The sequence below is a fragment of the Herpailurus yagouaroundi genome, unplaced genomic scaffold (genome assembly GCF_014898765.1).
Source record: "Herpailurus yagouaroundi ecotype Mexico unplaced genomic scaffold, PumYag 67555, whole genome shotgun sequence".
NCBI lineage: Eukaryota > Metazoa > Chordata > Mammalia > Carnivora > Felidae > Herpailurus > Herpailurus yagouaroundi.
The window spans coordinates 1,845,841-1,909,726 of record NW_024420361.1 but is presented as its reverse complement, the minus strand read 5'-3'; the positions used below and the strand labels follow the sequence as shown (position 1 = coordinate 1,909,726).

Sequence of the window (63,886 nt, the reverse complement as noted above, 5' to 3'; positions counted from 1 at the left end):
GTGGCAATGAGAAAAAATGAAATATGGCCTTTTGTAGCAACGTGGATGGAACTGGAGAGTGTGATGCTAAGTGAAATAAGCCATACAGAGAAAGACAGATACCATATGGTTTCACTCTTATGTGGATCCTGAGAAACTTAACAGGAACCCATGGGGGAGGGGAAGGAAAAAAAAAAAAAAGAGGTTAGAGTGGGAGAGAGCCAAAGCATAAGAGACTGTTGAGAACTGAGAGCAAACTGAGGGTTGATGGGGGGTGGGAGGGAGGAGAGGGTGGGTGATGGGTATTGAGGAGGGCACCTTTTGGGATGAGCACTGGGTGTTGTATGGAAACCAATTTGACAATAAATTTCATATATAAATAGAAAAAAAATAAATAAAATGTCTATAATACCCAAAGCAACCCACACGTTGCATATAATCCCTATCAAAATACCAAAAGAATTTTTCACAGAACTAGAACAAACAATCCTAAAATTTATATGGAACATTAAATTGCCTACATAGCCAAAGAAATCTTAGTAAGAAAAGCAAATCTTTTTGAGGGATCACAATTCCAGACTTCAAGTTATATTACTAAGCTTTGGTAAACAAAACAATATGCTACTGGTACAAAAATAGGTACATAAGTCAATGTAACAGAATAGAAAACCCAGAAATTATCCCCCAATTTTATGGTTAATTTATCTTTGACAAAGCAGCTAAGAATATATCCAAAGGGAAAAAGACAGTCTTTTCAACAAATGGTGTTGAGAAAACTGGACAGCAACATGCCAAAAAACCTTTTTTTCACCAAAAACAAAAGTAAATTCAAAATGGACTAGATACATAAATGGGAGACCTGAAACCATAAATATCCCAGAAGAGAGCACAGGCAGTAACTTCTCTGACATTGTCCATAGCAACAGTTTTCTAGATATGCCATCTAATTAAAGGGAAACAAAAGCAAAAACAGAGCATTGGGACTTCATTGAAATAAACAGCTTCTGAACAGCAAAAGAAACTATCAATAAAACTAAAAGGCAACTTACAAAATAGAAGAAGTTATTTGCATATTACATATCCAATTAAGGCTTAGTATCCAAAATGTATAAAGAACTTTTACAACTCAACACCCACTCAAAGAACAAAAAACCCAGTTAAGAAATGGGAAGAAGACATGAATAGACATTTTGGCAAAGAAGACATACAGATAGCTAACAGACACATGAAAAAATGCTCACCTATCACAATTGCTAACATTAACAACACAGGAAACGACAGATGTTGGTGAGGATGTGGAGAAAGGGGAATCATTTTATACTGTTAGTAGGAATGGAAACTGGTGCAGCCACTCTGGAAAATAGTATGTAAGATCCTTAAAAAGTTTAAAATATTACTACCTTAAGATATATCAATAGCAATACTGGGAATTCAAGGAATATAAAAAGACTAATTCAAAGGGATATATGCACCCCTATATTTATAGCATCATTTGTACAATAGCCAAGATACAGAAGAACCCCAAGTATTTAATCAATTGATTAATGTAAAATAAGAAGTTGTATTATTCAGCCATGAAACAGCATGAAACCCTGTTATTTGCAATGACATGGATGGAGCTAAAGAGTATAATGCTAAGTGACATAAATCAGTCAGAGAAAGACAAAACCATATGATTTCACTCATGTGCAGAATTTAAGAATTTTTAAAAATGAGGAAAAGATAAAAGATATAGAGGTAAAGGAAGAAACAGACTTTTAAGTATAGAAAACCAAATCATGATTCTCAGAGGGAAGGTGGGTGGGGGATGGTTGAAGTAAATGATGAGAATTACGTAGTGCCATTGTGATGAGCACTGGGTGGTGTATAGAATTTTAGAATCACTATATCGTATACCTGAAACTAATATATCACTGTATTTTAACTATACTGGAATTTAAAGTAAAATAAAATAAAATAATAAAATAATAAAATAAAATAAAATAAAATGAAATAAAATAAAATGAAAAAATTCTTTACAAATCCAGTAATCTTAAGGTCTCCTTGGAATGGATGTGTTTTGATATATTTTTAAAACTACTATTCTTAGATTCCATACAAATTTTAGGATTATTTGTTCTAGCTTTGTGAAGAATGCTGGTGATATTTGGATAGGGATTGCACTGAATATGTAGATTGCTTTGGGGAATATCGACATTTTCACAATATTTATTCTTCCTATCCAGGAGCAAAGAATATTTTTCCATTTTTTTGTGTCTCTCTTTCATAAGCTTTCTATAGTTTCCAGTGTATAGATTTTTCCCCTCTTTGGTTAGATTTATCCCTAGGTATTTTATGGGTTTTGGTGCTATTGTAAATGGGATTGATTCATTATTTCTCTTTCTGTTCCTACATTGTTGGTGTATAGGAATGAAACCAATTTCTGTGTATTGATTTTACATCCTGCAACTTTGATAAATTCATGAGTCTGATATAGCAGTTTTGTATGGAACCAGAAAAGACCCAATTAACCAAAGCAATCTTGAAAAAGAAAACCAAAGTAAGAGGCATCACAATCTCGTACTTCAAGCTATACTCCAAAGCTGTAATCATCAAGACAGTATGGTACTGGCACAAAAAGTGACACACAGATCAATGGAACATAATCGAGAACCCAGAAATGGAACCACAAACGTATGTCCAACTAACCTTTGACAAAGCAGGAAAGAATATCCAATGGAATAAAGACAGTCTCTTCAACAAGTGGTGCTGGGAAAACTGGACAGCGACATGCAGAAGAATGAACCTGGACCACTTTCTTACACCATACACAAAAATAAACTCAAAATGGATAAGACACCTAAATGAAAGACAGGAAGCCATCAAAATCCTTGAGCAGAAAGCAGGCAAAAAACACTTTGATCTTGCCTGTAGTAACTTCTTAGTCAACACATCTCCAGAGGCAAGGGAAACAAAAGCAAAAATGAACTACTGGGACCTCATCAAAATAAAAAGCTTCGGCATAGCAAAGGAAACAATCAGCAAAACCAGAAGGCAACCGACAGAATGGTAGAAGATATTTACAATAACATATCAGATAAAGGGTTGGTATCCAAAATCTGTAAAGAACTGATCAAATTCAACACCCAAAAAACAAATAATCCAGTGAAGAAATGGGCAAAAGACATGAATAGACACTTGTCCAAAGAAGACATCCAGATGGTCAACTGACACATGAAAGAATGCTCAACATCATTCATAATCAGGGAAATACAAATCAAAACCACAATGAAATATCACTTTACACCTGTCAGAATGGCTAACATTAACAACTCAGGCAACAACAGATGTTGGCGAGGATGCGGAGAACGAAGGTCTCTTTTTCATTGTTGATGGGAATGCAAGCTGGGTCAGCCACTCTGGAAGACAGTATGGAGGTTCTTCAAAAAATTAAAAATAGTACTACCCTATGACCCAGGAATTGCACTACTAGATATTTCTCGAAGTGATACACGTATGCTGTTTTGAAGGGGCACATGCACCCCAATGTTTATAGCAGCACTATCAACAATAGCCAAAGTATGGAAAGATCCCAAATGTCCATCGATGGATGAATGGATAAAGAAGATGTGGTATATATACATACAATGGAGTATTAGTCAGCAATAAAAAGGAATGAAACGTTGTCATTTGCAACTACGTGGATGGAACTGGAGGGTATTATGCTAAGCGAAATTAGTCAGAGAAAGACAAATATCATATGACTTCACTCATATGACGACTTTAAGACACAAAACAGATGGACATAAGGTAAGGGAAACAAAATAATATAAAAACAGGGAGGGGGACAAAACAGAAGGGACTCATAAATATGGACAACAAACAGAGGGTTACTGGAGGTGTTGTGGGAGGGGGATGAGCTAAATGGGTAAGGGGCATTAAGAAATCTACTCCTGAAATCATTGTTGCACTATATGCTAACTAATTTGGGTGTGAATTAAAAAGATAAAATTAAAAAAAAAAAAAAAAAAAAACTCCTAATTTTAAAAATTTAGGTTGATCCCATTTTCTTTTTTTTTTGTTTTTAATTTTTTTAATGTTTATTTATTTTTGAGACAGAGGGAGACAGAGGGAGACAGAGCGCGAGTGGGGGAGGGGCAAAGAGGGATACACAAAATCTGAAACAGGCTCCAGGCTCTGAGCTGTCAGCACACATTCTGATGTGGGGCTTGAATCCTTGAACCGTGAGATTATGACCTGAGCCGAAGTCGGATGCTTAACCAACAGCCACCCAGGCGTCCTTGTTGATCCCATTTTCTTAAAAGCAATCATGTAATAAACCCATCCCATCATCTGGATGAAATGTAACCTTGAAAAATAAATAATAATTTTACTTATTTGCAAAATTAAAATTAAAATAGACACCTTAACCTCTTTAGAACATAATATAGACATCTTAATTTTCTTTTGTTACATGAATATCTGGAACGCACTTTAGACATGTAACATTAATACACAGATTATATTGCAATATTTTTCAATCTGTAGGCAACTTTTAATTTCACGAATGTTTGTTTTTTATTCAGAAACAGCAAACATATTGTCCAAATAATATTGCTCATAAATAACCATCTTGATTTTTATCACTGTGCCTTGTTTTACATAGCTATAATGATTTTAAAACCAGAAAAATGGGGGCGCCTGGGTGGCGCAGTCGGTTAAGCGTCTGACTTCAGCCAGGTCACGATCTCGCGGTCTGTGAGTTCGAGCCCCGCGTCAGGCTCTGGGCTGATGGCTCAGAGCCTGGAGCCTGTTTCCAATTCTGTGTCTCCCTCTCTCTCTGCCCCTCCCCCGTTCATGCTTTGTCTCTCTCTGTCCCAAAAATAAATAAATGTTGAAAAAAAAATTAAAAAAAAAACAGAAAAATGGATAATTTGCTTGTATATCCTTTTTAGGAATTTGTAGAATATACATTCATACACATAGAAACTACGTAAGATTATGTTTTATATATGAACATAATGCTTACACAAAACTGCAGCTAATTTATGGCAAAAATGGGTTCAGTAAATGTGCTAGGCACCATAATGTCTAAAACAACCTAAAACCTTACTGTGAGTACTGCTTTTGATGTTTCTAATTAATTTTTTGAATTCACATAACCTGATTTCTTCATCAATGTTTACCATGTTGGAAGAAATGAAATATGGTTTTGTATATATTTGGAAAAATGAAATACTATGGTTTTCTGTCATTTTGTTGAAGAATGTCTCCATGTAATGACACACCCCTTTTATGACTCAACTAATATTTCAGGAGAATTGAAAGCATTAAGGATTATCTTTCTTCCTCATGTAAAAGAAAGATGTAAAATAATTGCAGTGTGTATAACATTTTTATGGGTCAAAGTTTACAAATTTCATGAAGAAACAGACATGTAAAGAAGATGTTGTTTCATAATTTTTTTCCAGAGTATTGATACTTCGTGAAGGTTTTTATATCTAAAATATGCTCCGGATATAGTTGCAAAATATAATAAGATGCAATTTTTTTCTAAAAATTAATATTTGCCAATCAAGCTGTTTTTTTGAAATAAGCATTTTGAGGGAAAAATATAGCTTTATTGTATGAGATATTGTAGCTCACAGTCCCTATTTAAATATTTCTTGTCATTTTAATCACTCAATTCTTATTTTCACTCACTTTGACATTTAATTTATAATCTGTATTACTCTTTGGAAGCATTTCTTCAAGAGAAAGTCACCAACAAACTAAGCTATTCAGATTATTTCTGACACAATAAAAATAATTTATGTTAGACTTTGGTAAGTGTATATGGCAACTAACCAATTTTATGATGAAGTGACTTTAAATTCAAATTCCTTGAAACAAATTATTGATACAGTGACCCAAGTAACCCAAAAATGTAATCAGATAGAAAACGGTGGGTTGGAATAAGACGACTCCCAGTGAATGGATAAGAACATTAAGAAAAAATAATAAATTTTAGAGATAAACAAGTTAAATTATAATAAAGAAAAAAATATTTGAGGGGTTCTGAAAACAAGATAAAAAACAACTTTAACTTCCATTTATAAACTATTGATATTTTTGTTGTTGGCTTCAGTGATTTCAAATTAGAAGCTTTCATTTTTAATAAAAATTAAGGTAGAGTATATAGGAAAAATATTTTTAAATTAGTGTTTATAACAATATGGCTAAAAGGCTATTGGAATTCACAACCCTCATAAATAAAATGAAGCTAGTAAGAATATAAAACAATTCTCAGTAAGCTTTTTGTTGTCTCAATTCTCAAATTCTATGAGATAATTTTTGTTAATATACTCATTTATAAAGTGCTTCTACTATCCTCCTCTGACATTTCATCTTTCCTGAATTAGGGCTGAAACTTTTGCTGTTTTCTAAATGCAAAATTGTTTAAAAATATTTTAAATTTATTTGACAATCTCAAAAGGAAAGATCCAGGTTCTTAAAATATAAATTGAATAGCTATAACATTTCTTATGTAGGTTAAATTAGAACCAATTGATACCCTAAATTTAACATATGACTTAGTTTGAAAAACTCAGTTGACTTATAAAAAGTAACTTTTATTCCTAAGTGCTGTCTAGTGATATTATAAAATGTCCATTTAGGAGGAATCAATGAGTTTACAGCAAAAGATATGTAAAATTGAATAGAGATGTCTACTTGTTTCTCTACATTTATTGTCAGTACCTTTTCCTGGAATCACATGAGGGTGGTGAAGCTTTCAACAGATTTCCATTCATCTGTGGTTTGCCATTAAAGAGTGTAATTTTATGTCAAAACAATATATGTTCAAGCCTGATATAAATTATGCTCTTTGTCTTGGATATAATAAAATGTTTTTCATCATTCAAATTTGAGAGTTAGTCACTAAGTTTCTTACTTTATTTAGCCTAGGACTGCCCTTTAACTCTTAAATGACAGAACTACTTTTCCATCAAATACAAATTGTGTAAATCCTCTTATTGAGAACATGCTTGTTTTACTGACATAAAAATATGAATATTGTTATTAGATTAGCTGAAAAACTTAACTAGGATAATCTTATTTATTAAAATACAATGTCTGCTAATAATAATTCTATTATATGACTTATGTTTACATAGTTGTTCCAAGTGAGACTGGAAAGGCAAAAGGAACTATTTTGTCTATTTCTAGGAATATGGACAATAATATACCATTTTTTGGGTACTTCTGGGAAAGATGGCTGAGTAGGAGGACCCTAAGCTCATCTAGTACCACGGATATAACTAGATAACATTTAAATCAGTATGAGTAACCCAGAAAATGACCCACAGACTATCAGAACAAACTCCACAAATAAAGGTAGGCAAGAGGCTACATTGAAGAAGGTATAAAATATGGAGATACGGTTTGGCAGTGAAACGAACCATGGCCATACACAGTTGGGAGGGAGCTGGTGATGGGAAGAAGGGTGAAAAACAGAGGATCACACCAGGAAGCCCACACAAGGAAGTTCAATCCCCATATTTGGCTTTGAAAGCAAGAAGGGTCGAATTTCATGAGTTCTTACAATCAGCCATACTTAAAGCTTTAAAACTTTAAAAACCAATAGGATTAGCTCTGGAAGAGCCTGGAGGACTTTAGAAAGCTGAGTCCCCATCCTTAAAGAGAAGCATGACAATAAGCAGATGAAATACAGCTTGGTTTCAGCAGTTTTAAAAACACTGGTGGTAGATTGAAGGGAGCATTATTTACTCATCTCAGAGCATGACCCAGAGAGAGTCAGAAATCACAGGGAGATGCCTCTGGGAACAAAGGAGCTTGCGGGCACAATATCCTTCACCATGCCCAGCATAAGCATATGGCCACCTGTGGGAACCAGTATAATTTTTAAAATTGTCTTGCTCTCTATAACACTCACTATCTAACTTGCTCTGACTAAGCCCTGCTCCCCTACACTTCAATGGATATACCCTTCCTAGTCACATTGTCTCAGTCCCAGCACTATGGGTCCCTTCCCCCAGAAGACTAGTGCAAACCCCGCCAACACCACATCTAGTGACCAGTGAATTTTGTGGGGCCTTGGTTCCAGTGATAGTGACCACAGGTCTCATTTCACAAGCAGACAAGTACACATCATGTTAAAACATGCCACACCTAGCCAGGGACTAAACAATCCCCACAATAGGCAAAGAGAGTCTCTGTAGAAGACTGACCTAAGGAAAAACCAGCCAGGACAACACACACAGGAGACACTCTCTGAAACACCAGGTCCTGGGGAACAGGGGACACTAAATTGCGATGTACTACAGGACCTCATCTTCATAAAGCCATTACCTTTAAGAGCAGGAAATGTAGTTATGTTCCTAACACATAGAAACAGACACAGAGAGTTAGATAAAATGAGGAGACAAAGGAATATGTATTGAATGAAACAATGGGACAAAATGACAGCAAGAGATGTAAGCAAAACGGAGATAAATAATATGCCTGATAGAGAATTTAAATACTCATAAATATACTCATTGGATTTGAGAAAAGAAAGCAGGACTTGAGTGACACCCTTAACAAAGACATACAATATATTTTAAAAATAACCAATCAGAGGGGAGTCTGGGTGGCTCAATTGGTTAAGCATTTGACTTTGGCTCAGGTCATGATCTTGCAGTTCATGAGTTTGAGCCCCATGTCGGTTTCTGTGCTGACAGCTTAGATCCTGGAGCCTGCTTCATATTCTGTGTCTCCCTCTGTCTGCTCCTCTCTGACTCATGGTCTGTCTCTATCTCTCAAAAATAAATAAACATTTAAAAAAGAATCAATTAGAGATGAAAATCTCACTAATTGAAATTAAAAATACACTGGAGGGAGTAAGTAGTAGACTAGAAGAAGCAGAAGAATGGATCAGTGACCTGGAGTATAGTAATGGAAAGCAATCAAATTGAGTAGGTGAGAAAAAAAAAAAGGATGAAAATAAACCTAGGGAATTCAGTGACATCATCAAGTATAATGTTATTTGCATCATAGGTATCCAAGGAGAAGAGTGACAAAAGGAGGCAGAAAATTTACATGGAGAAATAATAGCTGAAAAGCTCCCTAATCTGGAGAAGGAAACAGATATCAAGATCCAGGAGGTACAGAAAGCCCCCCCCCAACATAATCAACCCAAGGAGTTCCACATAAAGACACATGGCAATTAAAATGGCATAAAGTAATGGTAATGAGAGAACTTTACAAGCAGCAAGAGAAAAGAGGACAGTTATATACAATCCCTTGAGGCTACCAGCAGATTTTATAGTAAAAAAAAATTTTAAGACAGAAGGGAGCAGCATGATATATTCAAAGAGTTGAAAGTGGGGCGCCTGGGTGGCGCAGTCGGTTAAGCGTCCGACTTCAGCCAGGTCACGATCTCGCGGTCCGTGAGTTCGAGCCCCGCATCAGGCTCTGGGCTGATGGCTCAGAGCCTGGAGCCTGTTTCCGATTCTGTGTCTCCCTCTCTCTCTGCCCCTCGCCCGTTCATGCTCTCTGTCCCAAAAGTAAATAAATGTTGAAAAAAAAAATTCAAAGAGTTGAAAGAAAAAAATGTAGGTAGGAATATTACATCCAGCAGGCTATAATTCAGAATAAAAGGAGAAATAAAGTTTCCCAGACAAATGAAAGTTAAAGGAATTCATGACCACTAAAGCAGTCCTATATGAAATATGAAAGAGGATTCTTTGAGTGGAAAGGAAAGACCATAAGTAGGAGTAAGACGAGTAGGAAGCACAAAATCTACAAAAATAATTATATCTGTAAAAATTGGTCAAAAGAATCACAAAATATGATATTATATAAATATGATATTATATACCTAAGACATAGAGGGGAGAGAGGAGTAAAGAAAGGATTCAAGGTTAAGTGAGCATCAACTTATGCAGAAGATATTATATATAAACTCAGGGTAACCATAAGTCAAAAACCACTAATAGGTATGCAAAAAATAAAGAGAAATTAATCTAAATATATCACTAAAGAAAGCCCACCATGTGAGACAAGGGAGAAAAAAAAAAGAAAATAACAGAGAAGAACTACAAAAACCACCATAAAACAAGTAACAAAATGGAAGTAAGTACATAAGTATCAATAAGTGTTTTGAATGTAAATTCATAAACACTCCAATAAAAAGACACAAGGTGACAGAATGGATTAAAAGAAACAAGATCCATATATATGATGCCTATAAGAGGCTCATTTCAGACTTAAAGGCATGTACAGAATGAAAGAAATGGGATGGAGAAGCACTTATCATGCAAATGGATGTGGAAAGAAAGCCAGGATACCAATAGTTATATTGGAAAAGAAAGACATTAAAATAAAGACTATAACAAGAGATCAAAAAGGACATATAATTATAAAGTGAACAACTCAAAAAGAAGATATAACAATTGTAAATATGTATGCACTCAACATGGGATAACCCAAACACATAAAACAGTTAATAACGAAAAAGGAATAGATAGTAATACAATAATAGTGAAGGACTTTAACACCCTACTTAATCAATGCACAGAAAATCCACAAGGAAATAGTGACTTTGAATGACAAATTGGCTTAGATGGATCTAACAGATATATTCAGAACACTCCATCCTAAAACAGCAGAATACACATTCTCTTCAAGTGCACAGGGAACAGTCTCTGAAAGATCACATATTATACCACAAAACAAGTCTCAACAAATTCAAAACAATTGAACTCATGCCATGCATCTTTCTGACCACAATGCTATGAAACTAGAAATCAATGCAAGAAAAAATTTGGAAAGACCACAAATACATGAAGGTTAAAAAATATACTACTATACAATGAATGGATCAATCAGGAAATCAAAGAAGAAATACAAAAATATACGGAAGCAAATGAAAATGAAAATATATCCAAAACCTTTGGGATGCAGCAAAAGCAATCCAAAGAGGGAAGCATATAGCAATATAGGTCTACATTAAGAAGCAAGAAAAATCTCAAATAAGTGACCTCACCTTACACCGAAAGAAGCTAGAAAAAGAAAAACAAATGAAGCCAAAAGGAAGCAGAAGGAATAAAATAATACAATTAGATCAGGAATAAATGAAATAGAATCTAACAATCAGACAAACAAAAGATAAAATCAATGACACCAGAAGCTGGTTAACTGAAAAAACTCACAAGAATTGATAAAATTTTGACCAGAGAGAGAGAGAGAAAGGGAGAGAAAAGAAAAGAAGAGAAGGGAAGAGAAGAGGCAAATAAAGAGAATCAAAATGAAAAAGGAAAAATAACAACTGACACCACACAAATACAAAGAATCATAAGATAATATTATGATAAATTATATGCCAACAGACTGCACAATCTAGAAAAAAAGGATAAATTCCTAGAGTCATATAGCCTCCCAAAACTGAATCAAGAAGAAATAAAAATTTGAACAAACCATTACAAACATTAAAATTGAAACTGCAATCAAAAAGAAATCACAGCCAGAAAATTGATCAAAACTCAAAACAGATATAAACAATATACCTGAACAGAGAATCACAGTAAGAAGAAAAGCCTCCCAACAAACAAATGGCCAGGAATTAACACATATTATTCTCAAACTATTCCATAAAACACATGAGGAAGGAAAGCTTCCAAATTCATTCTAAGAAGCCAAAAATATATACCAAATCAAGATAAATACACTTAAAAAACATATAAAGACACTACAAAGAAAGAGAACTACAGGCCAATTTCTCTGATGAATATAAATAAATACAAAAATTCCCAGCAAAATACTGAGGAACCAAATCCAACAACATATTAAAAAAGTCATGCATTAGGGCACCTGAGTGGCTCAGTCGGTTAAGAATCTGGCTCTTGGTTTGGGCTCAGGTCATGATCTCAAGGTTCATGAGATTGAGCCTTGTGTTGGGCTCTGTGCTGGCAGCATGGAGACTGTCTGGGAATTTCTCTATCCCCCTCTCTCTGTTCCTGCTCTGCTCATGCTCTCTCTCTCTCTCTCTCTCTCTCTCTCTCTCTCTCTCTGTCTCTCTCTGTCTCTCGCAAAAATAAACATGAAAAAAATATTTTTAAAAAAGTCATTCTCCACGATCAAGTGGAGTGTATTCTCATATGCAAGTGTGGCTCAATATTTACAAATCCATCAGTGTGATCCATTACATAAACAAGAAAAGGCCAAAACCCATTTGATCATTTCAATAGAAGCAGAAAAAGCATTTGACAAAGTACAACATCCATTCATGATAAGAACCTTCAACAAAGTAGGTTTAGAGGGAACATACTTCAACATAAAAAAGCCATATATGAAAAACTACAGCTAATATCATCCTCAGTGGGGAAAACCTAAGAGCTTTTTCCCTAAAGTCAGGAACAAGATAAGGATATCCACCCTCATCACTTTTACTCAACATACTACTGGAAGTCCTAGCCACAGCAAGCAGACAACGAAAAGAAATAAAAACACCCAAATCAGTAAGGAAGAAGTAAAACTTTCACTATTTTGCAGAGGACATGATGCTATATGTAGAAAAACCTAAATTATACCAAAGCAAACAAACAACAACTGCAACAACCAAAAAAGAAAAAAAAACCTACTAGAACTGATAAATAAATTCAGTTAAGGTCGAAGGATACAATGTCAGTATATAGAAACCTGTTGCATTTCTGCACATAAATAATGAAGCAACAGAAAGAAGTTAAAACAATGTCATTTAAAATTGCACCAAAAATAATAAAATACCAAGGAATAAATTTAACCAAAGAGGGGAAAGGCCTGTACTCTGAAAAATATATAAAACATTGATGAAAGAAATTGAAGATGACACACAAATGGAAAGATTTTCCATGCTCTTGGAAGAATATTGTTAAAATGTCTATACTACCCAAAGCAATTTACAGATTTATTGCAATCCCTACCAAAATACCAACAGAACTTTTCACAGAACTAAAACAAACAATCCTAAAATTTGTAGGGAACCACAAAAGACTCCAAATAATTTTGAACTAATTTTGAAACTAATTTTGAAAAAAAAAAAGAAAGAAAGAGAAAAAAGAAAAAAGAAAAAGGAAAAAAGAAAAAAGAAAACAAATAGTTGGTATTACCACAAATCCAGATTTCAAGTTACACTACAAAGCTGTAGTGATCAAAACAGTTTGGTATAGTCACAGAAATAGACACATATATAAAACAGAATAAAAAACACAGAAATAAACCCTCGATTACATGGTCAATTAATCTTTGACAAAAGACACAAGGATATGCAGTGAGAAAAAGACAGTCTCTTCAACAAATGGTATTGAAAAAACTGGAGGGGCGCCTGGGTGGCGCAGTCGGTTAAGCGTCCGACTTCAGCCAGGTCGCGGTCCATGAGTTCGAGCCCCGCGTCAGGCTCTGGGCTGATGGCTCGGAGCCTGGAGCCTGTTTCCAATTCTGTGTCTCCCTCTCTCTCTGCCCCTCCCCCATTCATGCTCTGTCTCTTTCTGTCCCAAAAATAAATAAAAATGTTGAAAAAAAAAAAAAGAAAAAACTGGAGAGCTACATGCAAAAGATTGAAACTTGACTTCTTTTTAACTTCATACATAAAAAATAAACTCAAAATGAATTAAGGACCTAAATGTGAGACCTGAAACCATAAAAATCCGAGAAGAGACTGCAGGCAGTAATTTCTCTGACATCATTTGTAGGAATATTTTCTAGATATGTTTTCTGAGGGAAGGGAAACAAAAGAAAAAACACCCCTCCCAAAAAAACAAACAAAAAATCTACTGGTATTATATCAAAATAAAAAGCTTCTGCACAGTGAAAGAAACAATCAACAAAATTAGAAGACAACTTATTGAATGGAAAAAAAAAAACATTTGCAAATGACATATCCGATAAAGGGTCAGTAACTAAAATATATAAATAACTTATACCAATCAAAACAAAAAAAATCCAATAAAAAAGGGCAGAAGACATTAACAGATATTATCTAAAGGAAATATACAAACAGCCAACAGACACAGGAAAATATGTTCAACATCATTCATCATGAGGAGGATGCAAATCAAAACCACAATGAGATATCACTCCATATATCAGAATGGCTAAAATCAAAAGGACAAGAAACAAATGTTGGCAAAGAAGTGGAAAAAAGAATCCCTTGTGCATTTTTGGTGAGAATGCATACTGGTGCAACTACTGTGGGAAACACTATGGGTTCCTTAAAAAATTAAAAATAGAATTACCATATAATGCAGTAATGACACTACTAGGTGTTTACCCAAATAATATGAAAACACTATGGGTATATGCACAATTTATGTTTACTGCAGCATTATTTACAATGGACAAATTATTGAAGCAGGCCAAGTGTGCACTGTTATGTGAGTGGATAAAAAAGTGGTATATATATATGCAATGAAATATTATTCAGCTATATAAAAAGAATGAAATCTTGCCATTTTCAATAACCTGGATGGATTTAGAGAGTATAATCTAGAGGGTATAATTAAAATGAGTCAGTCACAGGAAAACAAACACCATATGATTTCAGTCACATGTGGAATTTGAGAATAAAAACAAATGAACAAAGGAAAAATAAAGACACAAACCAAAAAGGAGGCTCTTAAATATTAACAATAAACAGATTTTTACCAGAGAGGAGGTGGGTGAGGGCATGGGGAAATAAGTGAATCAAATTAAGAGTATATTTATCTTAACAAACACTGGGCAATATATAGAATTGTTGAATCACGATATTGTATGTTTTGAACTAATATAACACTGCATGTTATGTATATTGGAATTCAAGATTTAAAATCATTTGAAAACAATACATATTTTTATACATCATAGCATTCATTATGCTACATTACTAATTATATTTATAGCTTAGCAAGGCAATTAATATACAAAACTCAATTTATTTTAGATTGTTATCCAACACATGAATAGCAATCTAAGTTATTCTCTGGATTTCACACCCTTTGTACAAGCACTTGCAATATATTTATGATCATATTTTATCTACAATAAATTCAGCTATATTATTATAAGTGATTTTTCCTACTGTACTCATCAATAACTTCAATATTGGGAATAATGATTAAGCCTCTTAATGCAATGGTTGCATTAATGCATTATTCTACTTAATAAATGGTTTTGTTTTGCTGTGTTTGTTTTTTTCTTTTTTTAAGATGCTTTATTTCGCTTTAATTTTCTTGTATAAATCTGTGTTGGACACACCTGGAGCATGGGACCTCTGCACAGAGATTCTGGTGTGAGTCTTCACAAGATGGTCACTGAGTTCCTGATAGGGAGACTTGTTGAACACAGTCTTTTACCAGAGGTGAGTTGTGAGATTGCTGTAGGTTTTGGACATGGCATCACAAATGGCTTTGGTGAAGTTGTCCAGGGTGGCAGTGCAGCCCCTGGTCGAGGTGTAGCCATTGTCAATACCAGACATCATCAGTAGCTTCTTGGGAACAATGCCAATACCTCTGGGGCAGGGATGAAGCACACAAGCACAGAAGCACAGTGGCTGGTCCATCTTGCATAGGACAGTGTGGGGTTTGCTTATGTTGTTCTCCCAGTAGCCTTGACACATGCAATAAATGGAAAGCTTTGCCAGGTTGATGACCCCATGGATGGCAGTGGCTACCTCCTTGGAACACTTAACACTGAGAACGACATGCCTATTGTAATCTCCAATGGCAGCAAGTGCCTTGAACCTGGTCCACTGGCCATCATGGATCTGCTCTTGCACAAGCCTAATCTTTAAAACTTCATCCTTGAGGGATGCATCAGGAAAAAGTCAATGCTCTCAGACTCCTTGAAAGGCAGGGAGAAGAGATAGCTCTCCTCCAGGGACTTGATCTTCATGTCCTTGATCAGGTGGCACAGCTTGGTGACAGGATCCACTCCTTGTCCTTGGCACTACTTAGTAAATGTTATGGTTATTGAATTTTAATTGTACTTAATACCATTCTTTAATACAACATGGACTAATATAATTATATTTCATTCTAATTTCCAATTATGCTCTTTTGTACCAATTCATAAGATGCCATTCTTCATTTATTGAAAGTCACTCCATTCTACCAATTCATTTAGTTCCTATTTTACTCAGGAAACCATTATTAACTATTATTAACTCATCATAATATCACAGCTACTTACACTTATTCACTGCATTTTTACAAACGATGTATAATTTTATGAGCATTTTAGAATGGCTGTATATATTTACAATAAGTAAAAATGACAAAATCTAACCAATATGTTTCTTATCAACTTGTAGCTTCGACCCCATCAGATAGAAATATTTTCTTTAAAAGAGTAGTCATCCTCTTGAGAAACTCAATTATACCCCTATTCTCAAACCAACAATTGTTCTCAGAGATTTTCCTTTCAGTGAGGTCTAAAGGACTTGGACCTGCAGTTTCCTTTTGTCAGGAAATAGTTATACAGACATTAGCCCAGGGTTTCTCTGTAAATTCCACTTTCTTCATGGTTTAAATATTACTTGATTTTATGTATAGTATAACTCTCTTTTTTTTGTGAATTCATCTTTCAACATTTGGGTCTCTTATTTAGTATTCACATTAACCACCATCATTGGTCACTAGGCTTGGCCTGTCGTAGACTCTAAGTCTAAAGTTCTTCTTTGGCCAGCAAAAGAGAGGATGCAGAATTGAAGCAAGAGACGGCTAATGTCCAGGAAAAGACAAGAGCCCCAAATAAGGGTCCTTGCTTCATATTTATTCAGATCAGAAGGCTTACAAATGTGATGGGAGTGTACAAAGAGACAAAGAAACTGTGGACATTAACTTGGGGGCATGAGGGAAGAGGGGGGTTTTGAAGATATACAGTGTTTGGGGTTTGGGTCAATATAAAACAAAATCCTGGCACTGGGCAAATGGGTAGATGGTTGTTAATGACAGACAGGAGGTTCCAAGCCTGTTTTATCTTAGCTAGCCTAGGGGATGAGACAGATAGGGGAAATAACCTCAGGGTCAATAAGGCATCTTTTCTTTTGTTAACCATTTCCACTCTGGGCTGCTTTGCCTGCAGTGAAGCAGTCCATAGTCCAATTCACCAATAGTCTAATTCACTAACTTGGCCCTATCCTCCTGTGAAAGCAGCTTTTCTGCAATAGTACTAAATTGGGGGTGCTTCCACTCTGAACATCTAATCTTGTTTATTTCATATACCTATGTATTGGGCACCTTTGTGCTGTTCTCATTTTAGGCCTTTGCCCCTCCGTCTCTATTCTGGGGACTCTGCACCCCCTCTGTATTTTGGGGTGCCAATCTGGTTTACCCAAACTCAGGTGTGAGCAATTGATTTCTTTATGCCTTGTTAACCCATTGGTGTAAGCCTAGGGATTCCTAAGCTTATCCCCCACATTGGCCAAGCCATTTATGTACATGTATGTCCTTTATGTTCAGTGCTGTAAATGTTCTGGTTTGTTTTCCTTGCCTGAGAAGATATATATTGAAAAATATGTGGACACACACACACACACACACAAAACAGGAATTTTACTCAGACATAAAAAAAATTAGATCTTGTCATTTGTGACAATATGGATGGACCTAGAGGATAATATGCTAAATCAAATAAATCAGAGAAAGACAAATACTGAATGATTTCATTTATATTTGGAATCTAAAAAACAAAGTTAATAAAAACAAAACAAAACAAAACAAAAGCAGAAATAGACCCATACAAATTGGTGGTTGTAGGGTGGGGGGGAAGGAATGGGCAAAATGGGTAAAGAAGAGTGGGATGTATGAGCTTAAAATATGGAATGAATATGTCAGGGGAATGGAAGTTACAACACAGGGAATATAGACAATGGCATTGTAATAATGATTTTTTGGTAACAGATGTTAGCTACAATTATAGTGAGTATAGCATTATGTATATAGTTGTCTAATCAACATGTTGTATACCTGAAACTAATGTAATATTGTGTGTCAACTACACTTCAGTAAAAATGAAAATTAATTTTAAAATGTTCAGGTATTTTAAATAGAGGTAGTTGCAGAAAATTAGAAAACAAAACTAGTTATTTCTAAGTAGTTTTCAAAAGTTGAGAATATAAAATTTTCCATGTTAGAATGATATTAATTCATATATTAATGTCCTAATTTGGTTCAATTTAAATTTTAAGATTTTATTTCCATTTTTACTTTCATGTATCAACAGAGCTCAGAGACTGTGACTAAAAGGAAAATATCAGCACCCATAAGAATGTTCTAAGACTAATTTAATAAGAGCCAGAATCCAGATAAATTTCACTCAGCCTGCTGAGAGAGAAATAAAAGCAAAAGGCAAATTAAAATATCTCATTATTTAACTGCTCATCTCATTTTGTAACATTTTAATACTGTTCTACTTTGATCTTGACTTGCCAATGTGTATCTCAATGTTTCAAATATTTTATTCACGACTAAACACAAGGCATTGGGGGGAGTTCCACACTGATATCTCATATCGTAGTGATATTTTCATCTGTAAAGTGGTAATACAGTCTTCTGGGAATTTTATCGATATTAATCACCAAATGCAATACCACAAGCTGAATTATTTTAATGGTTATCACAAATTTAATCCAATCAACAACATCACTAGTACACAGATTGTGAATAAAAATTGAAAAAGGGAAATAATACATTAATTTCAATTTCAGTTAATATTACTCACTAGCCTTAAGCTCTCAATGTTAAGAATTTATTATAAAAAATTAATTATACCAAAGTTTAATTAAATAATTATGAGCAAGATACAGGCTCATGCATGCACGTGGCCAGTAAACCCAGAGGACTAATTTGTTGTCCTAACAAATAACATGCTTTGTGAACAAAGTTACTGATTTTCATATTCTTGAATTTGATCAACATGAACTTCAACTGTACACAATTATATGGTCTAAAAATGTCATTAAAAGTTGAGTCTACACTTGACTCACGTTAATTCCGCAAAACATCAACTTAAAATACATCAGGGGTGCCTAGGTGCCTCAGTAATTTGGGCATCTGACTCCCAGTTTTTGCTCAGGTAATGGTCTCAGGGTTCATGTGATTGATCCCTGCATTGGGCTCTGTGCTGACAGTGCGAAGCCTGCTTGGGATTCTTTCTCCCCTATCTCTCTGCCCTCCCACACTCTAAATCAATCAATCAATCAATCAATCAATCAATATAATTAACTATATATATATATATAGGGATCCTGGGAAGATGGTGGCGTAGGAGGACATTGGGCTCATGGCACATCCTGCTGATCACTTAGATTCCACCTACACCTGCCTAAATAACCCAGAAAACTGCCAGAAGACTAGCAGAATGGAGTCTCTGGAGCCAAGCGCAGACGAGAGGCCCACAGAAGAGGGTAGGAAGGGCGGAGAGGTGGTGTGCGCTGCACGGACTGGCAGGAGGGAGGCAGGGTGGAGTTGCAGCCCATCAGCCAGGCAGAGCCCCAGAGTTTGGCTTGCAAAAGAGGACGGGCTGGAGGAAGTGTGTTCAGACAGCAAGAAGGACTTGACATCTGGAAGGTTATAAGCTAACAGCTCTGCTCAGAGAATGGGAGTGCTGGAGGACAATGGAAGGGAGAGTTGTTGAGCCCAGATGACAGAGCTCAGCTTGGCACGGAACAAAGACGCTCACCAGAGCCATCTCCCTCGCCCACCCCCCAGCCAAAATCCCAAAGGGAACCAGTTACTTTCCAGGGAACTTGCTTGCACGGCGCAAACACCCAACACTGTGCTTCTGCCTATCCATCCCTCAGGCGGGTGTGACTCCCTCCTGGTGGTGTGGGGCCCCTCCTGAATCGGATCTCCGAAGGAAAAGCGAGCTGAGCCTGCCCCTCCAGCGCCCGTGCACCTTGCCGATCCACCCCAGCTAATAAGCCAGATCCCCAGCACCACAAGCCTGGCAGTGTGCAAGTAGCCAGCTGGGACATATCACCCCACAGTGAACCCGCCCCTAGGAGAGGGGAAGAGAAGGCACACACCAGTCTGACTGTGGCCCCAGTGGTGGGTTGTGGGCAGACATCAGGTCTGACTAAGGCCCCGCCCACCAAAGCTAGTTATTCAAGATAGCACAATGGAAGTGCCCCAAAGTCCCACGCCACTCCAGTGACTATCCAAAATGACGAAACAGAAGAATTCCCTTCAGAAAAACGTCCAGAAAATAACAACTAACGAACAGATCAAAATGAATTAAACAATATAACAGAAAGTGAATTTAGAATAATAGTCATAAAATTATCACTGGGCGTGAAAACAGTATAAAAGACAGCAGAGAATCTCTTGCTACAGAGATCAAGGGACTAAGGAAGAGCCAAGAGGAGCTAAAAAATGCTATTAACGAGCTGCAAAATAAAATGGAGACAACTATGGCTCGGATTGAAGAGGCAGGGGAGAGAATAGGTGAACTAGAAGATAAAATTATGGAAAAAGAAGAAGCTGAGAAAAAGAGAGATAAAAAAATCCAGGAGTATGAGGGGAAAATGAGAGAACTAAGTGATGCATTAAAGAGAAATAATATATGCATAATTGGGATTCCAGAGGAGGAAGAGAGAGGGAAAGGTGCTGAAGGTGTACCTGAAGAAATCATAGCTGAGAACTTCCCTGATCTGGTGAAGGAAAAAGGCATTGGAATCCAAGAGGCACAGAGAACTCCCTTCAGACATAACTTGAATCAATCTTCTGCACGACATATCATAGTGAAACTGGCAAAATACAAGGATAAAGAGAAAACTCTGAAAGCAGCTAGAGATAAACGTGCTCTAACATATAAAGGGAGACTGATAAGACTAGTGACTTGTCTCTCTACTGAAACTTGGCAGGCCAGAAATGAATGGCAGGAGATCTTCAATGTGATGAACAGAAAAAATATGCAGCTGAGAATCCTTTATCCAGCAAGTCTGTCATTTAGAATAGAAGGAGAGATAAAGGTCTTCCCAAACAAACAAAAACTGAAGGAATTTGTCACCACTAAACCAGCCCTACAAGACATCCTAAGGGGGATCCTGTGAGACAAGTACCAGAGACATCGCTAGAAGCATGAAACCTACGGATATCACAATGACTCTAAACCCATATTTTTCTAGAATAACACTGAATGTAAATGGATTAAATGTGCAAACCAAAAGACATAGGGTTTCAGAAGAGATAAAAAAAACAAGACCCATCTATTTGCTATCCACAAGAGACTCATTTTGACCTGAGGAACCCTTCAGATTGAGGGTGAGGGGATGCAGAACTATTTATCATACCACTGGAAGCCAAAAGAAAGCTGGAGTAGTCATACTTATATCAGATAAACTAGACTTTAAATTAAAGGCTGTAACAAGAGATATAGAAGGGCATTATATACTAATCACAGGGTCTATACATCAGGAAGAGCTAACAAATATAAATGTCTATGCATCGAATATGGGAGCCCCCAAATATATAAAACAATCTCTCACAAAAATAAGCAACCTTATTGATAAGAATGTGGTAACTGCAGGGGACTTTAACACACCACTTACAGAAATGGTTAGATCATCTCGACGCACCATCAATAAAGAAACAAGGGCCCTGAAGGATACATTGGATCAGATGGACTTGACAGATCTATTTAGAACTCTGCATCCCAAAGCAACAGAATATACTTTCTTCTCGAGTGCACATGGAACCCTCTCCAACATAGATCACATAATGTGACACAAAACAGCTCTTCATAAGTATACAAGAATTGAAAACATACCATGCATACTCTCAGACCACAATGTGATGAAGCTTGAAATCAACCACAGAAAAAAGTCTGGAAAACCTCCAAGAGCATGGAAGTTAAAGAACACCCTACTAAAGAATGAATGGGTCAACCAGGCAATTAGAGAAGAAATTAAAAGATATATGGAAACAAATGAAAATGAAAATACAACAATCCAAATGCTTTGGGATGCAGTGAAGGCAGTCCTGAGAGGAAAATACATTGCAATCCAGGCCTATCTCAAGAAACAAGAAAAATCCCAAATACAAAATCTAACAGCACACCTAAAGGAAGTAGAAGCAGAACAACAAAGGCAGCCTAAACCCAGCAGAAGAAGAGAAATAATAAAGATCAGAGCAGAAATAAACAATATAGAATCTAAAAAAACTGTAGAGCAGATCAATGAAACCAAGAGATGGTTATTTGAAAAAATGAACAAAATTGACAAACCTCTAGCCAGGCTTCTCAAAAAGAAAAGGGAGATGACCCAAATAGATAAAATCATGAATGAAAATGGAATCATTACAACCAATCCCTCAGAGATACAAACAACTATCAGGGAATACTATGAAAAACTATATGCCAACAAATTGGACAACCTGGAAGAAATGGACAAATTCCTGAACACCCACACTCTTCCAAAACTCAATCAGGAGGAAAGAGAAAGCTTGAACAGACCCATAACCAGCGAAGAAATTGAATCGGTTATCAAAAATCTCCCAACAAATAAGAGTCCAGGACCAGATGGCTTCCCAGGGGAGTTCTACCAGATGTTTAAAGCAGAGATAATACCTATCCTTCTCAAGCTATTCCAAGAAATAGAAAGGGAAGGAAAAATTCCAGACTCATTCCATGAAGCCAGTATTACTTTGATTCCTGAACCAGACAGTGACCCAGTAAGAAAGAGAACTACAGGCCAATATCCCTGATGAATATGGATACAAATATTCTCAATAAGATACTAGCAAATCGAAATCAACGGCATATAAAAAGAATTATTCACCATAATCAACTGAGATTTATTCCTGGGATGCAGGGCTGGTTCAACATTTGCAAATCAATCAATGTGATACATCACATTAATCAAAGGAAAGATAAGAACCATATGATCCTGTCAATCGATGCAGAAAAGGCCTTTGACAAAATTCAGCACCATTTCTTAATAAAAAAAAACATGAGAAAGTTGGGATAGAAGGAACATACTTAAAGATCATCAAAGCCATTTATGACAAGCCCACAGCTAACATCATCCTCAATGGGGAAAAATTGAGAGCTTTCCCCCTGAGGTCAGGAACACACCAGGGATGTCCACTCTCACCGCTGTTGTTTAACATAGTGTTGGAAGTTCTAGCATCAGCAATCAGACAACAAAAGGAAATCAAAGGCATCCAAATTCGCAAAGATGAAGTCAAGCTTTCACTTTTTGCAGGTGACATGATATTATACATGGAAAATCCGATAGACTCCACCAGAACTCTGCTAGAACTGATACATGAATTCAGCAAAGTTGCAGGATACAAAATCAATGTACAGAAATCAGTTGCATTCTTATACACTAACAATAAGCAACAGAAAGACAAATAAAGAAACTGATCCCATTCACAATTGCACCAAGAAGCATACAATACCTAGGAATAAATCTAACCAAAGATGTACAAGATCTGTATGCTGAAAAGTATAGAAAGCTTATGAAGGAAACTGAAGAGGATATAAAGAAATGGAAAAACATTCCGTGCTCATGGATTGGAAGAATAAATATTGTCAAAATGTCAATACTACCCAAAGCTATCTATACATTCAATGCAATCCCAATCAAAATTACACCAGCATTCTTCTCGAAACTAGAACAAGCAATTCTAAAATTCATACGGATCCACAAAAGGCCCCGAATAGCCAAAGTAATTTTGAAGAAGAAGACCAAAGCAGGAGGCATCACAATCCCAGCCTTTAGACTCTACTACAAAGCTGTCATCATCAAGACAGCATGGTCTTGGCACAAAAACAGACACATAGACCAATGGAATAGAATAGAAACCCCAGAACTAGACCCACAAACGTATGGCCAACTCATCTTTGACAAAGCAGGGAAGAACATCCAATGGAAAAAAGACAGTCTCTTTAACAAATGGTGCTGGGAGAACTGGACAGCAACATGCAGAAGGTTGAAACTAGACCACTTTCTGACACCACTCACAAAAGTAAATTCAAAATGGATAAACGACCTGCATGTGAAACAGGAAACCATCAAAACCCTAGAGAAGAAAGCAGGAAAAGACCTCTCTGTCGTCAGCCGTAGCAGTTTCTTACTTGGCACATCCCCAAAGGCAAGGGAATTAAAAGCAAAAATGAACTACTGGGACCTTATGAAGATAAAAAGCTTCTGCACAGCAAAGGAAACAACCAACAAAACTAAAAGGTAACCAACTTAATGGGAAAAGATATTTGCCAATGACATATCGGACAAAGGGCTAGTATCCAAAATCTATAAAGAGGTCACCAAACTCCACACCCGAAAAACAAATAACCCAGTGAAGAAATGGGCAGAAAACATGAATAGACACTTCTCTAAAGAAGCCATCTGGATAGGCAACAAGCATATGAAAAGATGCTCAACATCGCTCCTTATCAAGGAAATACAAATCAAAACCACATTCAGATATCACCTCACGCCAGTCAGAGTGGCCAAAATGAACAAATCAGGAGACTATAGATGCTGGAGAGGATGTGGAGAAACGGGAACCCTCTTGCACTGTTGGTGGGAATGCAAATTGGTGCAGCCACTCTGGAAAACAGTGTGGACGTTCCTCAGAAAATTAAAAAGAGACCTACCCTATGAGCCAGCAATAGCACTGCTAGGAATTTACCCAAGGGATACAGGAGTACTGATGCATACGGGCACTTGTACCCCGATGTTTATGGCAGCACTCTCAACAATAGCCAAATTATGGAAAGAGCCTAAATGTCCATTAACTGATGAATGGATAAAGAAATTGTGGTTCATATACACAATGGAGTACTACATGGCAATGAGAATGAATGAAATATGGCCCTTTGTAGCAACATGGAACTGGAGAGTGTGATGCTAAGTGAAATAAGCCATACAGAGAAAGACAGATACTATATAGTTTCACTCTTATGTGGATCCTGAGAAACTTAATAGAAACCCATGGGGGAGGGGAAGAAAAAAAAAAGAGGTTAAAGTGGAAGAGAGCCAAAGCATAAGAGACTCTTAAAAACTGAGAACAGGAGCGCCTGGGTGGCTCAGTTGGTCAAGAGTCCGACTTCAGGTCAGGTCATGATCTCACGGTCTTTGAGTTCGAGCCCCGGTTCGGGCTCTGTGCTGACAGCTCAGAGCCTGGAGCCTGTTTCGGATTCTGTGTCTCCCTCTCTCTCTGACCCTCCCTCATTCATGCTCTGTCTCTCTCTGTCTCAAAAATAAGTAAAACGTTAAAAAGAGAAATTTAAAAACTGAGAACATACTGAGGGTTTATGGGGGGTGGGAGGGAGGGGAGGGTGGGTGATGGGTATTGAGGAGGGCACCTTTTGGGATGAGCACTGGGTGTTGTATGGAAACCAATTTGACAATAAACTTCATATATTGGAAAAAATCTATCTATATATATATATAGTTTAACCATAGATATATAATTATATATATAATTATATGTAGATATATATAACTATATATATAACTATATATAACTATATATAACTATATATAACTATGTATATATATGTATATATATATAAAATACTTCAAACTAACTTTTGGTTTTCAGAAGTAAAAAAATCAAAGAGACACATGGTTCTGGAGATCAGGGGAGAGATGTGGGCTGATTTATAAATTACAAAGTAATCTTCATAAAGGTTATATTTAAAGCCATAAGTCTACAGGAGACCACTTAGGGTTTGGATGTATACAGAAACATTTTAAAAAGGACTAGTGGAGTTAAGATGAACTCAACTTTAAATATTTATAAATTGATAATGGAATGGTAGATTCATCTGAAAATAAGTACCCAGAGAGGGAAGAGAAAACCATGAGTGTGATATCTAGAAACCAATCAACGTTTCAAGAAAATGAAATTAACTAATTATGCTTAAAGCAAAATTTCTATTATAGTAATTTATTCATGTCAAAATTCACCCAAAATTTATCAGCTCAAAACAACAAACATTTATCATCTCGCACAGTTGCTAATGGTTGAAAATCTGAGAGCAATTTAGCTGGATCTTTCAGGTTCTTAGTCTCTCATGAGGCTTCAATTAAGCTCTCAGTCTGGGCTGCAGTCTTCTGAAAATTTGACTGGAAGTTGAGGATCCACTTCTAAGTTGGCTCACTCACAGGGCTGTTGTCAGGATGCTTAAATTCCTTTGGGATTGTTAGCCAGAGGCCTCATTTCCTCTATGGTATGGACTGCATGTTTGTGTATCCCCAAATTCATATGTTGAAGTCCTAATCCCCAATATAATGGTATTTGGAGATGAGAACTGTAGGTGATAATTAGGTCATAAGGGTGCAAGCTCTTATGATGGGATTCATTAGTGCTCTTATAGTAAGAGACAGAAAATATTGTGAGCACTCACCCTCAATCCCTATTTCTCTGCCATGTGAGGACATAATAAGGAAAACAGATCTCCCTAGAAAGTAAATTATCCAACACCTTTATCTTGGACTTCCAAGCCTCCAAAATTGTGAGAAATAAATGTGTATTGTTTAAGCTTCCTGGTCTATAACATTTTTTTTTTATGGCATCATGAACCTAGTCACTTTCCATGTCAGCATCTTCTGGAAACAGTAGGAAACTTCCCCCAGAGATAATAATCTAAGAAAAAGAGCAGAAATGCAATTATAATGCCTTTCAACACTTATTTTCTGAAGCCATCTACCATCACTTTTATTTATTCCATTCATTAGAAGTGATTTACTAAATCCAGAACACATTCAGTGGAGGGGAATTAGTTTGTACATCTTGAAGAAAGGAGTATCAAAGAACTTGTTGATATATTTTAAAAGTATCAGTGTCAAATTCTTCTGGAAAAAAATATTTGTCCTTCTTGTTGGTAAAATATATTCATCCTTTCTTAATGTAACTAAACCAATGTGAGTTTGTTCCTTGGCAAATCAGAAACCTCACCAGGTTGAGCTGTCTCACAAAGAAAACTTCATTTGCAGCAAATACGGAGATCACAGAGAATGACTTCCAAAGCTGTGACTCCCCAAACAAGGATGAGTGGCTTTTTTTTAAATTTAGGGTTAGGATAAAAAATTAGATAGGGAAGCCTCGTCATGGTACATAGAGGCGGGCATAAGGTCAAGCATGTGTCTTAATGATACATGCCTATACACACATTGTATGCTATGTAAATGAGGCTTATGCTCCTCCTTGGGCAGATATTTTAGTATTATCATGAGGTAAAGGTAGTTTTCAGTCATTCTAGAGGTCACTTAATGATCTATTTGTACATGCATACACAGGTGATAAGTGCAAACTGGTCTGGGTGGTCTGGGCTGGATGGAGGCGTTGTCAGGGCAATTGCTATCAATTTATGGGCAGTTTCACTTTCCATTTGCCTGAGCTAAGATATTAGCTGGAAAGAAGAGCTTAAGGGAAAATGTGGGACAAAGGTCAGTGAGTACAAGCAGGTGGGAAGTAAAAGTCAGGTCTTGGAGTTTAGCTTATGATAGAAAGGTACCCAAAAGCATCATGCTATTACAGAATCAGTTCAAAGTTCACGATGTCATCATCCAAATTAGGTTATGTTGTGGATGAAGCTCCTCATATATTTTAATAAGCAGAGAACCTCAAGTACATTTCTTTTCCATCTGAAGACTTGGGAATGAAAGGAACAAGTTATCTATCTCTCATATCACCACCATACAATAGTGGGACAGTAATAGCATAAGTGCTATATAGATGGTCCTCTTCACAAAAGGGGAAATTAGAGGCACAATAGCCATAACAATTCTAAAATCCAGCCAGTCAGATACTTGAGGTTCCACACCATCCTATGCCTGCCTAGCAATAATTTCCTGTCTCCCTGGTCTCCTGGTTCTGCTCTCAGAATCACCCTTCCATCTTCATGAAAGGTAGTACATGTTTGCAGTTGAGTGTTTTGTTTTCTTGTTTTTTTTTTTTTTTCAGTTTGCTTTTCATCAGTAGTATCTAGTGGTCAAAAGGCTTTATATATATATATATATATATATATATATATATATATATATATATATTTCCTACTTGTCTGTGGCCATGTCAGTTCAAACTGGCAGTGTTTCTGTGAATGTACTTATCTTTAACACTTTGTGAGTGTCCCTCAAGTCCCATTGGGGTTCACTTCATTACACTAATGCCATGCCCACAAATTTCCTTAAAATATGCACTCTGTACTTTGGATTTCTATTGAAATGACTGAGAGTCACACCCTGAAACTTCCTGAAAACACTATTGTTTGATAAAATCTAAGAGGCACACCCTTAAACTCTTTAGAAGGCTTTTTATCAGACTGCACTATATACTGAAACCCAACCTTAGAACTTTTCGAAGTCTTAACAAATGATTTTAGTCATACCCTTGGCTTTATGTTTAGACCATATTTTCCTTGTATGAGATCTAGAATGTATCCTTTATATTTGGTAACACAGGGACTCCTGGATGGCTAAGTTGTGCCTCCGACTTCGGCTCAAGTCACGATCTCACAGTTTGTGGGTTCGAGCCCTATATCGGTCTCTGTGCTGACAGCTCAGAGCCTGGAGCTAGTTTCAGATTTTGTGTCTCCCTCCCTCTCTGCCCCTCCCCTGCTTGCACTCTGTGTCTGTTTCAAAAATGAATAAACATTAAAAAAAATTTAGATTTGGTAACACAAATATCCTTGATGACTTTAGAAAAATCAATTTTGGTGGAGTAGTCAGAGTAGAAGGCAAAATAAAGTGAATTAAAGAATGCAAATAAAAACTAAAAAAATGTGTATAGGTTTTAAATCTTAGCAATAATGGGGACAAATCGAATAAGGCAGTAACTGAATAAGCCATGTGTAATTATGACAGCTAAGCAAAACTATAAAGATATGAATAAGTATAGCATTTTTAAAGGACTTCTAAGAGATTTTTATGATTAGAGTGCCCAGATCAATAGGGAAACTCTAGAGTCAAAAATCTTCCTGCTAAGTTACACAATGACACTGCCACAATCCAGAAGCTTCCATTATAAGGAAACCATTAGAAGAGAGAATCCTGCACAGCCATGAAGACACTGCAACTGCTCTGGGTTCTGAAACCACTACATGCTCACTATAATACACACAAAGATAATAAAATCCCCAAACTCCATCTGTCTATGGATAACCAGGAAGCTGGTAACCTCATACTGGTACCTCTGTTAACATGGATGTAGAGGAACAAAATTCTTTTGGTTTGTAATCTCATGCAAATATATTTGATGAGCCAAATATAATCACATCCCAAACTCTAGCAGCAAGGTAGTTTGAAAAATGTACTTTTCAGTTTCCTAAGCTTTTTCATTATAACAGGATGAAAGAATCAATGTTGAATACCAATTTACCTTAGTCACCCCAAGAATTATAGCATCTTGATTCTGAGACTCAGAACTACATACAATATTAACGAAAGGGGTGCCTGGGTGGCTTGGATGGTTAAGTGTCCAACTCTTGATTTTGGCGCAGGTCATTATCTCATGGTTTGTGAGATCAAACTCCATTTCAGGCTTTGCACTGACAACGCAGAGCCTGCTTGGGATTCTCTCTCCCACCCCATCTGCTACTCCCCTTCAAACTAAACTTAAAAAAAAGAACTACATACAATACTAATGAAAGAATAACATGACAGAAAGATATCCAAGTGGAAATAATGTTATGCTGGAACTTGTTTGTAATGACTTACGGGGCCAATTGTTAATGTTCTGGAAATTTGCAAGGTAGCTGATATAACGTTGCTAACTTAAATTACCATGGTAGTATTTTAGCACAAAAATCTTGAAATACTACAAATAAGGCTATTTGCCTGCCCAAAATCAATTGTTACAAATATATCAGTACATTGGCTACAATGGCTTGCAATTTTATAACAGTTATAGTGTTTTCAAAACCATTCTAATGTTTTAGGCTTTGTATAGTTAAATGTCTTTTCCTATAACTTTTGAGAAAGCAGTTTTTTGCACCTACCTGATGTTTCATAGACTCTGGTACCTATTTAGTAAATGCAGATAACCAAACTTTGGCTGAGAACTGAACTTATATTTTTAATAAAATTATTAAACCAAGGAGAAATATTATGTCTGTCAGGTTACTCTGGTTCAATTCTTTGGGGTTTTTTTGAATTCCTATAGTTTCAGGTACAGTGAGTTTAAGGTACAGTTAGTTCAGAATTTTGCAAGTAGGAGATCCAGGATTTAAATCCATAATTCCTGTCTATAATTTGCCCATGATTTGTACACTATATAATGCTATAGTTTATTAAATTTATATTACCCAATGAAAAGTACTAAGTAAAAAGTAAAAATAAGTTGATGCTAGTAACAACTATGTTGTTTGTGTGTTACAATGAATTTCAGGTGCCATTAATATGATGTGTTATAAATGCAATGAACTAAAGCAAATATAACCAAGATTCGTCTGTATGAAATTGAGAAAGTGTAATAATTATATGAACAGCAGTTACATATAACTATTAAAAAGGGCAGTATGCTTTTTATAGCCTATAATAAGAGTTAGCTAATTCTATAATAAATTAAAATATATGCTTCAAAGTGTATGTTTATAATACTTAAATTTTACATATGGTACATTAAGCTTCAGTCATACAATTATTATTAATGCAAGAAAGTACAAAAGTAATTTCACATTTATTACAGAACAAAAATAAGCCTCACTTTATGAAATAAAAGTTATAGCTGTACTTTTAGAAAGTAATAGTTAATTACTGAAATGAAATTCAAGAAAAATAAAACAGTTGGGGATCCTGGGTAGCTCATTGGTTAAGTGTCCTACTGCAGGCAGGTCATGTGCTCATGGTTCATGGGTTTGAGCCCCTTTTTGGGCTCTGTGCTGACAGCTCAGGGCCTGAAGCCTGCTTCTGATTCTGTGTCTCCCTCTATCTATAGTCCTCCCCTGCTCGTGCTCTGACTCTCTCTCTCTCAAAAAATAAACATTAAAAAATTAAAAAAATAAAATAGCTAGACTAAAAGAATATCACCTTATAAAAGTTATTTTTCCTAAAGTAAAGCCAGTTATTTTATTTATCTTTTTGGCTCAATTCTTCCTTTAACTTTATTCTTCAAGATAAAATATATGAGAATCTTTTAAAGATATATATTTTTTCATGTGTAAAATCTTTAATAAGCACTGAAATGCCTAGAAAATTTTAATCTCAGTTTCATACGTCCACTAGATGGCAGGATTAGATAAACAATAGATAACCATAAAGATTCCAATCATATTGTGTGAAATGAAAAAGCACTATTAATTCATATTCCTTTTAGTCACATTTCAAAATTATTTTTTGCAATACATACATGAGATTATTTATTTTCACGTCATCCAATTGTTCTCATTTTATCAAATTGGTGTGTTAAATTTAACCTCTAACACTCGTATATGAGGAAAATATTATTTCAACATTTTGTTTAAGAATTCTTCTTGGAGCTGCCATTCGACCTCGGACTCCCTCGGTTTCGCGGGTGCCCCCAGTCTAACCCCAGACCCAGCCCAGGAAAGGAAATGCCTGCTGTCTGAAAGCGCCTCACAGAGCAGCTGCAGAGCTAGGCTCCAGGAGGGACTTACCGCCTCCAGAGCCTGCAACAAAGCGAAAAGCTCAGGGGAGCTCAACAGTTTCAGGTACCTGTGGTCAGTGGTGGTCCGGGAGCAGATGATCCCCCTGATGTCAGAAGTAGCTGACATTTTGGAGGAGGGTTGGAAGATGGCGGCATAGGAGGACGCTGGGCTCACCGCGCGTCCTGCTGATCACTTAGATTCCACCTACACCTGCCTAAATAACCCAGAAAACCGCCAGAGGATTAGGAGAACGGAGTCTCTGGAGCCAAGCACAGATGAGAGGCCCACGGAAGAGGGTAGGAAGGGCGGCGAGGCGGTGCGCGGTCCACAGACTGGCAGGAGGGAGCAGGGGAGAAGGGGCAGCCTGCAGGCCAAACAGAGCCCCTGGGTCTGGCTGTCAAAAGCAGAGGGGCCTGACAGACTGTGTTCCGACACCAAGCGTGACTTAGCGTCTGGGAGGTCATAAGTTAACAGCTCTACTCAGAAAGCGGGAAGGCTGGAGGACAAAGGGAGGGAGAGCTGCTGAGCACCCAGACTACAGAGCTCAGTTTGGTGGGAAATAGAGGCGCTCACCAGCGCCATCTCTCTCGCCCATCCCCCAGCCAAAATCCCAAAGGGAACCAGTTCCTGCCAGGGAACTTGCTCACTCCACACAAACACCCAACTCTGTGCTTCTGCAGAGCCAAACCTCCAGCAGCGGATCTGACTCCCTCCAACTGCTACAGGGCCCCTCCTGAAGTGGATCATCTAAGGAGAAGCAAGCTAAGCCTGCCCCTCCTGCCCCTGTGCACCTTGCCTACCCACCCCAGCTAAGACGCCAGATCCCCAGCAGCACAAGCCCGGCAGTGTGCAAGTAGCCCAGACAGCCACCCCACCCCACAGTGAATCCCGCCCCTAGGAGAGGAGAAGAGAAGGCACACACCAGTCTGACTGTGGCCCCAGTGGTGCGCTGGGGGTAGACATCAGGTCTGACTGCGGCTCCGCCCACCAACTCCAGTTATACACCACAGCACAGGGGAAGTGCCCTGCAGGTCCTCACCAATCCAGGGACTATCCAAAATGACCAAAGGGAAGAAATCCCCTCAGAAGAATCTCCAGCAAATAACAACAGCTCATGAACTGATCAAAAAGGATTTAAATAATATCACAGAGAGTGAATTTAGAATAATAGTCATATAATTAATCCCTGGGCTTGAAAACAGTATAGAGGACAGCAGAGAATCTCTTGCTACAGAGATCAAGGGACTAAGGAACAGTCACAAGTAGCTGAAAAACGCTTTAAACGAAATGCAAAACAAAATGGAAACCACGACGGCTCATATTGATGAGGCAGAGGAGAGAATAGGTGAACTAGAAGATAAAGTTATGGAAAAAGAGGAAGCTGAGAAAAAGAGAGATAAAAGAAATCCAGGAGTATGAGGGGAAAATTAGAGAACTAAGTGATACACTAAAAAGAAATAATATACGCATAATTGGTATCCCAGAGGAGGAAGAGAGAGGAAAAGGTGCTGAAGGGGTACTTGAAGAAATAATAGCTGAGAACTTCCCTGAATTGGGGAAGGAAAAAAGCTTTGAAATCCAAGAGGCACAGAGAACTCCCTTCAGACGTAACTTGAATCGATCTTCTGCACGACATATCATAGTGAAACTGGCAAAATACAAGGATAAAGAGAAAATTCTGAAAGCAGCAAGGGATAAATGTGCCCTCATATATAAAGGGACACCTATAAGACTCGTGACTGTTCTCTTTTGAAACTTGGAAGGCCAGAAAGGATTGGCAGGAGATCTTCAATGTGTTCAACAGAAAAACTATGCAGCCGAGAATCCTTTATCCAGCAAGTCTTTCATTTAGAATAGAAGGAGAGATAAAGGTCTTCCCAAACAAACAAAAACTGAAGGAATTTGTCACCACTAAACCAGCCCTACAAGACATCCTAAGGGTGATCCTGTGAGACAAGTACCAGAGACATCACTACAAGCATAAAACATACAGACATCACAATGACTCTAAACCCGTATATTTCTATAATAACACTGAATGTAAATGGATTAAATGCGCCAACCAAAAGACATAGGGTATCGGAATGGATAAAAAAACAAGACCCATTTATTTGCTGTCTACAAGAGACTCATTTTAGACCTGAGGACACCTTTAGATTGAGAGTGAGGGGATGGAGAACTATTTATCATGCTACTGGAAGCCAAAAGAAAGCTGGAGTAGCCATACTTATATCAGACAAACTAGACTTTAAATTAAAGGCTGTAACAGGAGATGAAGAAGGCATTATATAATAATTACAGGGTCTATCCATCAGGAAGAGCTAACAACTATAAATGTCTATGCGCCAAATACAGGAGCCCCCAAATATATAAAACGATTACTCGCAAACATAAGCAACCTTATTGATAAGATTGTGCTAGTTGCAGGGGACTTTAACACTCCACTTACAGAAATGGATAGATCATCTAGACACACGGCCAATAAAGAAACAAGGGCCCTGAAAGATACGTTGGATCAGATGGACTTGACAGATATATTTAGAACTCTGCATCCCAAAGCAACAGAATATACTTTCTTCTCGAGTGCACATGGAACATTCTCCAAGATAGATCATATACTGGGTCACAAAACAGCCCTTCATAAGTATACAAATTGAAATCATACCATGCATACTTTCAGACCACAATGCTATGAAGCTTGAAATCAACCACAGGAAAAAGTCTGGAAAACCTCCAAAGCATGGAGGTTAAAGAACAGCCTACTAAAGAATGAGTGGGTCAACCAGGCAATTAGAGAAGAAATTTAAAAATATATGGAACCAACGAAAATGAAAATACAACAATCCAAACGCTTTGGGATGCAGCGAAGGCAGTCCTGAGAGGAAACTACATCGCAATCCAGGCCTATCTCAAGAAACAAGAAAAACCCCAAATACAAAATCTAACAGCACACCTAAAGGAAATAGAAGCAGAACAGCAAAGGCAGCCTAAACCCAGCAGAAGAAGAGAAATAATAAAGATCAGAGCAGAAATAAACAATATAGAATCTAAAAAAACTCTAGAGCAGATCAACGAAACCAAGAGTTGGTTTTTTGAAAAAATAAACAAAATGGATAAACCTCTAGCCAGGCTTCTCAAAAAGAAAGGGAGATGACCCAAACAGATAAAATCATGAGTGCAAATGGAATTATTACAACCAATCCCTCAGAGATACAAACAATTATCAGGGAATACTATGAAAAATTATATGCCAACAAATTGGACAACCTGGAAGAAATGGACAAATTCCTAAAAACCCACACTCTTCCAAAACTCAATCAGGAGGAAAGAGAAAGCTTGAACAGACCCATAACCAGCGAAGAAATTGAATCAGTTATCAAAAATCTCCCAACAAATAAGAGTCCAGGACCAGATGGCTTCCCAGGGGAGTTCTACCAGACGTTTAAAGCAGACATAATACCTATCCTTCTCAAGCTATTCCAAGAAATAGAAGGGGAAGGAAAACTTCCAGACTCATTCTCTGAAGCCAGTATTACTTTGATTCCTGAACCAGACAGAGACCCAGTAAGAAAGAGAACTACAGGCCAATATCCCTGATGAATATGGATACAAATATTCTCAATAAGATACTAGCAGATCGAATTCAACAGCATATCAAAAGAATGATTCACCATGATCAAGTGGGATTCATTCCTCGGATGCAGGGCTGGTTCAACATTCATAAATCAATCAACGTGATACATCACATTAATAAAAAAAAAAAGAGAAGAACCATATGATCCTGTCAATCGATGCAGAAAAGGCCTTTGACAAAATCCAGCACCCTTTCTTAATAAAAACCCTTGAGAAAGTTGGGATAGAAGGAACATACTTACACATCATAAAAGCCATTTATGAAAAGCCCACAGCTAACATCATCCTCAATGGGAAAAACTGAGAGTTTTTTCCCTGAGATCAGGAACACGACAGGGATGCCCACTCTCACTGCTGTTGTTTCACTGGTGCTGGAAGTTCTAGCATCAGCAATCAGACAACAAAAGGAAATCAAAGGCATCCAAATTCGCAAAGATGAAGTCAAGCTTTCGCTCTTTGCAGATGACATGAGATTATACATGGAAAATCCAATAGACTCCACCAAAAGTCTGCTAGAACTGATACATGAATTCAGCAAAGTTGCAGGATACAAAATCAATGTACAGAAATCAGTTGCATTCTTATACACTAACAATGAAGCAACAGAAAGACAAATAAAGAAACTGATCCCATTCACAATTGCACCAAGAAGCATACAATACCTAGGAATACATCTAACCAAAGATGTATAAGATCTGTTTGCTGAAAAGTATAGAGAGCTTATGAAGGTAATTGTAGAAGATTTAAAGAAATGGAAAGACATTCTCTGCTCATGGATTGGAAGAATAAATGTTGTCAAAATGTCAATACTACCCAAAGCTATCTACACATTCAATGCAATCCCAATCAAAATTGCACCAGCATTCTTCTCGAAACTAGAACAAGCAATCCTAAAATTCATATGGAACCACAAAAGGCCCCGAATAGCCAAAGGAATTTTGAAGAAGAAGACCAAAGCAGGAGGCATCACAATCCCAGCCTTTAGCCTCTACTACAAAGCTGTCATCATCAAGACAGCATGGTATTGGCACAAAAACAGACACATAGACCAATGGAATAGAATAGAAACCCCAGAACTAGACCCAAAAACATATGGCCAACTAATCTTTGACAAAGCATAAAAGAACATTCAATGGAAAAAATACAATATCTTTAACAAATGGTGCTGGGAGAACTAGACAGCAACATGCAGAAGGTTGAAACTAGACCGCTTTCTCACACCATTCACAAAAATAAACTCAAAATGGATAAAGGACCTGAATGTGAGACAGGAAACCATCAAAACCCTAGAGGAGAAAGCAGGAAAAGACCTCTCTGACCTCAGCCGTAGCAATCTCTTACTCGACACATCCCCAAAGGCAAGGGAATTAAAAGCAAAAATGAATTACTGGGACCTTATGATGATTAAAAGCTTCTGCACAGCAAAGGAAACAACCAACAAAACTAAAAGGCAACCAACGGAATGGGAAAGGATATTTGGAAATGACATATCAGACAAAGGGCTAGTATCCAAAATCTATAAAGAGCTCACCAAACTTCACACCCGAAAAACAAATAACCCAGTGAAGAAATGGGCAGAAAACATGCATAGACACTTCTCTAAAGAAGACATCTGGATGGCCAACAGGCACATGAAAAGATGTTCAACCTCGCTCCTCATCAGGGAATTACAAATCAAAACCACACTCAGGTATCACCTCACGCCAGTCAGAGTGGCCAAAATGAACAAATCAGGAGACTATAGATGCTGGAGAGGATGTGGAGAAACGGGAACCCTCTTGCACTGTTGGTGGGAATGCAAATTGGTGCAGCCGCTCTGGAAAGCAGTGTGGAGGTTCCCCAGAAAATGAAAAATAGACCTACCCTATGACCCAGCAATAGCACTGCTAGGAATTTACCCAAGGGATACAGGAGTACTGATGCATAGGGGCACTTGTACCCCAAAGTTTATAGCAGCACTCTCAACATCGCCAAATTATGGAAAGAGCCTAAATGTCCATCAACTGATGAATGGATAAAGAAATTGTGGTTTATATACACAATGGAATACTATGTGGCAATGAGTAAAAATGAAATATGGCCCTTTGTAGCAACGTGGATGGACTGGAGAGTGTGATGCTAAGTGAAATAAGCCATACAGAGAAAGACAGGTACCATATGGTTTCACTCTTATGTGGATCTTGAGAAACTTAACAGAAACCCATGGGGGAGGGGAAGGAAAAAAAAAAGAGGTTAGAGTGGGAGAGAGCCAAAGCATAAAAGACTGTTACAAACTGAGAACAAACTGAGGGTTTTGGGGGGTGGGAGGCAGGGGAGGGTGGATGATAGGTATTGAGGAGGGCACCTTTTGGGATGAGCACTGGGTGTTGTATGGAAACCAATTTGACAATAAATTTCATATATTGAAAAAATAAATAAATTAAAAAAATAAATAATAAAAAAGAAAATAAAATGTTTAAAAAAAGAATTCTTCTTGAAATTTATTTAGAAAATTGCCTTGTAATCTGCTGCTGGCTTAATGAAGAGTGACTTCAAATATTTTAGTTGAGTGTCATAAAACAAATTCCTGATGAGAGGGCATATGGGAGTGGGCACAATATATACCTAATATAGTACCACTAATGATTATGGTCTGTGTCTATGCATCTTAGAAGATTACTAAAATGTTAGTTAATTGCTTGAATATCTGATTGAGTCACACTTGAGTGGACTTGTACATGAGCTGAGGATTGGTGGAGTAGTATGTAAGCAAATGCAGCCAGTTCAAAATGAAGTTGCTAATAATAATCAAGTAGAAGGAAAAAATTCTGTATATAGGTGTCTCTAAATAGGGGGGTTGATTTGACAATATCCAATTAAGTTAATATGTAAAAAAATGTTAAAAATAGACTTAAATAATATTGATGATAATAATATTGATTTGATATTCTAAAACGGTCTGTTATGGGTCTACAGGCTATCACCATGTAACATTGGTGTTAATAACCAATGTCTCAAATGGAAGCTATAAGTTAAAAAAACTCTCCCACCATGTATAGAAGACACCTGGGAAGTGTATAGGTTTAATTGTGTCCTCCATCAAAATTCATATATTAAAGTCCTAACCCCCAGTACCACAAAATATGAATTTATTTGGGAATAGGGTAATTGAAAATATAATTAGTTAAGATGGGGTCATACTGGAGTAGGGTGGACCCCATATAAAATATGACTGATGTCTCTACAAAAAAGTCGAAATTTGGTTACAGACACACACAGAAGAAAGATGGTACAAAGAAACAAAACATAAGATAACCATCCACAAGCCAAAGAGATAGGCCTGGAACAGATCCTTCCTTCACAGCCCTCAGAAGGAATCAACCTAGCCAATACCTTGGTTTCAGTCTTTTAGAACTTCCTCTGGAACTGTGAGACAATAAATTTATGCTGTCTAAACTACTTGGTCTGTGGTTCTTTATTAGAAAATCCCTAGCAAATTAATAAAAAGATTAATCAATATCAATATTAGAAATTGTGTACATAACATTTTAGGCATGATTTGATATTTTGGCAGCAAACCAAATTTGGAAACTGATAAATAATTTTTTTTAATATTTAATATTTAAGGGGTGCCTGGGTGTCTCAGTTGGGTGTCCGACTTCAGCTCAGGTCATGATCTCATGGTTCACAAGTTCCAGCCCTGCATCAGGCTCTGTGCTGACAGCTCAGAGCCTGGAGCCTGCTTCAGATTGTCTTCATCTCTATGCCCCTCCCCTGCTTGAGCTCTGTCTATCTGTTTCTCTCTCTCTCTCTCTCAAATATAAAAGATTAAAAAAATTAAAAATTAAAAGAAATAAAATAAAATATTTAATATTTACAATATTAAGAATGGAAAAGAAGAGTTAATCCAGTAGAGATATAAACGTTATTTCATATAAAATTCAAAAATAGAAAGGAAAATAACTTCATCAGAACCATCTACATAACTTGAGCCATGACTATGTCTAGGTCCACTAGCAGCTAAAGACAACCTGAACAAATGATTCCAAAGAAAGATTTACTATTTTCAAAATATCATACAAGTATATGATTTGGATGATAAATAAAATACAACATGAAGGAAAAGTTCAAGTAAAAACATGATATAAAAGAGAATACGTTTTACTCAAAATCCTCTTTACAAATTCATTTACAGGCAAATGCCACCATGAAGAGAAACTAAAAGCTTCTAACACCTGTGAACGAATTCTTCGCATTTGGTTTCTAATGGTAAGGAGAATGGTAACATAGAACTCTGGGCATAGGTAGAAATGCAGAACACTGAAAGTGGGAATACCTGCAGCTGGACAGACTAGAGGTAAGGAAGAATCCAAGACACAATTTACCCAACTATCTTTATATATCTATCCCTATGTCTGTATCTATACTCTTTGAATTATTTAGTGCTCTGTTGTTTTCAAAACAGTTTAAAATACTTATTGTATCTTACTTTATTCTTATAACAATCCAGTGGGGGTGCATGTTGTTATCCCTGTTTTATAGACAAAAGTTTGTAGAGATTAACTTGTCAAAGGCCACAAATCTTCTAAGTAATATTGTTTGGCTACAAACTAAGTTATAATTTTTAGATTTCAGCATTTTACCCACTACACTAAATCACCAGAGTACTATAGAAGTCTTACACTGATAATGTTGACTGAATGAGAGTATTGGTTTTAGTCTAATTTTTGGACAAACTAAAAATGGTCTTCCCCTTCCATAAACCGCAAATGAAAAAAAAGAGTATTTGGCACCATAAGGATCAGAGATGTTGTTTTTACTTCCCTCTTCAACAGCAAGAGAGTAAAATCAAATCCTCTAGCAATCTCTATTGCCAGTAACTTCCATAGTGAAATGTACTAAATTAATAGGCTTGTAAAATGGCAAGATACCAATAAAAATGCTTAGATAGGCAGATGAATTCTGATTGGTTAAGTGCCAGAAAACATGGCTTTTTCTCCAAAGTTAAAGGGAAATATTATTACCTTAAAGAAGGAAATTACAAGTAAGGAATTCTTAATGGCTGGAACTGTATAGAAATGAATAAATAAATATATGAATAGAAAATATAATAATCTTAATTTTGTGCTCATCTATACAGTAATGGAAAAACTATCAATTTAAAAATATAATCAATAAGGTTAACCAAACAATCTAATTTTTTTTCTGGTTGAATATGTAATTTTAATTTAAATTAAAAAATAATGAGGATATAAACACAAGTATAAAACAAAGTATGTGGAATGTAGGAGGATTTTTAAGAATCAAAATTACACAGTGAAAGTTGTTTTAATCTGTACATGTAATCTATGGCAACAACATTAAGGTATAAGAGAAATAATGCATGAATGTATTCATTTTTATTTCTGTTTTAGTTATTATTTAAATGTCTAGTTGACATTCAGTGTAATATTAGTTTCAGGTGTACAACTTAGTGATTCAACAATTACATACAACACCTGGCGCTCATCACAACAAGTGCATTCTTTATTTAACACATTCCACCACCTGTTTCCCCTCTGGTAACCATCAGTTTATTATGCATAGTTAAGAATCTGTTTCTTGGTTTTCTTCCTTTGGCTCCTATGATCATATGTTTTGAATCTTGAATTCCACATTTGAGTGAAATCATATGATATTTGTCTTTCTCTGACTTCTTTCCCTTAGCTTAATAATTTATAACTCCATCCAATTTGTTGCAAATAGCAAGATTTAATTTTTATAGCTAAGTAATATTCCTTTACACACACACACACACATTACAACTTCTTCATCCATACGCTAGTTGATGGATAATATTTGGACTCTTTCAATGATTTGGCTGTTGTAGATAATGCTGCTATAAACATCAGGGTGCATGTATCCTTTCAAATCAAATCAGTATTTTTGTATTCTTTGCGTAAATAACTAGTAGTACAATTGCTGGATCATAATTGCATTATCAGAGGATAATAGGTAATTTTAAATTTGAGGAACCTACATACTGTTTTCCATAGGACTGCACCAGTTTTCATTCCCTCCAAGACTTCAAGAGATTTCACCTATATCCACATCTTGCCTACCACCTCTTCTTTCTTGTGTGGTGATTTTAACCATTATGACAGGTGTGATGTAGTATCTCATTGTAGTGTTGATTTACATTTACCAAATAAGGAGTGATGTTGAGTATATTTTTATGTGTCTGTTTGCCATCTGAATGTCCTCTTTGGAAAAATGTGTATATAAGTCTTCTGCCCTTTTGTTAACTGGATTATTTGGTTTGGGAGTGTTGAGTTTTGTAAGTGTTTTATAAATTTTGGATACTAACCTTTTATCAGATATGTCATTTGTAAATATCTACTTCAATTCCATAGGTTGATTTTTGTTTGTTATTTCCTTCAATGTGCAGAAGATTTTATTTTAATGAAGTCACAATAGGTTATTTTTGCTTTTGTTTCTCTTGCCTCAGGAGACATATCTAGTAAGAAGTTGCTACCAACAAAGTCAAAGATGTAACTGCCTGTGTTCTTCTCTAGGCTTTTAATGGTTTCCTACCTCACACATAGGTCTTTCATCTATTTTGAATTTATTTTTGTGTATCATGTAAGAAGGTTGTCTGTTTTCATTATTTTGTCTGTTGCTGTCCAGATTTCTGAAAACCATTTGTTGAAGAAACTGTATTTTTAACATTGGATAATTTTTCCTGTTCTGTTTAATATTAATTGAACGTATAGTTTTAGGTTCGTTTATTGAGTTTTCTATTCTGTTCTACTGACCTATGTGTCAATTTTTTGCCAGTACCATACTGTGTTGAACACTATAGCTTTGTAATATAACATTAATTCTGGAATGTGATGTCTCAGGTATGCTTTTCTCTTTCAAGTTTGCATTGGCTAATCAAGGACCTCTATGGTTCCATAAAAGTTTTATGATTGTTCTAGCTCTGTGAAAAATGCAGTTGGAATTTTGAAAGGGATTGCATTCAATATGTAGACTACTTTGGGTACTATAGGCATTTTAAATATTTGTTCATCCAATCTATAACATGGAATATTATCTAATTTCTTTCTGTCCTCTTCAATTACTTTCATGGGTGTTTTATAGTTTTCAGAGTACAAATCTTCTACTTCTTTGGTTAGGTTTATTCCTATGTATATTATGTTTTTTGGTGCAATTGTAAATGGGATAGATTCCTTGATTTCTTTTTATGCTTCTTCATTATTGATGTATAGAAATACAACAGATTTCTTTTTTAAAGTTTATTTGTTTATTTTAAGAGGGGGAAAGAGGGAGAGAGAGACAGACAGAGAGAGAGAGAGAGAGAGAGAGAGAGATCCATCTTGGAAGGGGCAGAGAGAGAGGAGGAAACAGGATCTGAAGCAGACTCTGCTGACTGCAGAGAGCCCAATGTGGGGTTTGAACTCATGAACCATAAAATCATGACCTGAGCTAAAGTTGGACGCTTAACCTACTGAGCCACCCAGGAGTCCCCTTTTTTTAAGTTCTATTTATCTATATATTTATTTTGAGAGAGAGAGAGAGAGAGAGAGAGAGAGAGAGAGACAGAAGGAGTAGGGGAGGAAGAGAGAAAGAGTAGAGCGAGATAATTCCCAATAGGTCCGTGCTGTCAGGGCAGAGTCCGATATGGAGCTTGATCTCATGAGATCAATCTGAAATCACGAGTCAAACACTTAACCAACTTAGCCACCTAGGCACACTGCAATAGATTTCTTTATGTTGATTTTGTATCCTGGTACTTTACTGAATTTGTATATCAGTTGTAGCAAATTTTGGTGATCTTTCAAGTTATCTATACAAAATGTCATGTCATCAACAAATAGTGAAATTTTAACTTCTTTGCTGATTTGAATGCTTTTTAGTTCTTTGTGTTGTCTGATTGCTAAGGCTAAGACTTCCAATACTTTGTTAAATAACAATGGTGAGACTGGACATCCCTGTCTTGCTCTAGACCGTTTAGGAAAAACTCTGTTTTTCCCCATTGAGGATACTGGCTGTGAGTTTTTCATATATGAACTTTACTATGTTGAGGTATGTTGCCTATAAACCTACTTTATGGAGGGTTTTTGTCATGAATGGATACTGTACTTTGTCAAATACTTTTTCTGCATCTATGGAAAGGATCATGTGTTTCTTATGTTTTCTGTTATTAATATAGTGTATCACATTGACTGATTTGTGAATATCCTTGCAGCCTAGGTATGGATCCCACTTGATCTTGGTCAATTATTCTTTTAATGTATTGTTGGATATGTTTTGTTAATATTTTAATGAGAATTTTACATTCATGTTCATCAGAGATATTGGCCTGTAGTTTTCTTTCTTTAGTGGAGTCTATCTGGTTTTGGTATCAGGGCAATGCTGACCTCATAGAAAAGATTTTGAAATTTTCCTTCCTTTTCTATTTTTGGAACAGTTCAAGAAAAATAGGTATTAATTTTTCTTTAAATGTTCAGTAAAAATTCACCTGTGAAGACATCAAGCCTTAGAGTTTGCTTGCTGGGATTTTTTTTTTTTTTATTGCTGATTCACTTTCCTTTCTGGCTATCAGTCTGTCCAAATTTTCTATTTCTTCCTGTTTCAGTTTTTTATAGTTTATATGTTTCTAGGAATTTATCGATTTCTACTCTTTTTCAATGTGTTGGCATATAATTTTTCAAAACATTCCCTTATAATTGTTTGTACTGCTGTGGTGGTGGTTGTTACTTCTCCTCTCATTTGTGATTTTATCTACGTGGATCATTTCTCTTTTCTTTTGGATAAGTTTGGCGAGAGTGGTTATGAATTTTATTAATCTATTTCAATGAACCACCTTCCGGTTTCACTGATCTGTTCTACTGTTATTTTGTTTCCATTTCATTTATTTATGCTCTAATGTTTATCATTACCTTCTTTTACTTGCATTAGGAATCATTTGTTGTTCTTTTCCTGGCTCATTTTGGTGTAAGGTAATTTTTCTTTGAAATTTTTATTGCTTCTTGAAGTAGACCTGTATTGTTATATACTTCCCTCTGCATCCAAAAGTTTTGGACCATTGTGTTTTCATTTTCATTTGTTTCCATATATCTATCTCTATCTCTATCTCTATCTCTATCTATCTCTATATCATCTATATCATCTTTATATATATTACTTCTTTCACATCCTGGTTCATCCATTTATTCTTTAGTAACATGTTGTGTAACTTCCACATATTTGTGGTCTCCCAATTTTTTTCTTGTGGGTGACTTCAGGTTTCATAGTGTTGTGGTCAGAGAAGATGCATGGTATGATCTCAATCTTTTTGTACATTGATCTAGTATGTAAACTATTCTGGAGAATGTCCTATGTGCCCTTGAATGTGTATTCTGCTGGGCCATTGGCGTGGCTCAGTTGGTTAAGCATCTAACTCTTGTTTTTGGATCAGGTCATGATCTCATGGTTTCATGAGTTTGAGCACCACATCAGGCTCTGCTGACAACATGGGGCCTCCTTGGGATTCTCTCTCTTCTCCTCTCTTTCCCCGTCCTCCACTCACACTGTCTCTCTCTCTCTCAAAATAAATAAGTTAACTTTAAAAATAGAATGTGTATTCTGCTACTTTAAAATGGAATGTTCTGAATATATCTGTTAAGTCCATCTCGTCTACATTGTCATTCAAAATTATTGTTTCCTTGTTTATTTTTCTACTTAGATTATCTATTAATGTAAATGATGTTTTAAAATACCCTACTATTATTGCATTATTAGCAATGATTTCATTTTTTTTTAATATTTATTTATTTTTGTTTTGTTTTGTTTTTTAATTTTTTTCAACATTTATTTATTTTTTGGGGGACAGAGAGAGACAGAGCATGAACGGGGGAGGGGCAGAGAGAGAGGGAGACACAGAATCGGAAACAGGCTCCAGGCTCTGAGCCATCAGCCCAGAGCCTGACGCGGGGCTCGAACTCACGGACCGCGAGATCGTGACCTGGCTGAAGTCGGACGCTTAACCGACTGCGCCACCCAGGCGCCCCAGCAATGATTTCATTTATGTCTGTTATTAAATGTATTTTATATTTTGGTTCTATATTGGTTTTATAATTTGGTTCTTCCTTGTTGGGGGCATAAATATTCAAAAAATTTAAAACTTGTTGAATTGCCTCTTTGTTATGATATACTGCCTTTCAAATGTTACAGACTTTGGTTTAAAGTCTATTTGTCCCACATAAATATTGCTACTCTTTCTCTCTCTCTTAGTGTATATATATATACACACATACATATAGAGAGAAACAGAGTTTGTGAGGGGAGGGGCAGAGAGAAAAAGAGAGAGAGAAAATCCCAAGCAAGCTCTGCACTGCCAGCACAGAGACCAACGTGGGGCTTGAACTCACCAACCATGAGATCATGACCTGGTTGAAGTCAAGAGCCAGACACTTAACTGACTGAGCCACCCAGGCACCCCAGCTACTCAGCTTTCTTCAGACACATTTCCATGGTAGATGTTTTTCTATCCCCTCACTAGCCAGACTTATCAAAAACAAAAGGGAAACTACCAAAATAAATAAAATCACAAATGAGACGAGAAATAACAACCAACACCAAAGAAATACAAACAATTATGACAGAATATTATGAAAAACTATACACCACCAAATTGGACAACCTAGAAGAAATGGATAAATTCTCAGAAACATGACAGCTACCAAAACTGAAACAGGAATAAATAGAAAATTGAATATATTGATAATCAGCAAAGAAATTGAATCAGTAATAAAATTCTTCCATAAAACAAGCGTCCATGGCCAGATGAATTCCCATGGGAATTCATCCAAGTATTTAAAGGATAATATCCATTCTTCTCAAACTGTTCCAAAACATGGAAATGGAAGGAAAACTAGGAAACTCAATGTACAAAGCAAGCAATATCTTGGTTCTAAAATCAAACAAACTCTCCACTAAAAAAAGGCATTACTGGCGAATATCCCTGATGAACATGGATGCAAAAATTCTCAACAAGATACTAGTAAATTGAATCCAACAGTACATTAAAAGAGTTATTCAGCACATTCAAGTGGGATTTATTCCTAGGATACAGGGGTGTTTCAATATTCACAAATGAACCAACGTGATATACCACGTGAATACAAGGAAGGATAAGAATCATATGATCCTTTCAATAGATGCAGGAAAAGTATCTGACAAAATAGAGTGTCCATTTTTGATAAAAAACCTGAACAAAATAGGTATGGATAGAACATACCTCAATATCATAACCACCAATACAAAAAACCCACAGCTAATATCATCTTCAATGGGAAAAAATGTGTGCTTTTCCTCAACAGTCAAGAACAAGACAAGGATGTCAACTCACACCATTGTTATTTAACATAGTACTGGAAGTCTTAGCCTCAGCAATCAGACAATGAAAAGAAATAAAGGCATCCAAATCAACAAGGAAGAAATCAGTTTTTCACTATTCACAGACAACATGATACTCTATGTATAAAATCCCAAAGATTCCACCAAAAACTTCCTAGAACTGATTCACAGATTCATCAAATTTGCAGGATATAAAATCAGCATACAGAAATATTCTGTATTTCTATATACCAGTACTTAAACAACAGAAAGACAAATCAAGGAATTGATCCCATTTACAACTGCACCAAAACTCAAAAGGTACCTAGGAATAAAGCTAACCAAAGATGTAAAAAGATTTATATTCTTAAAAGTATAGAACACTCAGGAAAAAAAAAATTGAAGAGGACACAAAAAAAGGGAAAAACTATACTCATGGATTGGAAAAACAAATATTTTACAATGTGTATACTACCCAAAACAATCTACACATTTAATGCAATCCTTATCAGGATACAAGCAGCATTTTACACAAAACTAAAACAAATAATCCTAAAACTCTATGAAACCATAAAGACCCAGAATAGCTGCAGCAATCTTGAAGAAAAAAAAAAAAAACTAAATCTGAATAAATCTGGAGGCATCACAATTGTGGAATTCAACCTATATTACAAAGCTGTCGTCATCAAGACAGTATGGTACTGGCAAAATAATAATAATAATAATAATAATAATAATAATAATAATAATTTAAAAAAACAAAATCAAAGACACAGATCAGTGGAACATAATAAAAAACCCAGAAATGTACTCGCAATTATATGGTCAACTAACCTTTAACAAAGCAGGAAATAATGCTTAATGGAAAAAAAGACAGTCTCTTCAACAAATTATATTGGGCAAACTAGACAGCAACACGCAGAACAATGAAACTGGACAACTTTCTTACATCACGCACAAAAAAAAAAAAAATCCAAAGGGAATGAAACACCTAAATGTGAGACAGGAAACCACCTAAATACTAGAGGAGAACACAGGCAGCAACACCTTTTATCTCAGCCATAACAACTTATTACTAGCTGGACCCATCTCTGGAGACAAGGGGAACAAAAGGAAAAATGAACTATTGGGACTTCATGAAGATAAAAATCTTCTGTACAGTGAACAGAACAAGCAACACAACTAAAAGCCTATGGAATGAATGAACATATTTGCAAATGACATACGTGATAAAGGGTTAGTATTCAAAATATATAAAGAACTTATCAAACTCAACATCCCCCCCTCCAAAAAATAATCCAGTTAAGAAATGGACCAAAGACATGAATAGACATTTTTCCAAGAAGACATTCAGATGTCTAACAGACACATGAAAAGATGCTCAACATCATTCATCAGCGAGGAAATACAAATCAAAACCATGATGATATATCTCCTCACACCTTTCCAAATGGCAGAAGTTAACAACACAGGAAAAAACAGATGTTGGTAAGAATGTGGAGAAATGGGAACCCTCTTACGCTGTTGGTGGTAATGCAAATTGGTGCAATCGCTGAGGAAAATAGTATGTAGGTTCCTAAAATGTTAAAAATAGAGGTACTTTATGACCCAGCAATTGTGCTACTAGGTATTTACCCAAAGGATGCCAAAATACTGATTTGAACGTCACCTACACCCCAAAGTTTATAGAAGCATTATCCACATTAGCCAAATTATGGAAAGAGCCCAAAAGTCCATCAAATGATGAATGGACTATAAAGTGTGGTATACACATACAATAGAATATTACTGTGTCATCAAAAAGAACGAAATCTTGCCATTTACATTGTGGATGGAGATATATTATATTATGCTAAGTGAAATTCATCACTCAGAGAAAGATAAATACCATATGATTCCATTCATATGTGGTGTTTAAGAAAGAAAACTGATGAACATAGGGGAATGGGAAATAAAGAGAGGGAAGCAAGCCATAAAAGACTCCTAACTATAGAGAACAAAGTGAGGGTTGTAGGAGGGGATCTTAGCAGTGAATGGGCTAAATGGATGATGGGTATTAGGGTTGACCACTGGGTAAATGATGAATCGATAAGTTATATTCCTGAAACCAATATTACATAATATGTGAACTAGAATTTAAATAAAAATTTGAAAAATAGTAAAATAACATATATCATAAAATTGTTAAATAAGGTAAGATGTATAGAACCATGTAGTCCTAATAATTATGTTTTCTATTAAAAAAAAAGTCTTCTATAGCAATAACACTATCTAACATCCTGACACATAAATATAAAAATTTACCACTTTATCTTGCATAGCTAATTAAGCACATCTTTATACTAACCTTTGCTACTTCTTTTTTTTTTCAAATTTTTAATTAAATTCTAGTGAGTTAACATACAATGCTAGTTACAAAGTTAGTGAACATAAAATTCTCATGAAACAATTGTTTCATGAGTAGAATTCAATGATTCATCACTTACATATAACACCCACTGTTCATCATAAAATGTGCCCTCCTTAGTACCCATCATTGATCTAGCCCATTCCCTACCAACCTCCCTCCATCAACCCTGTTTGTTCTTTTTTTAAGTGTTTGTTTCCCTCTCTCTATTTCTCCCTTCTCCAATATGTTAATCTGTTTTGTTTCTTAAATTCCACATATGAGTGCAATCATGTAGTATTTGTGTTTCTCTGACTTATTTCGTTAAGCATTATGCACTCTAGCTCCATCCACATCATTAAAAATGACAAGATTTCACGTTTTTTGATGGCTGAGTAATATTCCATCATATATGCATATCTAAATATATATATATATATATATGTATGTATATGTGACATATATAAAAATGTCATATATATAATAACATACAATATATATGTCATATATATTATATATATAATGTCATATAATAAATTCAATTATATATTTATACTTACATGTCATTAGTAAATGGACATTTGGGCTGTTTCCATAGCTTGGCTATTGTTGATAGTGCTGCTATAAATATCTTGATGCATGTACCCCTTCAAATCTATATTTTTATATAGGTCGAGTAAAAACCAGTAGTGCAATTGCTGTGTATTGCAGGGTACTACTACTTTTAAATTTTTGAGGAACCTCATTACTATTCTCCAGAGGGGCTTCAGCAATTTGCATTCCCACCAACAGTTCAAGAGGGTCCCCCTTTCTCTGGATCCCGCCAACAATTTTCTTATGTTGTTAATGCTAGCATTAACATTCTGACAGGTGTAATGTGATATCTCAGTGTGGTTTTCATTTGTATTTTCTTGATGATGAGTGATGTTGAGCATCTTGTTATGTGTCTGTTAGCCATCTGAAAATCTTCTTTGGAAAACCGTCTATTCATGTTTTCTGCTCATTCTTAAACTGGATTATTTATTTTGGGGGTATTGAGTTTGATAATTTCTTTATGGATTTTGGATACTATTTATCTTTTATGTCATTTGCAAATATTTTCCAATTCCATAGCTGCCTTTTAGTTTTGTTGATTGTCTCCTTCGCTGTGCAGTAGACTTTTATATCGATGAGGTCTCAATAGTTTAGTTTTGCTTTAATTTCCCTTGCCTCTAGAAACACATCTAGTAAGAGGTTGCTGTGGCCAAGGTCAAAGAGGTTGCTGCCTGTTTTCTCCAGTTAGTTTTTTATGGTTTCATGTCTGACATCTATGTTTTTTGTTCATTTTGAATTTATTTTCATTTATGGTGGAAGAAAATGGTCCAGCTTCCTTGTTACGCATGTTGCTGTCTAGTTTTCCCAATATCATCTATTGAAGAGACTGTCCTTTTTCCATTGGATATTCTTTCCTGCTTCGTGAAGATGAATTGATCATATAGTTGTGGATCCAGTTCTGGGTTTTCTATTCTGTTCCATTGATCTATGTGTCTGTTTTTGTACAAATACCACAGTGTCTTGATGACTACAACTTTATAATATAGCTTGAAATTCCTAATTGTGATGCCTCCAGTTTTTGTTTTTTTTTTTTCAGGACTGCTTTGGCTATCTGGGGTCTTTTGTGTTTCCATACAAATTTTAAGATTTTTTTTCTAGCTCTTTAAAAAATAATGGTGTTATATTTATGGGGATTGTATTAAATTAATAGTTTGCTTTTGGTAGTATAGACATTTTAACAATGTTTGATCTTCCAATCCATGAGCATGTAATGTTTTTCCATTTCCTTGTGTCATCTTCAATTCTTTTCATCAGCTTTTTATAGTTTTCAGAGTACAGATATTTTACATTTTTAGTTAGGTTTATTCCTAGGTATGTTATTGTTTTTGGTACAGTTGCAAATGGGATTGATTCCTTGATTTATTTTTCTGCTGGTTTGTTATTAGTGTTTAGAAATGCAAGAGATGTCTGCATGTTGGTTATATATCCTGTGACTTTGCTTAATTCATGTATTATTTCTAGCATTTTTGGTGGAATATTTTCGGTTTTCTATTTAGAGAATTATATCTGCAAATAGTGAAAGTTTGACTTTTTCCTTGTTAATATGGATGGCTTTTATTTCTTTTTGTTTTCTGATTTCTCAGGCTAAGAATTCCAGTAGTATGTTAAATAGTAATGATGAAAGTGGACAACCTTGTCCTGTTCCTTGCTGTAGAGGAAAAGCTCTCATTTTTTCCCCACTGATGATGATGTTAGCTGTGGTTATTTCATATACGGCCATTAAGATGTTGAGGCTCTATCTATACTTATATTGTTGAGGGGTTTTTATCAAGAATGAATGCTGTGTTTTGTCAAATGCTTTTTATACATCTATTGAGAAGATAATATTGTTCTTATCATTGCTTGTATTAATGTGGTGTATCATGTTGATTGATTTGAGAATACTGAAGCAAATGTGTGGCTCAGGGATAAATCCCACTTGACTGTGGTGAATCATTCTTTTAATGTAATGTTAGATTTGATTTGCTGGTATCTTGCTGAGAATTTTTGCATCCATCTTCATCAGGGATATTGGCCTATAATTCTCCTTTTTAGGAGGTGTTTGTCTGGTTTTGCAATCAAGGTAATGCTGGCCTTGTAGAATGAGTTTGCAAGTTCTCTCTCTGTTTGTATTTTTTGTTTTGTTTTGTTTTGTTTTTGAACAGGGTGGGAAAAATAGGTATTAACTAGTCTTTAAGTGTCTGGTAGAATTCCATTCGGAAGCCATTGGCCCTGAACTTTCTTGGTTGGGAGATTTTTTATTACTGTTCCAATTTCTTTGTTGGTTATTAGTCTGTTCAATTTTTTTTATTTGTTACTGTTTCAGTTTTGGTAGTTTGTAAGTTTCTAGGAATTTATCTGTTTTTCCAGGTTGCCCAGTTTGTTGGCATATAATTTTTCATTATATTCTCTTATAATTGTTGGTATTTGTGTAGTGTTTATGCTCTTTCCCTTTCATTGGTGGTTTTTATTTATTTGGTTTCTCTCTCTCTCTCTCTCTCTCTCTCTCTCTCTCTCTCTCTCTCTCTTTCTCAGCTGGCTAGGGATTTATCAATTTTATTCATTCTTTTAAAGATCCAGCTTTTAGTTTATTTGATCTGATCTACTGTGCCTTTTTTTGTTTCTATATCATTTATATCTGCTCTACTTTTTATTGCTTCCTTTATTCTGCTGACTTCAGATTTTATTTACTGTTGCTCTTATAGGCCCATTAGATATAAGTTTATGTTGTGTATTTGAGACCATTCTTGCTTCTTGAGGTACGTCTGTATTGCAATATACTTCCTTCTTAGTACTGCAATTGCTGCCTCCCAAATATTTTGGACTGTAGTGTCTACATTTTCATTTGCTTTCATGTACTTTTTAATTTTCTTTTTAATTTCCTAGTTAACCCATCTATTATTTCAAATAATGTTCTCCTCCAAGTATTTGTAGTCTTTCCAAATCTTTTTGTTGTGATTGACTTCAAGTTTTATATCATTGTAGTATGAATATATGCATGGTATGATTTTGATCTTTTTGTACTTGAGGACTGATGTGTGACCTCCAGAATGTGATCTATTCTGGAGAATGATCCATGTGCACTTGAGAAGAATGTATATTTTCTGCTTTAGAGTGAAATCTTTTGAATATATCTGTTAAGGCCATCCAGTCCAGTGTGTCATTCAAAGCCATTGTTTCATTTTTAATCTTCTGCTTAGATGACCCTTCCATTGCTTTAAGTGGGATGTTAAAGTCTCCTACTATTATTGTTTTATGGTCAGTTTCTTTGTGTTTGTTATTAATTTATTTATATATTTATGTCCTTCCAATTTGGAGGCAAAAATATTTACAATTGTTATTTTTTTTGATGGATAGACTCCTTAATTATGATAAAATGCCCTTCATCATCTCCTTTTACAGTATTTGGTTAAAAATCCAGTTTGTCTGGGGGCGCCTGGGTGGCGCAGTCGGTTAAGCGACCGACTTCAGCCAGGTCACGATCTCGCGGTCCGTGAGTTCGAGCCCCGCGTCGGGCTCTGGGCTGATGGCTCGGAGCCTGGAGCCTGTTTCCGATTCTGTGTCTCCCTCTCTCTCTTCCCCTCCCCCGTTCATGCTCTGTCTCTCTCTGTCCCAAAAATAAATAAATGTTGAAAAAAAATTAAAAAAAAATAAATAAATAAAATCCACTTTGTCTGATAAAGTATGGCTAATCTGGCTTTCTCTTGGCATCCATTAGTATGATAGATGGTTCTTCATGCCCTCACTTTCAATCTGGAGGTGTCATTAGGTCTAAAATGAGTCTCCTATAGGCATCATATAGATGGATCTGGCTTTTTTTTTCTTGCTTTTTTTAAAAATTTTTATCCATTCAGATACCCTGTGTGTTTTCTTTGGAGAATTTAGTACATTAACATGCAGGTTGAGTTTAATTCCATCGTGTTTCCTGCAAAGTTGGTTTTTCTGGTTATGTTCTCTTCTCCTGTCTAGTATTTGTTGCTTTCGGTCTTTTTTTCTTGCTTAGTATTTATTTCTTGCAGGTATGGTTTTGTAGTTACCAACTCCTTTACTTTTTATTTGTCTGGGAAACTATCTCTCTATCTTTTCTTTTTTCAACGTTTTTATTTTTATTTTTGGGACAGAGAGAGACAGAGCATGAACGGGGGAGGGGCAGAGAGAGAGGGAGACACAGAATCGGAAACAGGCTCCAGGCTCCGAGCCATCAGCCCAGAGCCTGACGCGGGGCTCGAACTCACGGACCGCGAGATCGTGACCTGGCTGAAGTCAGACGCTTAACTGACTGCGCCACCCAGGTGCCCCCTCTCTATCTTTTCTTATTGACATCATTGCTGGATAGAGTATTCTTGGCTGCATATATTTCCCATTTAGCACATTGATTATATCCTACCACTCCATTCTAGTCTGCCATTTCTGTGGATAGATCTTCTGGGAACTTAATCTGTCATCCCTTGTAGGTTAAGGACTTTTTTTCCTTGCTGCTTTCAGGATTCTTTTCTTGTCTGTGTGTTTTGTGAATTTGACTATGATAGGCCTTGGTGATGTCTGGCTTTTGTTGAATTTAATAGGAATTCTCTGTGCTTCTTGGATTTTGATGTCTGTGTCCATCCCAAGATTAATGAAGTTTTAAGCTATAATTTGCTCAAATAAACCTTCTGCCCCTTTTTCTTTCTCTTCATCTTCTCGGACTCCTATGATATGCATGTTATTTTTTTTAATAAGTCACTGAGCTCCCTAAGTCTGCCTTCATGATCCATTACCTTTCTTCCCTCTTCTTTTCAGTATCATTATTTTCCATAATTTTATCTTATGTATCACTAATTCATTCCTCTGCTTCTTCCATACTCGCTGTCATGGAATCCATTTGAGTTTGTGTCTCAGTTATAGCATTTTTAATTTCAGCCTGATGGGATTTTAACCTTTTAATATTTGCAGGAAGGGATTCTTTAATCTCTTTTATGCTTTTTAAAAGTCTAGATAGAAGCCTTATAATTGTTGTTTTAAAATTCTAGTTCAGACATCTTATATATATCTGTATTGATTATATTGATGACCATCATTTTTTTTTCTTTCTTTTAGGATGAATTCTTCCATCTTGTCATCTGGAGGAAGAAAAAGATAATAAAATAAAGTACAAAGTTTAGATGAAAAAATAAAAAAATAAAATATTTTTGTCTGCTATATACGTGAAGCTTTATGTCAAAAAGAAAAAAAAAAGAGGGAACTAAGAAAAAAATAAAAATAAATTAAAAATAAAATACATTAAAAATAAAATGAAATAAAGAAATTTGGTCTTTCTGTATCCAGGGAGAAAAAAACAAAAACAAAAGCAGAAGCAAAAAACAAACAAACAAACAAACAAACAACAAACACATGAACAAACAAAAAAACCCAAATGAATCTAGATTCACTTTCCCCTAGAGCTGAAACTTCAGCACTCCATTTTCAGTAGACTCAAAGTGTGGAAGGGATTTGTGCTGCCTTCTGTGGGAAGGGCCTGCTGCTCTGATTCTCAGCCAACTTGCCCTAGTGGAGATGGGCCTGGAGGGCACAGTGGGGCAGGGCTTGGTGTAAAGGTGTCATTCTCTACTTGATGGTTCTGTTTACCTCCCTCTGGCTGATCAATGTTGATGGGTTAATGGTGAAAATGGCTTCACTCTGCTTTCTAGTCTCTGGAGTGACAAGTTCACATTCTCACAGATGTCCTCACAGATGTGTGACAATCACCTCTCCTATGTCCCTGGCTTCCTTCAGCTCCCCATCTTCACCCTATCTGTGTCTGAGCTGTCTGCCTGCCAATTGGCATCTCTCTACTGAGTTTTATCTCAGGCAAGGCTGTTTCAAAACTCAATACTTCAGAGACCCCCGAGGCTCTGACTGTGCTGATCATCTGGGAGAGGGTCTTGCTGCATTATATCCAGTACTATCTTGTCCCAGAAAATGTTCACACAATTTTACAGCAGCAGTGGGTCAGTTTAAGGTAAATTGCAACACACAGCTGTTGCCAGGGTTTTCCCAGGAACTGTTCCCACTGTTCCTATACCAGTGAATGGGGGACAGATCTATGGCACTCGCTGGGTCTTTTGCCCATAGAGAGGCTGTATTGCCTCTCCAGATGCACTCAAAGCAGGGGAACTATTCCTCCCCATGCAACCCAGGGGATCCTCAGACTGCACTGCCTACTCCTGGGGCTCTGCCCTGCTTCCCCTTCAGAGCACTGTCAGACACAGAACTCTGAAACATCAGACTTCGTGTTCCACTGTTTATATAAAAATAACTGGTGGTACTGAAATGCACTTTTTCCCATTAAATAGCTTTAAGAAACAGATTATTTGTGCAGTTCCTTGTGTATATTTTCATCTTTCTCTCTCTTTCTCTCTAGCTACTTTCGTGGGGACTGCTTTTCTTGCATGAACCCAACACACTGTTCAATATCCCCACCTCTTTCTGCTTCACAAAAAGGGCTCCCTTCCCTCTATGGTACCGTGGATTTCTTCTTCCCCAATTCACCTCTCCCCCCCCCCCCCCGTACCTTCCATGTTCTCTGTCTCTCAAAATTATGTAGATTGTTCTGTTCATCCTCAGATCGATTTCCTGGGTATCCAAAAGGGTTTGATATTGATATAGCTGTATTCCAGGGATGAGACAAGCCCAAGGTCCCTTTACCACTCCACCATATTAACTGCTCCCTTTTACTACTCTTTGAATTTGAATTCCAATCATTAGACCCTGAATATATTCTCCACTACATTTCTCCTACTTACTTAGCAGAACTACAACACTCATTTAATACATTGCCTAATGTAAAAAGCCTGCATTCAGACAACTGCATGTTGCTGGAGGAAAACAATACTTTGTGTTCCAAAATTAAATTAATGACTATGAATTTAGTGGGTACTAAAGGCTGACAAGTAATCATAGTGTATTTCCATGATCTGTTCATTCTTCCATTCTCCTAGATAATTGTTTCATACTTTCTTTTCTCTCCACAAACTTCCAAACCACCTATGCATCTTCATTCTCATCTGCTAACCTTGCTTCCTACTTCATAGAGAAAATTGAAGAAATCAGAAGACATTTTCCATAGGAAAACACCCCGCTTACCTAAATACCTGAATCTGTGCCTAGACAGTATGCTTTCTTTTGTGTTACTTAGTGCAATGCCCATGCTCCTAGCTAAGGCCAGCCTCTCCACTGGCATATGATTCCATACTCCCTTAGCTACTAACCGATATTCTTCCAGAAATTCTTCCATTCTCTAACCACATAATTATCAGGGAAAATATGTTGCTATTTCTTTCATCCTACCAAAACAAAAAACTTCTTAGTTCCACTTCCCTCTCCAGATATTGTTGCATTCCTTTCCTTCCCTTTATAAGAAAATCCTTTGAAAATTTATGTACAGGGTTTTTTTTCATAATTCTTCTACTTAAATTCTTTTTTATTCTTGCTTATTTTATTTTTAAAGTTTTATATTGAAATAAAATGTACACAAAAGTTGCAGGCATTACACAAATAATTCCCATATACCTATCAGCCAGATTCATATTCTCCAAATTTATCTTGGATCCACACCATTAATATTTTTGCTATCACCACACTGAACTATTCTTGTTAAGGTTATTAGTGAGAATGCACCATGCTGTATATAATGGTCATTTTTAGGGCCTCATCATGCCTTATATGTCAGTTGCATTTTACAGAGTTTAACCTTCCTGTCTCCATGTAATACTTTCTTCACATAGTGTTTAGGACACTCAATTCACGTGCTACCTGATAGGTGCCTTTTCCTCAGTCTCCTTTGCTTATACACCATCATCTTCTTGACATTTTATTACTGGAGTACCCCAGAAATCTGTCTTTGGACCTCTTCTTTTCTACACACTTTTTCTAGGTAATCTCATCCAGTGTAATGACCTTAAATACCATCTATTATATAATAATTTGTGTGGTGTTTGTTCTAATTCTTGGGAATGAACCTCAAAAGTGTTGGAATTTTCTAAATTGTAGAACTGTCTGTGTTATTAGAGCACCTGGGTGGCTCAGTCAGTTGAGTGTCAGACTTTGGCTCAGGTCATGATTTCACAGTTTATGGGTTTGAGCCCCACGTTGGCCTCTGTGCTGACAGATCAGAGCCTGGATCCTGCTTTGGATTCTGTGTCTCTGTCTATCTCTTCCCCTCCCTGGCTCATGCTCTCTCTCTCTCTCTCTCTCTCTCTCTCTCGTGTCTCTCTCTCTCAAAAGTAAATAAACATTAAAAAAATTAGAAGTGCTTGTGTTATCATGGTAGGCCAAGACAATTTATGTTAATGAGGTCATTCATTGTGGGCCCCAAGTTAATTCTAATGAGATGAATCAGAATGGGAGCAGGCCACACCAAAAAGAACAACTTTAGGACTAGAGAGTTGAGATATTGAACCATATGATATTAGCCTTACCTACCTGTTTGGTGAGAGGAGGAAAGTTATAGGTTGTGTTCAATCACATGGTCATTGACTCAATAAGTCATGCCTAATTTTTAATTTTATTGACATTCCAATGGAATTCTGGACAATGAGTATAAACTTCCTTTTTGGTAAAAACATTGATGTGCTGGAAGGTGACTGATTTTGTGGGGAGAAGGCATGGAATACTGTGTTCAGGACTCTCCCAGACATTGCCATAAGTGTCTCTTTATTTGTCTGGTTCTGATTTTTAATCTTCATACTAAACTGCAATTGTAAGTATAGCAGTTTCCTGTGTTCTGTGAGTTGTTCTAGCGAATTATCAAACCTTGAGGCAGCATGGGAACTCCCAAATTTTTAGCCAGTTGTTCAGAGTGTGAGTGGCCTGGGGAGCTCTGAAATTATGGCTGGCATTGGACATGAGGACAGCTTTGTTGAGACCTGTGCCTTTAAACTGTGTGGTCTGTGATAAATCCAGTATGTTATTTCCAGAACTGAATTTTAGTACTGACCCCATCAATATGTTGACAAGCTTCAGGTTTCTATTACCAGCCTGGAAATCTCCCTTAAACCACATTCACATATCTGGTAAATTAGTAGAAGATTCAATTGGATGTCTAACACAACTGAATTTTAGTATGTTCAAAGCTAAGGTCTCATTTTCTCCACAAAACTTGATTCACTAAAATCCTCTCCTATTCTAGTTAGTGGTCATTCCATTTTGCCCACTGTTCAGAGAAAAAAAAATATTACTTAATAATATAATATTAATAAGTTAACATAATTACTTTGCTCAAAACCATGTAAAGGTTTACCCAACGACTAATCCCTGGAACAGCCCACTAGGCTCTGCACTATCTGGCCCATCCACTGTCTCTGACCTTATGTCCTGAAATCTCTCATTTTTTCCTCATACCATTATAGCCACATAGCCTTCTTATCAATCTTTTGAAAATTACAGGCTTGGTACTTCTTCAGGGATGTCTGTTCTTTCTGCTTAGAATTTTATCCACACAATTTGTTCCTTTATCACCTTCAAGACTTTACTTGAATATCATCTTTATAGGCAGACCTTCCCTAAACAGGAAATTAAAACTTACACAACCAACTCTCTGTCTCCTTCTTTACTCTATTTTTGACTTTATATCATGTATCACTAATATTCTGCATATTTATTTTATTTCCTGTACTTCTCAAGTAGAATGTAAGCTCCATTATGACAGAAATTTTTGTTATAACAGTACTCATCATATCATAGATATTAATAAATATTTGTTGAATACGTGATTGAATTGCTAAAACATTTATTTTCCAGGCAAATAGATGAGATGTTATTTGGCAAGTACAGTGGAGAATTTACCCAGTATAAAAAATAGCTTAAGTTGAATCTTAATATTTCAAGTTGTACCTGCAATGTTGAAAATGTTGAAAAATTAAAAGTAGATTAATAATGAACAATTTTAAATTATACTTACCTTTACGAGAAATATGGTGTTGATTTACTTCTACTTTAAGAAATAATGTTCTACCAATGCAACATGATAATCAAAGGAATCAAGTCTGTTTATTTGGCTACATTCAAGTAGCAGGTTTTTTGTTGTTGTTCTTTGTTTGTTTGTTTGCCGTATAATAGCAAATTTTCAAACATGTATCCATACTATTAAATGGATAATGCTATTTAGCTGTTAAAAGTTCTAGATAACCTAATACTTAAAGTATTCTAACCAAGTTTTCCTCTTAAGAGTAAACAGATGTTAAAAATTCCAGTAGAATACAGAGGAGTAAGAAACCATAGACTCATCTCATCATTTGAACACAACTAGATGACTACCAAATCATTTGAAATACCCCAGAAATCAACCTGAAGACAGAACAAACTCCACAACTAAAGGGAGAGAGGAAGCCACATCAAAGAAGGTAGGAAAAGCAGAGACATGGTTTAGGGGAGAAATGGATCACAGGTGTTGTGGAGGGGACAGAGTCATGGTTGTAGACAAAGGTGAGAGAGAAAGGAGCCCACGAGAGAATACAAAAGAAAATTTTCCCCATAGGAATTCTCTGGGAAAATGAGAAGGGCTGGTTTTCCTGAGTTCTGGCAACTATGGGCCTTAAAGATGAGTTTTAAAGGTCAACATGCTTGGCTAGGGTAGAGTCATGAGGGTACTGCCCTACTCCTAAAGAGAAGGCAGGCAAACTCCCCAGGGAAAGAAGCAAAGACACAGCAATCTGAAGAATTCCTGGGGCACAAGGGAGATTATTCACTCCTCTTGGCCTATATCCCTGAAAGGCAGCATTTACCAACATACTTCTCTTGGAAAAAAAAAAAACGTGCCTCTTGGCACCATTTCCCTGCCCTGCAACTCAACATAAACACAGTGCTACATGCTGGAAGCAGCTTAGCACCTACACTGGCTACCTACCTTGCTTACACCAAGTCTCAAGTAATTGCCCTGCTCAATCAAGTTTTCCTGAGTCTCAGTGTGGCATGGCCCCACCCCAGAAGACAAGCACAAAGCCCTCCCCACACCACATCTCTAAAGCCTGGACTTTTTAAGTCAGCATGCTTGGCTGCAATAAAGCCTAGAAAAGGAGCTCCTAGAGAGAACACAAGCAAAAAAACCTGGAGGTAAACAGTGTAAAAACAGCAATCTGTAAAACACCTTAGGTACTCAGCGGGGAGATTATTAGCTCTTGTCAGAGAGCTTCCCTGAAAGGAAGCTTTTAGGGAGACATGTCTCATGGGACAAAGGACCTGGTTTGTGCCATTTCCCTCCTATGCTAGTGGACAGAACGACTTGTAGTAAGCAATACAGCACTCACACTAGCTGCCTAACCTGCTTACACCAAGTCCCTCACCCCTGTGCTCTGGCAGGACTGCTCCTCTCAGTCAAGATTGGATCAGTCCCAGTGCAGTAGGCCCATTCCACCAAGACCAGCAGAAACCCCTGTCCACATGATAATCCTCACCAGAGAGGTCTGAAGTGCTTTAATTCTAGTGGTAGTAGTGTCAGGTCTCATTTAACTAGCAGATCAGAACACACCTACTTAAAAGTTGCCATATTGTGGCCAAAGACCAAACATTGCCCAACTACAGGCAAGGAGAGCCTCTACAGACAATGGGCCTGAAGAATAGAGTAGACAAAATTCAATAGTGAAGTGCATGCAGCACACATCAGAGACACTCCCTGAAGTGTCAGGCTCTGATTATGACCTTTTCTTCATAAAGCCATTATCCTCAGGAGCAGGAAGCATAACAGGCTTTTCTAGCATATAGAAGAATGCAGAAGCTTAGATAAAAATGTCAAGATGGAGGAATTCTTCCCAATGAAAAAACAAGGTAAAATCATGGCCAGAGATCTAAGTGAAACAGATATAAGTAACATGCCTGATTAGGAATTTGAAGGAACAATCATAAGGCTACTCACTGGGCTTCAGAAAAGAGTGTGAGACTTCAGGGAGATTGTTACCACAGAAATAAAAGAGTTTAAAAAGAATCAGTCAGAAATGAGAAATGTTATAGCTGAGGATGGAAACAGGCTTGATTTAATGAAGAACAGGCTGGTTGGAAAAAGTAGAGAAATGAAAATGTGAACAAAAGGGAGCATGAGAACATGATAATAGACATAAGGAACTTGGTGACTACATCAAATGCAATAGCATTCGTATTATAGGAGTCACAGAAGAAAAAGAGAGAGAGAATGGACAGAAAATGTATTTGAGGAAATAATAGTGAAAAAACTTACTTAATCTGGATAAAGAAGCATACTTCTTGATCTATGAATTGCAGAGAACTCCCATCAAAATAAACAAAAGCAGGTCAGTACCAAGATGTATTGTAATTAAATTTGTAAAATATAACAATAAAGAAAAAGATCAGAAAACCAGCAGGACAAAAGAAGTCCCTAAGTTACAAAAGGAGTCCAATAAGGCTAGCTGCAGATCTCTCTACAGAAACTTGGCAAGCCAGAAGAAAGTGGCATGACAAATTTCAAGTGTTGAATGGGAATAATCTGCAGCTTGCCTTTAGTTTATATTTCTTCTGCTGCCATTAAACAGGCTCTATCGAGCAAGACTATCATTCAGAATACAAGGAGAGAAAAAGAGTTTCCCAGACAAACAAAAGCTAAAGCAGTTTGTGACCAGTAAACCAGCCCTGCAAGAAATATTAAAGGGAAACCTTTGAGTGGGGACAAAAAGACCAAAAGCAAACAAGACTTCAAAAGAACAGAGAAAATCTTCAGAAACAAGAACAGAGCAATTAATTAAATGACACTAAATGCATACTTATCAATACTTTCTCTGAATGTAAATGTACAAAATGTTCTAATCAAAATCACAAGTTTTAATAATGGATGATAAAGAAACAAAAAACAAACAAACAAAAACAAGATACATCTATAAGCTGCATACAAGAACTAAAGACATCGGTTGGGGCACCCAGTGTCTAGTTGGTTAAGTGTCCAACTTCAGCTCAGGTCATGACCTCGCAGTTCATGAGTTGGGCCCTGCATCAGGCTCCATGCAGACAGTGTGGAACCTGGAGCCTGCTTCAAGTTCTGTGTCTCCCTCCCTGTCTGCCCTCCCCCTGCTTCCACTCTCTCTCTCTCTCTCTCTCTCTCTCAAAAGTAAATAAACATTAAAAATAAAAAAAAGAACTAAAGACACCTATAAGTTGAAAATGAGGGGATGGAGAAATATTTATCATGCAAATGAACATCAAAAGCAAGCCAGAGTAGCAATACTTATGTCTGACAAAGTAGACTTTAAACCAAAGTCTGTAACAAGAGATGAAGAAGGCACTGTATCATAATAAAAGGGGTAATACAACAAGATCTAAAAAGTGTAAATATATGTGTACCTAAGAAGGGAGAACACAAATATATATTTTAAAAACATAATAATAAAAACAAAACAACTCATTGATAATAATACAATAACACTAGGGGATTTTAACACCTCGATTGCATCAATGGTTAGATGATCTAAAGAGAAATTCTACAAAAAAACAATGTCTTTGAATGACACACTGGGCCATATAAACCACAGATATATTCAGACCATTCCATCTTAAAGAAACAGAATATGCGTTATTTTCAAGTGCACATAGGAGATACTCCAGAACAGATTACATAGTAGGTCACAAATCAGGCTTCAACAAATACAAAATGATTGAGATCATACCATGCATATGTCCTGACCACAACACTGTGAAATGCAAAGTGTATCACAAGAAAAAATATGGAAAGACCACAAATACATGGATGTTAAACAGCATGCTAGTGAGTAATGGATGGGTCAACCAGGAAATGAGAGACATTTTGAAAAATACATGCAAACAAATGAAAGCACAATGGTTGAAAACTTTGGGATGCAGCAAAAGTGGTAGGTACTAAGAAAGAAGTATATGCAGGCCTACCTCAAGAAAAATCTCAAACAACCCTATACCTAAAGGAGCTATAAAAAGAGCAACAAAAGAATCCTAAGACATCAGAAGAAATATAAACTAAAACAAACAAACAAACACAAATAAAACAAAACAAAACAAAAATCAAAAACCAAAAAATAGTAGAGCAAATCAATGAAATCACAGGTGGTTCTTTAAAACATTAATAAAATTTATAACCCCCTAGCTAGACTTAATAAAAATAAAATAGAAAAGACCCAAATAAATAAAATCAAGTGAGAGAGGAGAAATAACAACCAACACCACAGAAATACAAACAATGATAAGATAATATTATGAAAAACTATATGCCAAGGAATTTGGACAACCTGGAAGAAATGGATAAACTCTTAGAAACATATAAGCTGCCAAAACTGAAACAGAAGGAAATAGAAAACTTGAACATTTCAATAACCAGCAAAGAAAATTAATCAGCTAAAAAAAAAAAAAAATCTCCCAACATACAAAAGTCCAGGGCAAGACGGCTTCACAGGCTTGCTTTACCAAGCATGTAAAGAACAGTTAATAGATATAAATCTCAAACTATTCCAAATA

The 63,886-nt window shown here is 36.4% G+C and overlaps 1 pseudogene; it reads right to left on the bottom strand.

Moving 5' to 3' along the window:
- Positions 1 to 15,166: 15,166 nt before the first annotated feature.
- Positions 15,167 to 31,641, bottom strand: LOC121025215 (40S ribosomal protein S2-like; annotated as a pseudogene).
- Between the last annotated feature and the right edge of the window lie 32,245 nt (positions 31,642 to 63,886).